At 41.1% G+C, this 72,089-nt stretch overlaps 3 protein-coding genes across 4 annotated transcripts; 2 read left to right on the plus strand and 1 right to left on the minus strand.

The window, feature by feature from the left end:
• Positions 1-29,912: 29,912 nt before the first annotated feature.
• Positions 29,913-32,556, minus strand: LOC134637088 (membrane-spanning 4-domains subfamily A member 8-like). The gene is made up of 7 exons (XM_063487425.1): positions 32,542-32,556; positions 31,140-31,228; positions 30,954-31,064; positions 30,761-30,817; positions 30,515-30,682; positions 30,263-30,379; positions 29,913-30,068 (listed from the first exon to the last, which is right to left on the minus strand). The coding sequence occupies exons 2-7, from the start codon at positions 31,173-31,175 to the stop codon at positions 29,964-29,966; spliced, it is 594 nt and encodes a 197-aa protein (XP_063343495.1). The 5' UTR covers positions 31,176-31,228; positions 32,542-32,556; the 3' UTR covers positions 29,913-29,963.
• A 7,297-nt stretch (positions 32,557-39,853) lies between these two features.
• Positions 39,854-57,768, plus strand: LOC134637087 (membrane-spanning 4-domains subfamily A member 8-like). Of its 2 annotated transcripts, XM_063487423.1 has the most exons (7): positions 39,854-39,954; positions 43,623-43,820; positions 44,688-44,804; positions 51,156-51,212; positions 51,517-51,657; positions 57,110-57,232; positions 57,418-57,768. In XM_063487423.1, the coding sequence occupies exons 2-7, from the start codon at positions 43,644-43,646 to the stop codon at positions 57,481-57,483; spliced, it is 681 nt and encodes a 226-aa protein (XP_063343493.1). In that variant the 5' UTR covers positions 39,854-39,954; positions 43,623-43,643; the 3' UTR covers positions 57,484-57,768. The 2 variants fall into 2 exon arrangements, with proteins under 2 accessions (XP_063343493.1, XP_063343494.1); XM_063487424.1 differs by lacking the exons at positions 39,854-39,954; positions 43,623-43,820; positions 44,688-44,804 and adding an exon at positions 49,249-49,327.
• A 4,209-nt stretch (positions 57,769-61,977) lies between these two features.
• Positions 61,978-70,117, plus strand: LOC134637086 (B-lymphocyte antigen CD20-like). Its single transcript, XM_063487422.1, has 7 exons — positions 61,978-62,080; positions 63,100-63,297; positions 66,550-66,666; positions 67,772-67,828; positions 68,086-68,292; positions 69,465-69,587; positions 69,786-70,117. Exons 2-7 carry the CDS (start codon positions 63,121-63,123, stop codon positions 69,849-69,851), a joined length of 747 nt encoding a protein of 248 aa, XP_063343492.1. The 5' UTR covers positions 61,978-62,080; positions 63,100-63,120; the 3' UTR covers positions 69,852-70,117.
• The last annotated feature ends 1,972 nt before the right edge of the window (positions 70,118-72,089 follow it).

A 72,089-nucleotide genomic window follows, 5' to 3' on the forward strand; every position in this document is an offset into this window, starting at 1 on the left:
TCCAGGCGACTCGTTACTGCAGTCAGTGAAAAACAAGGAGTACCACGTACTACTGATGTACAGGGCGGGGCACTGCAGGTGAACCTGGGAGAAGCAATAGCTGTTGAATAGCTACAACAGTGTGTCGAGCTTAAGAAGCGCAGATGTTTCAGGAACTCTGCTTCAAAGTGTGGGTCAAAACACCCACGTCACCATGGAGTTTCCCAAGGTGGCTTACCTGTTGCTCCAAGCAGGGGAGGAGCCAGAGCGAATGCGTTTTAAATTTTTAATTCCTTACCTATGTAGTGAGGGCTCGATCATTTTGGCCGACAGTATACAGGCAACGGCACAACACCGACTCGAAGGGATCCTGAACACCTGCCCTGCAATTACTGACAGCCGCCCATCTCGTACATTCTCATTACTGACACTGGATTGCCCAATCAGATCTCTTAACGCATTCGGTCTTTCTCTACCTTCCCATTGCGCTCATGCAAGTCGATAAAGAATGACAAATAAAAGCGAAAAAGTCAAGCTGAAAAGCCAAGAAAGAACAAAGATAAAGAAACTAGAAACAGATGAAGCAAAAGATGAGCGTGGCGGAGCTTCTGCAGTGCAGCAGGTAAAACAGCAGACGGCGTGGAAAAGAAGTAATTAACGTGGGAAGCAAATAGCTGGAGGGATGTAATAAGGATTAAAGAGAGTAAATGATTCAAGAAAAATTTATTTCAACTTTGAACAGTTTATTCTATTTTCTTATTTTTCTTGTGTTACTCAACTTTACATTGCCTTGAGGAATTGCACAAATTTAACTGGACCGTCTGTGTTGTTTTGACCGATCATGGTCCCACACCTGGAGCAGTGGCTGATTTTATGTCCGAGTCCAGGCCTGGTGGTCAAAAAAACTCCGTCACGGATTCAAATTTCGGTAATCGTTTAACATGACACAAAAAGGAAATGGAGAACCTTTGTAATATATACAACAATCCAAAGGTTTGTGATTTGTTTTTTAAATAAATTTAACAAAAACATTTGCCACACATACAGTGATCTAATAATGTCCATCCAAAGTTTCAGTTAGACTGGCCCACGCATTTTTGGGTAGAAGGGTTGCATAAATGTGTTCATATGATTATAGTTAGATGCAACTGTAGCAAAAGTGGCCACTATCACTGTAGAGGTCGTTCTGTTTCAAAACTGCGATACAGTTTCAGTGTTTCGCAGTCTTGCTTTTTCATCATCAAAACCGGCAACAATAGCTTGTACCAAAAGCTATACCGATATTATGAACACTTTCTTCGTTCTTTATTATTGTAACATGGAGTCATGTTAAAGGACATCAAGCAATGAAATGCATTTTTGAAGATAAAATATGAGCTAGATTTATTTTCTGGTGTGTTGATAGTGGCTCCTGAAAAGTACGTCTGTGACAAATTTGACGAGCAGTTGATCTGAGACAGGAAAAGTTTTAAGGGCTTGAAAAAAGTAGCCAAATGGACAAATGGTAGAGAGCCCCTAGCACAAGACAAATGACCTCTCTCAGCAGTGTTATGGGTTAATCTGCACAGCAGATTTAATACCTCAGTAACTAAAGGTACTAAAACTTCGATCTGGCTCCCTTTTACTGTCTACTTACCTTTAACATCCTCTCCAAGTCTGTAGCGCCATTGCTCTGTAGTGACAGTGAAGGGAGATGGTCCCGTTTGTGGGCTCAACCCAGAGTAGTGGGATTTCAATTCTTCACAGCTGTCTATAACCAGACCTAAGCAGCAGCCCCAGGTCAGTGGAGCAGTGCACAGCAGCAGCAATACAAGAAGATGCATTGCAGTTAAATTATTTTCCAGACGACTCATTGCTGCAGTCAGTGAAAAAACAGACCATAAATAACACAGTGCTGTTGTTACAATACTGGGGGTGAAACTGGGAGGGCCAGTAACTGATGACTGCATCATGACTTGGCAGGATTCTTTCAGGTTTAGATTTTCAGGACAGATTTGCAATGAAACTCACTAATCAGCAACAATAAGTCTCTTTTCTCTGAAGAATAAAACTGTATAGTTCATTTTCCTTTTTCAACATTATCTTTCAGGGGGGTTCTCTCACTGCTGTGAGGTCAACATCTGGGGATTTTGCTTTAGGGTGTATTTTTTCACTAAACATTCAACACTACTTCTGATATTTATGATATTTTTTGATTATTCTAAACTGTGGCAGAGGTTTCACACAGGATAAAATCTTTGCTACTTTGAATAGCCAAACAGGTAAAAACATGAGCTAAATTATTTAAGGCAAGCCACTTTCTCCCATTAAATTGTGAAACAGAAAGCTTTTGCTGTAAGCGAGAACATAGATTATCAGTGTGGTCATTCCAGCTACGGGGTAATGGAGGTGAATACCAAAACACCTATAGGTTTTAACCTAAAAGATTTCTTCATTATGAATAATCACTGGGGTGTCAGCTCTCACTGCTTCAGGGTCAAGCAGCATCTCCTGAGTTTTTCTTGTATCGATGACTAGATGGTGATCATCACAACAAAAGACAAAAGTCTTTACCTCAGTGAAGTACAGCGGGCGATCAGAGTTTTCGTATAGCAGGCTAAGTTTGACAGTTTCATTGAGAAATTTGAAAATCAGATTACTGGGGTTACAGCTAGTACAATCTATTTTATAAGAGAAACAGGACTGGTGAGGTAACACAGTCCTGAGGTACGCTAGTGCTGATGGATTTCAAGTTGGAGAGTAAAGATAGGAAAAGACATCGGACTCAGTTTCTGTAAAAACAGAGGAGGCTCCAACGTGTTAGAAGCAGAACTAAAGTCAATAAACAAAATATGGGCATAGGCCTTGGGATTTTCCAGGTGCTTAAGAATCAGGTGAGCGATACTGCCAAATGTGTCATCCGGGTTCCTCCCCTGCCTATAAGGAAGCTGCGGAGGATCTAATAAAATTTAGATCTGATTTCCTTATAGAGACTATATAAAATTCAAAACATTTAATGACAGCAGGAGTCATAGCAGTTATAGTTATAGCCACTGGTCTATAATCATATAATCAGGACATGATCTCTTGGAATTTAAAATACGGTGGATTTTTTCCAAGGAACTGCGTGTGAATCTACAGATAGGACAATGAGCTGTACTGTAAACTTCTTTCCAAGAGAAGTTTAGAGGGCCTGAAGATATTATCGCAAATATCACTGAGTGGCTGAATTTTAAGAAAATCAGCATCAAGGCTTAAACACTGATCAGTGGTTTTAATCATCTGCAACACTGTAAGGCCCTGTGTATCTAACCTGAGAAAAAAAAATTATTCAGTTCATTTGTTTTACTCTGTTTACAATGCACTTCATATTAGTCATCATCTTGCTGGTGGCTTTTAAGATAAGATAAGATAAGATAACCTTTATTAGTCCCACACGTGGGAAATTTGTTTTGTCACAGCAGGAAGTGGACAGTGCAAAAGTTATGAAGCAAAAATTAGAATAAAATAAAATAAGAATAAATACAGTACACAACTGTACAGAATAGAATAAAATAAAATACTATATACAGTAGAATAAAATAGAATAAAATATACAATAAGATAAAAATAGAATACAAATGCTATATACAACTTTATGGATTTAGCAGCTTTAGAGTCCATTGTGATTAAATTATTTAGATATCTTTTTTTGTTATTGGTCTTTTTATGATTAATACCTTCTATAATGTATGGCTCATTGTTAGGATACAGTATAATGTCCTTCTTCAGCAAAGCAATCACATCAATATAATCTGTGATTGTTTCTTTGGCCTCATCAGTTCTCACATCATGAAAAGACATGGTGGTGTAGGGGACTGTGCCCTTAAGGACTTCTGTACTATACTATGACCAGACAATCACTGTCGTAGTCTGAGCTTTACTGTTCTTATTATGGTCTCAATTTGACAAAGGGGGCTTTGATTGTGCCATTTCTGCTTTTTTAATAAGTCCATAGCATTTATATAGAATCCTATTTTTTTGAGTGCCACACTTTACACAAAAAGATCCTGGGAGGGTTACTTCAATTTTACAGTGGTTAAAATCTCCCAGTATGAAGACAGGAGCTGGAGTTGGTGTGAACACACTTTTCAATGCAAGCTGCTGCCTAGGCTGCATTTCCACTGGAGGGTATTTGAAAAACTTGCAAAGAATAGAGATTTAAGAAAATTGTAAGCTGGATGTCCCAAACTGTAAAGATAGATTCACATGTTTATTTCACTTGAGTTGTACATTCATGAGAGATTGCTATTTGATTAAGGAAGCCATTTGTTGTGCTTTTGTAAAGCTCATCTGCTAAACTATAGCTAAAAATAAATGTATACATATCGCCAAATGTCACACACACGCCTTGTTTTTTTTAATGTAACAGCAAACTAGAGAAAGGGTTCAAACCTTTCTCTGGGAAACAACCTGAGTGACTGAGACAAGCTTTTCCTGTGTTTGTGATGTTTGAAGAGTTGTATGAATGTTTATCATGTTTAAAAATGCTCAGAAGAGTCACAGATAGCTACCGTCACTACCAACATACAGAACCTTTCAAGCCACACCAGCGTGCTTGTTTAAACAGATGTCATCTGTGCTCCATCATTGATAGTTCAGGGACTTCTATTTGTAGGCGATCAAAAGGTTTATCCAGGCGTGGATGTGAACCATAGAACTGAAATTGAGAATTAATTTGGAATTGCTTTGTAAACCAGTGTTGCTGTATTTGTTGTACCATCCCTTGTTTTGACACATGGTCCTTCCCATGTGTCAATTTAGCATAATCAGAAAAAAAAAAGTTTGGGTAGACACGGTTTTTCACTTGGATCAAACCTCAGCTGATATGTATAACCCCATGCTGTTTTCCAGACATGTTTCTCCTCTGGGATAGTCTTGCTATGTACAGGGTGGGCCATTTATATGGATACACCGTAATAAAATGGGAATGGTTGGTGATATTAAAGTCCTGTTTGTGGCACATTAGTATATGTGAGGGGGCAAATTCCTCAAGATGGGTGGTGACCATGGTGGCCATTTAGAAGTCGGCCATCTTGGATACAACTTTTGTTTTTTTCAATAGGAAGAGGGCGATGTGACACATCAAACTTATTGGTAATGTCACAAGAAAAACAATGGTGTGCTTGGTTTCAACGTAACTTTATTCTTTCATGAGTTATTACAAGTTTCTCTTTGTTCATAGCCACTGACATGTCGAAGAGGTTAACACGTGAGGAGCAGATCGAAATTGTTTTGATATCTGGTGAACGCAGTAACCGGGTCATTGCAGCAGATTTCAATGCAAGACACCCTACGAGACCACCCATCTCCCATGCTACAGTTAGCAATCTGCTTGCTAAGTTTCGTGAAACTGGTTCAGTGTTGGATTTGCCAAAATGTGGATGCAAAAAAACTGTCACTAATGAAGAAACATCAGTGGCTGTCCTAGCTTCATTCAGCAAGAGCCCACGACGTAGCACTCGCCGCATGTCACTGGCGAGTGGCATTAGTCGAACATCCCTTCGGTGGATATTAGCTACTCACAAATGGCACCCTTACAAACTCCAGCTACTGCAGCATCTCAACGAGGATGGCCCAGATCGGCGCACAGAATTTGCAGAATGGGCAAAACAAAAATTTTTGTTAACAAACAAAACCACCGCTATTGGTCTGACACTAACCCACATTGGATGGATCCCTCCAAGACTGTTGGACCAACAAAAGTGATGGTTTGGTGTGGTATATGGGGTACAACGATAGTGGGTCCATTCTTCATCAATGGAAACCTCAAGGCCACTGGATATTTGAAATTGCTACATGATGATGTGTTTCCCTCTTTATGCACTGAAGCTGGCACATTCCCTGAGTTTTTCCAGCAAGATGGTGCAGCACCACATTATGGGTGCCAGGTCCGAGCATTCCTAGATGAACAGTTTCCTGGAAAGTGGATTGGTCGTCGTGGGCCAGTTGAATGGCCCCCAAGGTCTCCTGATCTGACCCCCTTAGACTTTTATCTTTGGGGTCATCTGAAGGCAATTGTCTATGGTGTGAAGATACGAGATGTGCAGCACCTGAAACTACGTATACTGGATGCCTGTGCTGGCATTTCTCCTGCGGTGTTGCTATCAGTGTGTGAAGAGTGGGAGAAGAGGGTTGCATTGACAATGCAACACAATGGGCAGCACATTGAACACGTTTTATAAGTGGTCAGAAACTTGTAAATAACTCATGAAAGAATAAAGTTACGTTGAAACCAAGCACACCATTGTTTTTCTTGTGACATTACCAATAAGTTTGATATGTCACATGGCCTTCTTCCTATTGAAAAAACAAAAGTTGTATCCAAGATGGCCGACTTCTAAATGGCCACCATGGTCACCACCCATCTTGAGGAGATTGCCCCCTCACATATACTAATGTGCCACAAACAAGACTTTAATATCACCAACCATTCCCATTTTATTACAGTGTATCCATATAAATGGCCCACCCTGTAGAAACCTTTAAATCTGTGTTGGGAGATGGAGTTAGTGTGGTTTTACATTGGTGCAAATTCATTTCATGCTGTTTGCGAGTGTTTGAGATATTTCCTCTCAATTACAAAGAACACTTTTCTTAAAAGTAATGCATTACTTAATTACTCCCATGAGAAAGTTGAAATTCAAGTCAAGTTACTTTCATGTTTCTCTATAAAATGACCTGAAAAGCATTGTCTCACAAGTTAATAATGTAAACCTGTTATTTATAGGTTAATATAATATATATAATATACATACAGTCCCACATATCACAAAACACAAATCCCTGTCCTAATTAGGGAAAGTTCCCCTTTAACTGGTTAAAAACTGTTGTTTCCATAATGTGCCAAAATCATGTATCATCCCATGTGCAATAAATAAATTAAGTCTGTCTGATTGGTGATTTTCACATGTGTTAAAGTTGTGTTAAATTCACAAACTTGAGCTGAATCCTGAGATGGTAATGAGCCTGATGTTAAGATGTTTATGTGATCACTGCAGTTCCTTGCTGATTTTTTACCAGTGCCTGGGCTGCATGATGGCGAATCATCCACAAAGACCACTGGATCACATTTAGCCAATGGTGTGTCCTGCAAGTCCGGCCTCGGTGAAACAGATTTCAGAAATATCTGTGGGGAGAAGTGAAACTGAGTTGAAAAACCGTCTAACTTTTTCACTTTTAATTTCCAGTAATACAGTGAGTAGCTAACCCAATGAGTAGCTAACAGAGTGTTTGCTCTAGAAGGAAGAGTGGCACACAATGTGGCAGCAAAAGGTTTAAGTCTATGAGAAATATTCCACTAGTTTTCCGTCATCCCCCATGCCCCTGCGACAAAGCAGAGATCATGTATCCACTGTTTTTGTCTTCTGAGTGAATGCTTAGTCAGGATTTGGTCATTCTAAACTGGGTGCAGTCAGCGTTGTCAGTTTTAAGTCAGCGAAAACTTTGTCTGCGTCATTAGCCCATTGTTTATGCAATCATTCCTCTCCCCTATATTACTGTTGACAGTGTAGATTCTTGTAAAATATGATCTATTGGCAGCAATATGACCATATGCTAATAAAATTTCTTTGTGATTTTGGAGTGGATTGACTCACTGCGATCCTCTCTGGAGAGGGACTTACCTTCTGACATGATCATGTGTCCCACATAGGGAGAGGCCTACCTTGTGGATGTTCTCAGAAAGACATTTCAACAGCACTTTTGTGTTGGTCTCAGAGGCCTGCTTAGAAGGACAACAGATCATTAAAGCATCAGTGTATTGCAGCCAAGCTAACCCCACATGAGGAACAAAAACTGACAAGTTCATAAGCTACCTCAAACACTTTAATGTTCTTTTTAATGTTGGGCGATATGTAAAAGTTTTCCAACCGACATTTATCAGCTCAATAAATGACGATAGGCGATATATTCGTGCAGGTGACTTTTTGACGGGCGTTGCAATGTAATCATGCACAGACTGATTTACTGTCACAGTTTGCGAGGCAAGCCGTGTGGTAAATTATTAAAGGACCCAAGATGCAGGCAATGCCGATGTGAGTGAGCTTTATTGAGGAGGATGACATACAACGCAAGGCGAGGGTAGTGAGAACAGAACTGACAAAACCTAAACTGGGAAAACTAAGAATAAAACAAACCTGAAACCTTGAGACCCAAACGGTGATGCAGGGAGACAAAGACAGATGAACCAGCAACGCACCCCAGAAAACACAGGGCTTAAATACACACAGGGCAATCAGGGAACAGGAGGCAGGAGAGAGACACAGCTGGGGGAAATCAGAGCTGACGAGACTGAGGGAAGTAAAACAGAATACAATAACCTGAGACACTGACCTTCAAAATAAAACAGGAACTCACACATGCAAAGACAAAGACTAAGAAACACGGACTTTACACAGAGGGAACACACAGGCAGGAATGACTAAACGCTAAACTGACAAATGTTGCACACTTGGACAAATGACACTTCCAGGCGTGCATGAGTTCAAAATCGTTCTCTTTACTTGCTCATTTGCAACTGCAAATACAAAACACAAGCACTTCAGTTAGCGTAGCTGCACTCTGCAGGCTATCTGTGCAGTAAAACACAGGACAACTTTTCACATAACTACTGAACCTGTATTAACAAAGTACTCATTCACTCAGTATTTTCCTACCAATGTTCATATTACAATATTCTGCACACTCGCATGCTCATCCAACTGGTATTGAAGCACCTGGAGACTACCCTCCCGATCCCCTTATTAATCATTTGCGATGTGATATTCCGTTTAACACCAGTTCAGGTACATCATGTAAATCACAAACTCCGACATTAGCGTTGTGTTCCATTAATGACAGTACCTTACTCTAACACATTTCTCATACATCAACATCATTCTATTCATACATCACATCACTTGTGCTCACCTGCAAATACAAAACACAAGCACTTCAGTTAGCGTAGCTGCACTCTGCAGGCTATCTGTGCAGTAAAACACACAGGACCCCAAAGCTGCCCGATTCAGTGCCTGCGTGAGCACCACCCATGGGAATCATCATTAACCAGAATATTCTAGCTGGATTGCCAGTGAGCACAGTATGTACAGAAATAGTAATAAAGAATTGAATGCATAACGTAACAATGATAAGAATGCATGAAATTATGGAGAGGGGGGGGGCAATATCTATTACCATACTTCAATCTGTGTCCACCCATTACATGAGTCCCACACTCTCCCCTCCAAAAATGAATGTCGTCCCGACATTAGAGATTTCCCAGAATACATGTCTTCAACAGAAGGTCACAGCAGTAGCTTCACTGGGAGTCAACCTCTAACGATACTTTCTGTCCGGTAACAGTCTTTGGCATGACATACATCTCCCCCTTTATGTCATGTACCAGCAACAGACACTACTGGCCAGGCAATGTCTGTAAAGTCTCTCCGCCACTCAGGCGTGCTCCGTATCAGACTGAAGGTGTAGACCTAACACTCTACCATGTAACCTTTTACTCAGACAAACATTTACTGCTGTATATCTCACATACAAGCCAGTATCTCTTTATGTGTAGCTAGTCTGGTTCTGGTACTCACTGTTTAACTCATGTGAACTATTAAACTAATATATGCAGTTGTTGCTCTGTCAAATCTGCTCTTCTTAACATTTGCTACTGTGAACACTTCCCTTTCTGTTTAAACTGTCACCACAGTAAACTCAACATGTGACAATGAACTTAGATTTTTTTTTTTTTTTTTTTTTTAGCTGTGGACATCATTTGTGTCTGTTTATGACTGACGGCTGACCTAAGGTGTCATACGTGAGTGTCTTGGGTGGATTTCTGCATCGAAAAGGATACTTTCTTGTGGGAACTGGCTGTGAGTTGGGCTCTCCCTCGTCTTCTTCATCAGATGACAACACCTGTTCTTGACTTCTTCCGTTCTCCTCCCCAGACAGCTCACTTCGCCCTACCTCCTCCTCCTCTGCACTTGACTCCAGTCCACCTTTCTCACCCTCGTCTAGGCACTCGCTGCTGACACCACCACTTGACAGTTCTCCGTTAGCTTCTTCTGGCTGGAACTCCTCTGCCTCTGCCCTCAGCTGACTTCTGATCTGGGTGGGTGATTCTGCAGATTGTGTGGTGATAATTCCCCAGTCACCCTCATCCTCTGAACTGCTGTCGTGGTCACTCTCCTGCTGCTTTTCTTGGGTCTTTCCTTTTCTTTGTTGTTTGGCATCCTCCTTCCCATTCTTGTTTTTCTCCAGCTTCTCCTCCTGAACGGGGAGAAAGTCACAGGGCAGTAGGAGGTTCCTGTGCAGAACTCTCACTTTCCCTGGTCCTCTCTCTGGCTGTACGGCATAGACAGGGCTGTCTTTGTGCTTTCTTTCTAACACAATATGTACTCGCTCCTCCCAGTAAGACCTTAGCTTTCCGGGCCCACCCCGGTCTCTGAAGTTCCGTACTAGCACTCGACATCCCGGTTGCAGTTCAACTCCATGAGCCTTCCGATCGTACTGCCTTTTCGCTCTGTTCCTCTCTTTCTGAGCTGTTTCTGATGCCAATCTGTATGCCTCTTGCATCCTACTTCTCCACTTACGGACATAATCACTGTGAGAAGAACTCTGGTCACCTGGAACCAGGCCAAACATGATGTCCACTGGTAGGCGGGGGTTTCTGCCATAGAGAAGATAATATGGGGCATATCCTGTTGCTTCACTCCGTGTGCAGTTATACGCATGCACCACTTTGCTCAAGGAGTTTTTCCAGTCTGCCTTGGCTTCCTCTGCCAGGCTCCTCAACATGGAAAGGAGTGTCCGATTAAACCTCTCCACCTGACCGTTCCCCGCTGCATGGTAAGGTGTTGTGCGTGACCCCTGGATTCCACAGTACCTTTCCAGGGTGGCAAACAGCTGGTTCTCAAACTCCTTTCCCTGATCATGATGTAACTGGGCAGGGAATCCAAATTTGAGCACAAAATCTCCAAAAACCTTTTCTGCTGCTGTTCTTGCTGACTTGTTGGTGCATGCGTATGCCTGTGCAAACCGGGTGAAATGATCCATCACGACTAGAATGTACTCATATCCTCCTTTACAACTCTCCAGATGCAGGAAGTCTATTGAGACCATCTCAAAAGGGTATGTGGTGACAATGTTGACCAACGGTGCTCTGGTTGGTTTGCCTGGACGTTTCCGTTTCAAGCAACTGCACACCTTGGTCACATAATGTTCCACATGTCTTTGCATATGTGGCCAATAGAATCGATCACGGACCAAGGCGAGTGTCCGCTCCACTCCGAGATGTCCCATCTCCTCATGGAGCTCCTTGTACACCAGCTGATGGAATTTTGTGGGTAACACTAGCTGAGCTCGAGCAGAGGATTTCCTGTACAGGATGTTGTCTTTGTCAAGGTACAGCTTACTCTTTTCCCGGCTTAGAACTGAAGTGTGTTCACCCCTGTCTCTTCCTCTCCGAGGAGGCCATTGTCCTGTCATAACATATTCTCGCACCCTGCCAATGACTGGATCATCCTCCTGTGCTTTCTTTAGTGTCTCTTTGGAGATCTGTGTCACTGGGGCCATTACTCGTTCATGCTCTACATCAGCACATGCTGTGGTTATGGTAGCCAGACACATCCATGGCTCATGTTCACGGAATTTCAGCTGAAGCGCCTGTGTCGCAGGTGTGATTACCTCTGGTTTCATTTCCTGTGAGCATGTGCGCATGTACTCCTCCATGTCTAGTGGCATCCGCGATAACCCGTCAGCATCGCCATTAGCCCTTCCCGGCCGATACTTGATTGAGAAGTTAAAATCGGCTAGCTCAGCAACCCACCGGTGTGTTGTAGCATTTAACTTCGCTGTAGTCAGGACATAGGTCAACGGATTGTTGTCCGTATACACAGTGAAAGAAGGTGCGTAATACAGATACTCCCGAAATCTCTCACAGATTGCCCACTTCATTGCTAGAAACTCTAGCTTTCCAGAGTGGAGGTGGTAGTTAGTTTCTGGAGCTGTTAGAGTTCTCGACCCATACCCAATGACAACCAGTTTGCCCTGCTGTCTCTGGTACAGGACTGCACCAAGCCCTTCTTGAGAGGCATCACAGTGCAGCACAAATGGTCTTTCGAAGTCAGGGTATGCCAGAAGTGGTGGACTCAGCAGGTGTTCTATAAGCTGACATAGCACTGCCTGGTGTTGTTCCGTCCATGTGATTGGCTGGCTTGAGTGGAGTTGGTCTGGTTTCTTCCGCTGTCCTTTGTGCCTGGTTACCGTTGATCTTCTGTCAGTAATCACTTGAATCTTTCCGGTCGATAGCAGCTGGTATAGTGGCTTGGCAGTGCGTGAGAAGTTTGGAATGTAGGGGCGATAGTATGACAGGAAACCTAGCATTTTCCTTAGGTCTCCCACAGTCTCAGGTTTGCGGTTTTTTAGTGCTTGCACTGGTGCCAGTTCAGCAGGGTCCATGCAGTAGCCATCTTTGGATACAATCTTTCCCAGGAATTTCACCTTGTCCTTGAACACTTCACACTTTTTGGGGGTTAACTTCACCCCGTGCGCTTGATAGCGGCGCAGGACCTCCCTCAGATCACGCAGGTGGTCCTCAAATGATCTGCTGTGGACCAAATTGTCATCCAGATATGGCTGAGATATTTCATCCCTCAAGCCTGCAAGGCACTCTTCCATACTGCGCTGGAACTCTGCTGGAGCCGAGGACAAACCAAAGGGAATCCTTACCCACTCATATAAGCCCCAAGGTGTGATAAAGGCTGTGAGGGGTCTGCTACTTTCCTCCAGGAAACCCTGGTGGTACGCCTTGCCCTGGTCCAACACTGAGAACCATGCACTCCCAGTCAGGCTGTTTAACATGTCTTGAACACGAGGGATGGGGTGACGGTCAGGAATGGATTTCCGGTTCAACTCACGGTAATCCACGCAGAGACGCAGACTTCCATCCTTCTTGCGCACGCAGACGATGGGTGATGAGTAGGGGGATCGGGATTTCTGAATCCATCCTCTGTTCAACAGGTCCTCCAAATACTCCTTCACCTCCTTGTGGAGTGGCTTGGGGACTGAGATGTATGTGCGTCTTACTGGGGTTGTGTCATTCAATCTGATCTTTAACTTCAGGGAGGGGATGCATCCCACATCGCTCTCATCTTTTGAAAATGCAGCACACTCTTCACGCAGGACTTTTCTCACCTGCTCCTGCTGATCAGGGGTCAGGTGATTAACTGACACAGGTGGGTCCCATAAATCTTGGCTGCAACTGCCCACCTCTTCATACTCCCCTTTGTGCTGTTCTGGGGCGCTGACGGTGCTCCCTGTGTTTTCACTAGCACACATCAACTTGCCCATGTTTTCAGCACTTACTGGTCTCACGTCTACTGGGTAAATAGCCTTCACTTGCTGTAGTCGTCCCAACACTGCATGAGGGAGGAGGATGATGTCATGGCTGCCGTCATTCGTGACCGGAATAACCACCCTGGACCGGGTTCCCCTCTGCAGGCCAATGACAGTTTCATTCAGGTTAACTCCCTCTGGTAGTTTTGAAATGTCCTCTGGTTCAAAAAGAACCTCCTGTTTCAGAGGGAGGGGACCTGTCCTCACACTGCACTTAACCTCCCTGCTTTGTCCAGCTGGAATCACTATCTTTTGTCTCCCAACTTTCACCACACCCTCCTCATCATTTTTGTAGCAGCGCTGCACGATGTTAATTAGCACTTCCGCTTTCTTACAATCAATTGAGAAGGCTTCCTTTACCACAGCAGGTGTAATGTCTGGATGCTGTGCCATTCCATCCTTTACAAAATGCTCAATCACATTATAGCCAATGATAGGTGGCTCTGCTACTCCTGGCTCTTTTGAGACAAGCACGGGGACAACTAACTCTGGCTGTGGATCTCTAGTTGACCCCAGTCTAAATTTTAGCTCAACCCAACCTGCGAAGGGTATGGGTGTTTGGTTCGCTGCTTTGCCCACCAGAGCCTCATCCTCACCTAGGAGTTCACTTGTGCTTCTCAGTTGGATATGTGGAAAGCAGGACTTCCTCCAGTTCTCATTAATGATAGTCACCTGTGAACCCGTATCCCACAATGCTTGTGTTTCTACCCCTTCAAAGAAACAATCCACCATACACTTCTTCCCGATCAGGGCTCTCAGCTTAGCCTGACAGCGTAGTGAGAGATGACTGGCATACGTGGCACCCACAGTCTCTTTAGCCTTGCCACTCTGCTCTAATTCTGCCTCCAGCTGTCTTATTCGATTCCAAAGCAGTTCATGCAACTTGTCGTCTGCTTCAGCATGGATGGGAATTAATGATTTGGGAGGGGCGATGGTCTGGATTGCCGCTTGAGTGCCCTCCGATCTTTCTGCTGCCCCCCTTCGCCCTCTACAGCCTCTGGAGAGGTGTCCTGTCTGGCCACACTTGAAGCAGTGTTCACACCCATCATTGGTTCCCTGCTCCTGGCATGCCTTACATCCCCTCCTCCCACTGGTTCTTAGTGGGCGAGTGGGGCCTTGAGGGGTGGTGATGCTCCTCCTTAATTCAGCCATCTCCTCTCTCAGCAGCCTGACCGTTTCATGCAGCTCTGACTCTCGGGAAGCAGCTACAACAGGTGTTCTGCGGCTCTTGGGTTTCACCACTTCAGCTGATTGCTCTTGAGTCCCCAACCTAGTTTCGGCTACACCCAGACCCAATTGACTGGCTGGCCTTTCTGTCTGGAGTTCATTTACTTTTACAGATTTGCTGCCAGTAGTTTTCTTTTGCTTCAATTGCCTTTCTGATTCAACACTAGCTGCTTCATTCATCTTATCAATGAGGGTTTCATCTGTCACCCGAGGGTCATCCAGATAGGGCTTGAGCTGAAACTTGATAGGGTCACTCAGTAGCCCAGTACTAACCGACCTCAAGAATTTCTTCTGGATGAGCTCAGGGCTGTATTGTTCATCGGACCCTGTGTCTTCCGATGCGAGCAGCAGCCTCTCTTTTAACTCAATTGCTCTGAAGAGGAAGTTTTGGGGAGACTCACGGCTGTCTTGTGTGACGTTCACTAGTCTGTGATACAAATCTGTGGTGCTGTCTTCTTTAAAATGTCCCTTCAATATGGCCTTCAATTGGGGAAGGGTGAGGTCACGTTTTATCTCAAGCATGTCTCTAAGACTCAAACCTGGGCTGACAGACTTCACCACAGCCTCTATAACCTCCGCTTCACTGTGTCCTTTGTTCAGACCTCTGTCGATCTGATGCATCAGGTTGGTGTATGAGAGTCTGTCCTTTTGGCCCTTTTCCCCAATTTGACCACAGATCTTGAATTCCCTCCTTATCGTCACTTCCGAAAGGCGGTTGGCTGCGACAGGAAACACATTTTGTGAGGTGGTTGGCTGACTTGGTGGTGTCCTCTCCACCCTTTCACTCAGCCTCCTAATTTCTTCCTGCAGCGCTTCGCTGTTTCTCTGGAGCTGTGCGTATCTCTCTGCTAAATTAATGTCTTCCCTTGTTTCCTGAGTTCCTTGTGGCGAGCTTGTTGTATTTCCTCCACTTTCTGTGTTTCTGGTGCTCCCTATCGCTGGGTCGACACTTTCTAACATTTTCTTTAGATAGTAGAGTGCAACATCCTGCTCTTCATCATTAATAACCTTGTCCATAGATTCTGTAATTAATTTTATTAACGCTCGTCTTGTTGTGACATTTCCACTAGGGATTTTAGCTTCAGCACACACCTCTTTGAGTTGGTCGAGTTGTAGGTTCCAGAGTGTTTGGGACACAGTCTCTGCCAGCTCCTCGAGGTCCATCGTGGTTGCTGTAGCCACGCCCCTTCCTTAATTTCATCAGGCTGGACACAACGTTAATAATCCCAGCGGTGCCTCCAATATTTGTTGCACACTTGGACAAATGACACTTCCAGGCGTGCATGAGTTCAAAATCGTTCTCTTTACTTGCTCATTTGCAACTGCAAATACAAAACACAAGCACTTCAGTTAGCGTAGCTGCACTCTGCAGGCTATCTGTGCAGTAAAACACAGGACAACTTTTCACATAACTACTGAACCTGTATTAACAAAGTACTCATTCACTCAGTATTTTCCTACCAATGTTCATATTACAATATTCTGCACACTCGCATGCTCATCCAACTGGTATTGAAGCACCTGGAGACTACCCTCCCGATCCCCTTATTAATCATTTGCGATGTGATATTCCGTTTAACACCAGTTCAGGTACATCATGTAAATCACAAACTCCGACATTAGCGTTGTGTTCCATTAATGACAGTACCTTACTCTAACACATTTCTCATACATCAACATCATTCTATTCATACATCACATCACTTGTGCTCACCTGCAAATACAAAACACAAGCACTTCAGTTAGCGTAGCTGCACTCTGCAGGCTATCTGTGCAGTAAAACACACAGGACCCCAAAGCTGCCCGATTCAGTGCCTGCGTGAGCACCACCCATGGGAATCATCATTAACCAGAATATTCTAGCTGGATTGCCAGTGAGCACAGTATGTACAGAAATAGTAATAAAGAATTGAATGCATAACGTAACAATGATAAGAATGCATGAAATTATGGAGAGGGGGGGGGCAATATCTATTACCATACTTCAATCTGTGTCCACCCATTACATGAGTCCCACACAAAGAACAGAACCAAAAAGCTAGAAAACCACAACCAGAATACATCACAATAATAGAAAAGACAAAACGCTGGGTCAAAAGACCTAGAACCGTGACATTTACGCTTTGTGTCGAGGGAATATCTTACTTTCTTTTCTTGTTTGTTTCGGTATTAATATAGCTACTTTTTGGATTATTCATTTATTTATTTATTTGAGATGCGCCAAATCGCAGAAAAGACTTAACATTATGTCAGAGAATTTTTAAGAGAAATTTAAATAAAATGTTTTTTGTTTTGTTTTGTTTTCTGAACATTCTCTCTGTTATGAGTTTGAGTAAATGAAATTGCTGCATTTGGGTGCACTCTGAAGAGGGTAGATTTGCTCGCAGCTGGAAGAGGGTGCGGTTAAAACAGCGCTCTTATTTTTTCCGTTGACTGCTTCGCTTAGCTTCAATTAACAATATTAGCAAACTTACTAATGGGCAAATAAATTAATAAATATATCGCTCTTGCAAAAACGATCAATGAAAGGCTCAGCTTATTGTCAATAAATACGTCCAATCGCCCAAACGCAGTTCTTTTAGTGAGTCATCATTCGTGTAAATGGCCTGTAAATGTATAGCACTTTACTTAGTCCCTAAGGAACCCAAAGTGCTTTATTCACACATTCACACACTGGTGATGGCAAGCTACATTGTAGCCACAGCTGCCCTGGGGCGCACTGTTGGAATCTCCACTCACATGCATACAGATGCAGATCTGGCTCATATTTATGCCTCTGCAATATTCTGTTCATTCACATTCTAATCAAGATGTGTCCATATTCAGTGTGTGTTCAGTCTGTGTTGCTGATAAAGAATATTGAAACTCTGAATCTTTTGCCTTTAACATTCTGCTATTTCTGATTACAATACCTGTAAACAGAAGGCAGTTGCCTGTTTATCTCTCAGTCTTTGATCTTGTCACCCCACTGTTGTCTTCCAGACTCTTGATGCCATACATTCATCTCAGTTTAACACCCAAATGTAAAACAATACCCTTCACCGAATGTTGTGCCCCCCGATAAATGCTGTGCCTTTGTTATGGTACAGGCTCGACCTAACCTTCCGGGTCACACTCTCTCAGCTGGTAAGCTTTACGTTAACAGCAAACCTTGAGAAACAGGATTTAAAGTATAATTTCTTCGATGTGTTTACTCAGAAAGCCTCCTTCTCCTACAGATTTTATGTATCTACTTATGTTTGGTTATGGAGTCAAGCCACTGAGCTGGTTAGCTCCAGTATCTACTGTAAAGTTAACCTGTTGTCCCTGGAACCTTGACAGGTAGTTGTGGCAAATCTGTGCACAGTGGATGAACTCAGCATTTACTAATGTGCTGAGTAATAGCTGTGTCTGTTAGGTTTTGTAGTTTCACAGTAATTTGAGAAAAGGGCGTGTTCATGAGTGTAAGCTGATCCTCATCGCATGTGTGTTCATGTTTTATCAAACTGACTATCTGTGTGTGTGTGTGCGTGTGTGTTATTTTCTTCTTTTGTTGTATGTTTCACAACCTTTTCCTTTCTCAACCTCCTCCTCTAATAACTCTCTCAGGTTTCTTTTCCAAACAAGAGTCTTTTTGTTTTTTTAGAAAAGGTTTATCTCCATAGCTATGCAGTGATCAAATTGTTATATAGGGGTTGGCTGTAGATCAGAAGGGAGGGCAGGTTGTCTGCTAATCAGAAGGTTGGTCATTTGAGCTCTCACTACTAGAGTCCCTGTGTGTTAGATAGAGTGTTGGATAGAAATCACTTAATTCAGTTCAATTCAATTTTTATATATATATAGTGCCAAATTACAACTGCAGTCACCTCAAGACTCTTTATATTGTTTGGTAAAGACCCTGCAGTAATACAAAGAAAACTCCAATAATCAAACACCCCCTTTTAAGTAAGCACTGGGCAACATTAGGTTAGAAAAAAAAGCTTTTAACCTCATTCTGTGCTTTTCCTACTTGGATAGAAAAAACATAGAGAAAAGTGCTTGTGTGAACGGGCTTTGATTGAGTAGAGTAGAACAGCGCTATATAAGAACGAGTCCATTTGCCATTTACAGTGCAGGGCATTGTATATCTGCTCCTGATTGTTTTCGGTTTGTTAGTTCCCCTTCATGTTTCCGTTGTGAGTTTCCTGTTCTGTCTCTGTGATTCTTTCTGTTTTTGTCTGTATCTCAATATTAGTTATTTCCTGTTTTTATTTTGTCTTCTGTCTCTCATGCTTTTTATTTAGCTCTGCTTCTCTTGTCTTATCTTCTGTGATTTAGACCCAGCTGAGCTCCCACCTGTTTCTTCACTCCTCATTACCTGGTTTGTATTTATTGTCTGAGTCCTCTCTTCCTCTCCTGTATTCCTGACTCAAGCCCTGCTGAGATTTTGTATTTTATATTTTTTGAAAGAGACTTCAGCAGGTGAATACAGAAAAAAACCCTTAACAATCAGACAGCCCTCCTAGCAAGTACTTGGCAACAGTAGGAGAGAAAGACTCCCTTATAACAAGAAGAAACCTCCGGCAGAACCAGTAGTGGGTAAGGGGAGGTAGTCGCGACAAAAGACAGTGTTTTCGAATAATTTTGTCTATGGAAAACATGGATTTTGTGAAAAATATGGGTTCCAGATAAATAAGGCTTAAGAGGCACTGCATGACTTCTGACACGGTCCTGGGTATGTGACCCAGTTTTTCTGTTTCGTATTATTAATCTTTGATTTCCTGATGTACCTTTGTTAATTCTTAGTTTGGTTTCTGTGTTCCCTCTGTTTAGAGTCTTTTCCATGTCTCTGTGCATTTTCTGTTTTATTATGAAGGTTCGTGCCTCATGTGAGTGTATTCTGTGTCTTCCCCAATCAGTCCCAGCTGTGTTGCCACCTGTTCCTCGTTCCCTATTGTGCCTGCCTGTGTATTTATGTTGTGTGTCATCTTGTGCTCGTCGCTGGTTCACCTGGGTCATTTTTCTCCGTCATCCTTTGAATTCTCCCTGCTCGTTGTCTCCACTCGTGTTTTGCATCGATGATTTAATTCTTTCAGTCACTACCTACACCTTGTATTCATAAAAATGGGTAGGAACATAGGTCAGCTGGTAAATTGACAGCTTTACTGTCACATTCTGCTCTCCTTCACTAAAACAGTGTCAGATACAGTGTCTGCATCACCGCAGATGGCAAACTAGTCTGTCCATCAATCTCCTGCTCCAGTCCATACAGCTCCAGCACAAGAGCCTGAGGCACTCCAATTGTTTTGCCAGTTGGCTATAATATACAAGACCACAGTGACTTCATTCATGTGTGTACTGTAAACTGAACCTTTACTCTCAAGTAACATTCACGCCCTGCGTGTGTAAACTGACACTAGTTTCACCAACTCCCACTCCACCTCAAAACCTCAGCTGCACCTTGTTCTTTCTCTGTTCCTAAAGACACCTCGATAGGGATGATAACTACACTGTTATACACTCAGAGGTCAGCCCTGCTCTGGCTTCTTCCTTTCAAGCTCATGTCCATGTGCTCTGTAAGCAAACACACTTAAAAGCCCTTTAATACAGCACACCAATTCAATTCAGTTTTATTTAATTTCAAATATAGTTACCTGAAGGTGCTTTATATTATAAGGTATTTACCTTATAATATAAAGCACCCTACAATATAAGAGAGAAATCCCAACAATCAGGCAACCCCTGACAAGCAATAACTTTGTGACAGTGGGAAAGAAAACCTCATTTTTAACTGAAAGAAACCTCTATAGCTGAACCAGACTCAGGGACGGAGGCAGGACAAAAGACAGTATGGATGAGAGACAGTAATTAATGATTAAATACAGAGTGTTGTATAAACACAGAGTGAGAAGAGGTGAGTAAAGAATAAACATCCAATGCATCATGGGAAAACCCCAGCAGCCTAGATGTAACAGAAGGTGTGTTCAGGGTCACCTAGGCCAGCCCTAACTTTATGCTTTACCTAAAAGGAAAATTTGAAGTCTAATCTTAAAAGTAGAGATAGTGTCTGTCCCCTGAATCCAAACTGGAAGCTGGTTCCACAGAAGAGGGGCCTGAAAACTGAAGGCTCTGCCTCCCATTCTACTTTTAAATACGCCAGGAACGACAAGTAAGCCTGCAGTGTGAGAGTGACGTGCTCCTTTGGGGTGATTTGGTACTATGAGATCTTCAAGATCAGCCAAGTGTAAGCTCCACAATACAAGAAGACAGTGTAATTTACGTTTTGTACAATTTTCATAATTACTTTCTAGTTCTTGCTTAAAAAAAGTTGGACATAAAGAGTAAAGTGTTTGCGTATTTGAGTGATGTGTGTGCAGCCGAGTCAGACAGCCTTAGATATGGTTTTAAGTGTTTTTAGTCACTGGGTGACCATATAATTTTGATTATTTAGAAGTAAATGTTTTAGAAGTGAATTAAATCACCTATCATACTTAAGTTACTGTGCCAGCAGCACATTTGAGGTTAGTTTAGAAAAATTTAAATGGCTAAGTTAGCAACAGCAAGAACAACAGTTCAGTGGTGCTGACAGAGAAAAAAGGGCCCATGCTGTCGTCTGGCCCGGACTTTCAAAGTAAAAGTTAAACTGGACCAGAAAACTTCCTATTTTAGATGCTCCATCGGTGAAGTCCTGATCGAATCAATGACTGAACAAACAGACTGGTGACAAGCCACAGAACACCTTGTCATTTATATTGTAAGGTAAAGATCCTAAAGTAATACAATTATTCCATTCACATTCCCCATCATTACACCCTGTATTTGCTTAAACATCATTGCCACTCATTTACAATTTGAGAGAAACCAAATGCGTCTAATAATAAATTAAATGCTGCACTGACTTTGCTTTTTTAGGCTTTTGCATTAAAGTTAAAAGCACCACTATAATTATTTTATCTGACGTGAACACTAACTTAACATTTAAAAAGTCTGAGAAATCAAATAAGAACTCAAATAAAAAAATGTTCCCCCAGCTTGAGTGTAAAAGGCTCAGACTACATCTTTTAAAGAAATTATAAATCAGCTATGTCTCTGGTTGACTATTAAGCTTCAGGGAAAGGCTGTTATTGGCAGTTCTCCTCTGCCTGTGCTTCAAGTATTCTTATAATTAGCATAAGTAGGCGGGGATAACTTATAGCAAGATTAGATATATGTGCATATATCTACCTAATGTCATATATCACATATATCACATGTATCTTCCCGCTGTAAAGATGATCCAGCGTAACTCCTGCGTTTCTTAAAGCCTTCTGTGAATGACGCCAAATTAAACAGTCATAGTTCATAGCAGTAACTCATGATTCAGCTGTGGGTTGTTTATAAAATTTCCAACTATATCAGCAGGTTATGGCTTGGACAGGAAAAGACACTGTTATTCCTTACTCAGAAAATTTGAGTAGCTCATATTATGACAGATACTTCAATGTGACGTTAGTCAGTTGAGAAACCTTCTGAAGCAAATTTGACCCTGTGATGAAAGCCTGTGTAAATTACTACCTTTGTTTTATACAGTTGCATCTGTGCACTCAGATAGTATTATAATTTAATCTACATGTGATTTAATGATAATAATAAGTTTAAGAGTATTGTAGCTGCCTTTAGGAATCATCGCAGAGAATAATTCTTTCTTTCTTTTTCATTTTTGTGACAGTTTGATTGTGTATTAGTACTACAAATCCTTATGGCTGCCAGGAGACATTTTAAACTTCTAAAAGTCCAGCTACTATATTTAATCACTTAAGTGCATTAAACCTGATGAGAAAGACAGCAAGTGTCCAACTTTTAAACTGTGTACTTAAAAAAATATATTTTTAATTAAAGTTAATTAAAAAACAACTAGTCATTTGGGAAGAAGAGGAGGCCTCACCAGCCGCTGTTTATCCGGGGCCTTGAAGGGGAGAGGGTGAGCCGCTTTAGATACCTGAGCGTCTACATCTCTGAGGACCTCACCTGGACACGGAACACCACACAGTTGGTCAAGAAGGTTCAGCAGCGGCTGTATTTCCTGAGGAGGGTGAGGAAATTTGGTATGTTGGCCAAGATCCTCAGCAGGTTCTGCAGCTACACTGTGGAGAGCACCCTGACCAGCTGCATCACTGCATGGTACGGTAGCACTACTGCTATGGTCCGCAAACGCCTGCAGAGAGTGATAACAACTGCGAAGAACATCACCAGGACCCCCCTGACCTCTCTGCAGAGCATCTACCATCACAAGGTCCAGAGGAGAGCTGCTGCATAAGTCTATTTAATACTTCAATACACATGACAATAAACGCTTTGAATCTTTGAATATTCATTACCTGTAAAGTGAAACGTTTCATGTATTTCATTTCATTTCGATGATTAAGGCTCATAAAAATCAGTAATCCAGCATAGAAATAGTTTTTTTCTGGGCTAAGGAGTAAGAGAATTGAACTGCTGCTTTTTGCTACGAGTTCTGATTTTCAGATTAAAGCAAATTTTGCATTTAATTTAGAAATCGAGGTCTTAGCGTCCGGAGGAAGATTAGAGGAAGATTAGGCGTCTTCACAGAATTTACAAACCAAAGCGATGCACTGATGCCACCTGGTGGGTGGCATCACAGCACACAACATATAATCTAAAATGTGAGAACAGTTTAAATCAATCAGTTCAAAGAATACATATTCTGATTATTCAAATGGGCTTTCAGTAGCCCTCTAGTGATGGTAAGAGACAGAAGGAGACATGAACCCGCCCTTCTAGACAGAGCCTAGGTGCAGAAGGCTTTTACTTTGGTAGCCTCAGAATCTCATCTCTGCTTTTTTTGTGGATGATGTGGTTCTGCTGTCTTAATCAGGTGGTGGAGTCCAGCTCGCACTCGAGCAGTTGCAGTCAAGTGTTAAGCAGCGTTTGAATATCTGACCAGGAGGCCTCCTGGGTGAGGTGTACCAGGCATATCCTACCAGTATGAGGCCTTGGTGTGTCTCTTAGCTGGCCTGGGAATGCTTCCCTCAAATAGTAGGTGGCTGGGAAGAGGGAGATCTGGGCTTGTATGTTTAGGCTGCTGACACCCGTGGCCTGGCCCCAGATAAGCAGAAGAAAATAGATGTGTAAATGCTAATCACAAGTCAAACAGCAAGCAGCTGTGCATACTTGCTTGGAAAAAAAATTTAAAGGCATTTTTCAGTGTCACAGCTTCCCACAAATCATATTCACACATTCCTGACATTTTACTGAGTTAAGACTTTGAGATATAACAGCTGTGTTCTCACCAAATTGTTCAGGATCAGCTCCACTTTGAGCTAACCTGATGGCTCTGGTTCACATTTTATTTCTTACAAAGCGTGTCCAGCATGCACGCTGAGACGCCTGCAGAAAAGCTGACTGAATATTATTACTGAAAAAACCCACAGTGTAATATCACATCTTTTGCAATTTATTTAGGTTTTATTCAACAAATGTAAAAGATTATTTGCAGCCAGAAAACACACTTAACATTTTGAAATATACTGAAACAGGTATCAGAATAAATACTGTCTTTATTGTGTCACTATTACATGATAGTTACACATAGGGACACTGTGTTAAATGTGAATAAAGTGAATGCAACGATTTGCAAATCTCATAAACCCACATTTTATTCCGAGTAGAACAGAAAACATTTTCAATGTTTAAACTAGGAGATTTTTACTGTTTCACTTAAAATAGTAGCTTATTTTGAATTTGATGGCAGCAATTAAACAAAAAAATGGTATGGATGCAAAAAATGCTGGAAAAGTATGTGGGACTTAAAAGAAATAGCTGGAACAACATTTTTGCAACTAATTAGGTTAATGAGCAACAGGTCGGTAGGATTACTGGATATAAAAAAAGGATCTCACAGAGGCAGATTTTCTCAGAAATAAAGGCAGTTAGAGGTTTTCTACTCCACAAAAACTGTCTACAAATTGTGGAACAATTTCAGAAAAATGTTCCTTAATGTAAAGTTACAAAAACGTTGAACATCTAATTATCTACAGTACAGACTGTCATCAAAACATTCAGACTCTGCACGACCGACAAGGCCAAAAATCAACACCAGATGCCTGTGATCTTCCTCAAGAGCCAATAAAAACAGGCATCATTTTAATGGAATCCGTGCATGGGCTCAGAAACACTTTCACAAATCACTGTCTGTGGACACAACTCACAATGACCTCCATAAATGCAGATTAATGGTCTCTTATGCAAAGAAGGAGTCATATTTGGACAAGTTTGGGAATGCTGGCATCTTCTCTGAGTCAAAGCTCATATAAAGTGTTCTGAGGCAAACTGGAAAATTGTTCTGTGATCAAATGAATCACATTGTGAAATTCTTTTTGAAAAACATGGACACTGCATCCCCCAGCCTACAGACCAGAGAGACCTTCCAGCTTCTTATCAGCACTCAGAACTCTGTATCTACAGCATTTACAGCTGCACTAGTGCCTGCGGAGTTGGTCGCTTGCACATGTGGAAAGACACCATCAGTGCTGAAAGGTATATCCAGGTTTATGGGCAGCAACATATGATCTCATGTAATATTCTTCTGGGAAGCAATTTTATATTTTACAATAAACAGCGCTCTGAATCTATTCCAACAACATGACTTCATGACAGAAGAGTGCTTCGTAAATCAATCATGCATCCGAGGAGAGTAGAACAAAAAAGTCTGGTCTCCTCTCCTCAGACGTTTGCAGGCTGTTGTTAAAAGAAGAGGTGATGCTACACAGTGGCAAAAATTTTGTGAGACTTGTTGCTGCTATTAAATTTAAAATTACCTTTTTGTTTTTTTTCCTGAAATTTACATTTTCTCAGTTTAAACATTTGATATCTATTTCTGTTCTACTGTGAATAAAATATGGGTTTCTGAGATTTACTCATTTTCACTGCATTTTAACTTTATTTACACTTTACGCAGAATCCCAGTTTCTTCAGAGTTGGGGTTGTACTTTTGATTACCTTTCACTAACGCATCTTATAGATTTACACAAGGTTTATAAAGACATATCGCTTTTTCATGCATCCACATGTTAGGGTAGCTGATTTCAGGCACCAGGACACGTCATGAGGACTTCCTTCAACACAGGCTTGTAAATCTCAGCATGTCTGAGATCCTGCTGAGACAAAGCAGAGTAAAAAGTCAATTACAGATAATTGTACAGGGCGTATCTATTTTTCTTCATGTAGTTTTTAGTCAAGCTATATCAGCACATCCAGCAGCCCAGAGCAACTGATACCTGATAGGTCGTTACAAAGAATAGTACTATAAATATCATCGGTAGTGTCTATTGGGGAACGATTCCGTTTTTAAATACAGTTGTGAGCTTTTTGTGGTCTGAGGAGGACCTTGACTCCTACACCTCGATGTGCCATTGTTTTTGTGCGTTAGAAAATCAAGTCAGTAATTGATGACTTTAGCCAATTACAGTCTTACTGTAATATTTAAAGAAATTAGGTCACTGCTGAACTGTATCTAACCATCATCCTTAACATTACATTAATTATCATTTCATCAAAGTGTTTATTGAAGCTGCTGGCATTATGTTATAAGTTATATTATAGGGGTTATCATAATCAAATATTAACATGTTTATTACAGGTGCAGTTATAACTACTTTAAAATGATTGAGTTAATATATATATATCATAACTCAGAGCCTGAGTATATGGTTACAGTAAAATAGTAGCTGAGCAAAGGCCTGAATGTATTCAGCTTCTTGTGGTATTTGAGTTTGCTTAGTTACAGGTGACGAAAGGATGTCCAGTCCATGGGGACCTCAAAGGCCTGAGATCTTCACCATATTTGGATGGATGGGGAACTTCTGTGTCTGCAGTTATCTCTTAAAATACATGAATGTTCTGTATATGCAAATTATGTGACTGTAAACGCAAGAGGGGGCGTTACAATACCCTGATGTTATAAAAGCAATCTAGAGTGTATTTTGGGTAGAGATGTACAACTGATGTTTTGCAGTTTACACCTCTCCACGCTGCGTGCATTCATTAAAATCAATTGTTTGACCGACCTCTTCTGGACCATCATTGTTTTACTCTCGTCCTCAATTTCGAACCCGTAACATTACAAATACACCATCAACACAAGCTAATTCCATGCATTATACCATAAAGAGTGTGTGTGTGTGTGTGTGCTTGTCTTAGTTCATACTTTTTTCTTCATCCTGTTACCCAGAGCCCTGATTCCCAGAACCGTGGCACTAATGCAGACGCACAGCTGGAGAACAGTGAGCACGATCAAAGTAATGTCCATGGCTGTCAGCAAACTCTGAAATAAAGGAATAATTAACAAAATACAATCAATGTGCACGATTAATGACAAAAATATGCTATTCTGTATGTTTTAAAAGCATATTTACCTGAGCAAAGAACGCCACATATTTGCAGTTGTCGTTGTATTGAGCAGTGGACCAGTTCAAGTCACACATCCAGACAACAGAGGCCTCTGCCAGGTCTATAGCATACAGCACAATACCAGTGATGGCGAAGATGCATCCAGCTATGTTCATAAACACAGCATACCATGTCTGAGAGGAGAGATTAAATCATTTACCTCACTGTGCTTCATAACAATGTAGGTTTCCTTTTAACTTTAGTCTTTACTTACAAAGCACAAGCAGGGGCACTGGCCGATGATAACAGAAAGGATTCCAGCTGCGATGCACTGAACGGGGATCAACAACTCATTAAACAACTCATTAAAGTCAAAAATACTAAATGCAACATTTCTTATTTTGTTTTTATTCTTAAATCAACAGTTTTATTTTTTTTTACCACTGCACCCAGCCAGTAAGGAGCTCCCAAGCTGGTCAAATCTCCAGGATGTGTGCTTGTGCGTCCGGGACCAAGCCCAATGTTAAACAGCCCCACCATGATCTGTATGGTCTGTAAAAGAATAAATCACACAGTCATACAAATGAAAAATTAATTTTTTAAATGAGTTTGAGTTCCCCTCACCCCAAGAACTGCAAATGCCCCATTAGGCATCGCCCCCCTGAACACTGGACAGCTGGAGAGAGTCTTGAGGGTTTGATGCAGTGGTGGAAATCTGCTCTTTTTTGTTGTCATCACAGTGACTATGGATAACTCTCACATCTGCAAAGTGGAAAAGAGATTTTAGGAGGCATGGTTCAACAGACACACTGAAATTATAAATCCCATTAGGAGGTTCTGAAGCCAAAACAGTAAATCACAACTCAAATAACACAAGACTGACATGTCGCTATAACTAAAATATATGCAGCGAGAGTGTGTAATGACATGTTGCATAATATAATCCTGCTGTGTCATATAATTTTACATAATGATATTTCACAGATAACTTGTCTCTATACACTTAAGCATTTGCATGTGTGAAATATAAAGGAATATATATGTTATAAACACCTGTTTCCAAAGAAATTGAGAAGAGATGTAAATAAAAACAATAAAAATATAATGATTTCTAAATCACTGAAACCCTGCTAATTAGATTCATTGGCAAAAGGTTGGCTGGTAACATGATTATGGACAGAAGCGCATCTGAAAGAAGGTGGATGCATTGGTAAACGTAGTTTGTTTTTTGTTTTTGTTTGTTATTATTGTTTTTAAATAACTGTTCTCAAAATAAAATTAGAAAAGAAAATGCATGGATGTCATCATCAATTTTATTGCTACTCTATACAACTGGATTTATAACATCTAATAAGTAAAAATTTAAAAAGTAAAGAAGAGATGGGGAAAAAACACTCTTCAATCATGCTATGACTGTCCACCAGAGGGCGCTCTGCAACTTCGCTGTTTGCTCCTGTTTGGAATGCCACAAAGAGAATAACCAGCAACCATAGAGCACAAACAAATAAATAAACGGGAATAAAGGGAAAATTGTTCTTATCTGATTTTTCTAAAGAAAAAATATATATATTAGTCGACATATTGGAATATCAAATTTTCAAATGACCAAATATGTGTATTTTTTAAAATCTTATTTTTTTTTTCTTTTAACAAAATAATAACCACTGGATCGCCTCAGTGTAGGTGGTTTTTTTTGGTTGTCGTTTGTTATCATAACTACCCAAAGTCCCCGAACTGTCAAATTATAACTTGTTTCCTTTGTTTAGGGCAGGGTGAGTGTAGGAACGCTTGGATTGTTGGTTGGAGAGAAAAAAATGTCAGTTTGCCCCGTGGGAAGTGTTAGTGGTCATTTTCACTATCATATTCCACTTCACAGCTACAGACGCTGGAATTTAATGTGACTGACATGCGTAATTTCAAAACAGGAAGCGCTGCTTGGTATTTGAAAGAGTAATTGAGATTGAATGCTTACGAACGGGTTTTGTCTCTCAGCAGATGAAGTTCTCAGAAAATTTTGCACTTCCTTCAGCCTCTTATATTATAGCAAAGATATGTACTCAAATAAGAAATCAGGGTAATTGAAAGTGACCTTGAAAATCAATTATTAACCCAAAACAGCTCAAATAAAACAAAATAGACCAAAATTAAAACGAATAGGCTACACAATAAATACATTAATGTATTCAAAGTTTAAATTTAAATTATTCTTTGTCTATTCATTTCTTTTGCAAGCAGTGAAAACACTGATCCAGATCATACAGTCTGCGGCTTCACGATAAGTATTATAAATGACTGCAAGTGTGAGTTTCGTGCAGATGACTTACCTGGCGAGCTGCCTCAATCCCTGTAACGCCAACAGTTTCGTGCGCCGATGACAAACTCAGGTAAAAACAAAAGTGGAACTTCCTGTGTCACACTTTTCTTCAAAATAAAAGCCGTTTAAAACTGAATGTGCAAAATCAATGACCAGGTTAAAGTTCAGCATTTCTGGAACATAATACAGTGATGCCACCTGGCACTCTGTAAGTAATTATTCCCAGCTCTCTTTATTTTGTTCCTGCTGATTCGATACACAGTGGTAAAGTAAAGTTTGTTTAACACAGAGACAGTTCTTTGTCTTTTATATAAGGGGACGATTTTCTGCACATTAAAAATATTATGTGCAGACTATAATATGGTCTGCACCATATTATAGGGGTCTATAATATGGTCTATAAATAAAAATGCATGTGACTAAGGTTTTTAGATTTTTTTAAATAATAAAATTGTCACCTGTTGAAGGTATTCCAGAAAAAAATATGTTCTAGTGTTTTGTTTTCCTCTTCTTCTGTCGTTTTAATATTAAATGTAAAATCTACACATACAGAAATTTATCATAATTATAAAAATAAAAATGATAAGTGCTGTAACTTAAGATTCATCATCGTTTTCTTTACAGTTACAATCATCACTAAACAATCATCACTACTTTTAAATGCAGTTTTGATTTGATTCTGCTAGTAGATCTTGAGGATTTATTTCAAGGATCCAAACATTAGAGTGAATCCTTTTTCAGCACCGGGACTCGTCATGAGGACTTCCTTCAAAATTGGCTGGGAAATCTCAGTATCTCTGACACCCTGCAGACACAAAACACAGTGCACTTCAAGAACATTACATCATGATTTACTGATGAGTTATTTTTGTTCTGAAAGCACCAGAGTTTTAGCCTTTAGTTTTTAATAGGATTATTGATGTTATGCTAACATGTTAATTCAGCTCTACCTGCACCAGTATCTAAACTAACATTTTGTATGTTTGTTTTGATTCATACTTTTTCCTTCCATCTGCCACACAGAGCCCTGATGCCCAGAACTGTGATGGCAATGGAGACCCCGAGCTGGAGAACAGCCAGGACAATCAAAGTAATGTCCATGTCTATCACCAATCTCTGTTAGACACAAAATAAGAGAATAAAAGAATTTTATTGGACTCTGAGTACTTATATTAAACTGTCAAATAAAATTTTAAAAAAATATATAAAGTATAGGATAAAAACAATCACTTGTTTTAAACGCGTGCTCACCTGAGTAACGTATGCCAAAAATTCACATTCATTGAAATACTCTTCGCTGGGCTGGCTGTTTTGGCATAAGCCGATGAAAGAGGAATTATCAAGGTCTAAAGCATACAGCACAATGCCAATGATGGCATAGACAGAGCTGATTATGTTCACAGTCACAGCAAAGATCACCTGTGGAGAACTTCTGTTATTCTTTTGATAATGATCTAAAATAACGTACTTTCCTCTTGAACTTCAGTCTTTGCTTACCGAGACAAAATAGGGGCAGCAGTTGACAGTAATTGTGAAGATTCCAGTTATGATGTACTGAAGGGAGAATAATTAACACGAAAGGGGAAATATTAAATAGCATGAAATATTATTAATAATAAATAAATATAATTAATAATAAATAATATTTTCAAATATGATTAAAGAATGATGGGAAAGGTTGTATTTGTACCACAGCTCCAAGCCAGTAAGCAGCTCCCATGCTGGTCAAATCGCCAGGATACATGCTGGTTCGTCCTGGACCAAGTCCAATGTTTAGCAGACCCACAAATATCTGTATCACCTGTAAAAGTTTTACAACAGTTATATCCCACTGTGTTACACTTAAAAGGTTTGTATGAGCTTCAGTTCTCCTCACCCCGAGAACTGGAATAATGCTCCTGTACATGCACATCCTGGTGTGAGACAGTCGTTCTCGTCTTTAACAGTACTGGAAATCTTTCACACCTGTAATGTGGAAAGGAGATTTTAGAATGGACTGTAACATGGAAAGAAAGAGTACATATTAGGAAACCTGTTAGGACATGGATATGGACTGGTAGAAAGGTAAAGTAAACAACCATACATACAAGACATGATTGACCCCCCCTCATGTCTGAAAGTCTGCCCACCAACTGACCCCCATCTTCAGCCGGATCTTAACAGATCATTCATATGCACATTGCACTACTCAGTTTTACACTTATAGTTTGTGTAGTTTCTAAAACTTCACAAACTAGCTTGTTTTTTCTTATCTATCTAATCTCTCGCTCGCTCGCTCTCTCTCTCTCTAACAAAATGCAAAAGTGCAAAAGCAAAGTTTGTTTATTTGCACAAACTGGTCAAGTTAAGATAATTCAGATTGTTGGAAGTATCCTCAGAATATGTAAAAGTAACTAACAAAAAATCTCATTTGAAAATACTACAGATTTAAATAATGAGTTGTTTGTATCACAGACCAGATTGGTCCATCATGAATTAGTCACGATCATGGAAATCTATCAGGTCACACACATAATGACAACAAAGAAATATACGATGAACACTAAAGTCTAGAAATGATCTCAAATGGGCACAGGATAACTCAAAACAGATTTAAAATATTACGTCATAATGCCCGATAATGAAACTAGCTTTCAGTTGTCAATCTGTTGTTGCTTTTGTTAGCCGAATATTTGAATTACTGCTTGGATCAAAAACGTGTGATGGCATTAGTCTTCTTAAGAAATGTAAGAGAATTAACAATCGTAATTCTATTAATCTGGTGAACATACATATATATATATAAAACAAGTGGAGAACAAATGTTGACTGAATATGCTGAAAAATGAATTTTGCAAGTTCACAAACATGTTTTGACATGTGACACCCGAGTTGAAAAGGGGAAATTCAGAGTGTTCCGAGAAGCCCTGCACTTCCTTGTGTCGCATATTATGTTTATGAAAAAAGTTATGTGATAATAAAGATTTTCACAAAATTAAAACAAAAGACCAACATACAGACATGCATATACATATATATGCATGTCTGTATGTATATATGCGTGTGTGTGTGTATGTGTGTGTGTGTGTGTGTGTGTGTGTGAGAGAGAGAGAGAGAGAGAGAAAGAGAGGGGGGAAGAGCTCAGAGCAGTAATAAATAAATTATGAATGACCAGTCTATTAATAAAATTCATAAGAAAAGCGTCAGCTCACAGCTAAAGTAACATAAAACTATTTGACATGTTAAACATGTTACATTTTGTAAGTAAGGAGCGATTTTGTTCTGTGCAGTGTTCTTACCTTGCAGGCTCTGGTTCCCGGCACTGAGTCTGTTTTGTCAATGAGAAGTTTAAATAAACAAAATAACAGTGGTCCTTCCTGTCACCACCTGTTTCTTCAAAATAAAAGTTTTTCTCACTGATTTTACAGTTTATGTTATCTTCAATAATTAAATTTGATAAATTTAAATAGATTTTAACATTCATGTGGATGACACTGACTATAACACAGCGACTGACTTTTTATCCATTACTGACTCTTAATTTCATTCAACATGTCTCTGGTCCCACACACACCAGGACCCCTTCTATTCACCACATCACCCCCATTCTGCAGCAGCTTCATTGGCTCCCTGTCAAATACCACATCAATTTCAAAATACTTTTGTACACATTTAAGGTGATCCATCATCTCTCCCCTTCATACCTCTCTGATCTGGTCCAGATCACCATTCATTCTCAGTGTCTCAGATCCTCTCCCTCTCTTTCTCTTCTCGTCCCTTCCCCTCGGCTAGCCACCATGGGGCTTTCTGCTGCTCTGCTCCTCGACGCTGGAATTTCCTTCCTCCTGGTATAAGGAATATCACTTCCCTCTCTCTCTTTGAGCCTAGACTCAAAACTTCATTATTTATTTTGAAAGCCTCATGTTCCATGTTCAATATGTTCAGTTTCACCTCCTGCTTATATATAATCTGTGAGTTTTCATTTATTCTTTGTCAGGTCGTCTGTTGTGTTTCACGCCATGTTTCCTTTTTTTTTTTTTTTTTTGCCTGTCCCGTTTGGTTCTTTTGCCATCAGAATTATTGTCTAAAGGCGAAGAAAGATGCCCAACGGATTTACTTTACCAAATGGACCATCCCAGCCTTGCCGTATTGGTCTATTTGATTCACCTTTGCTTTTATTGTTTATTTTATTTTCATTTGCTGAACACGGGACAGACTTGACTGGGGAAAAGAAACGGGAGAAAGAAAGAGGGAAAGAAAAAGAGCGGGGAAGAGGAACGGTGATAAAGGGCAAAAACCAACAAAACAAACAGACAAAAAATACATATATCAATCACCTGGATCACCTGTTGAGAAAGAAAAAAGAGAAAACAAGCAAAGAAAAAGAGAGCAATATAATAAACAACATCATCGCGATGATCCATGTGAATATAACAGTAAATACTAAATATTAAATATTATTGTGCAGCACGTAAGATCGACAGCGCACAGTGTGCTTTGAGGTAGCAGCCAAAAAGGGTGTAGTTTGTGTGTGTGAGCACCCGTGTGTACACCTGTGAGCATGAGCGCGCTTGTATTTAAAAGGTTCCTTCATGTAATGATCTGCTAGAGGGTGTGGGGAGCCATAGCCCCATCCTCCAGGGCATGAAGCAGGCATGGAGGAGATCCAGGCTCCAGACATCCAGAGGCCCCAAGAGCAAAGGAGACCAAGGAAGACCAACGGAGGGGCAACCGTGCCACTCTCCCGGAAAGAGCTGAGGAGAGCCCCAGATGAGGGGTCGCTCAGCAGCCGCGGAGCAGAAGCCAGGGGGGTTGCAGTGACGTGCCCGTGAGCTCCGCCGGCAGCCAGCTGTGCCAGAGTGACCGAGCTCCAGGCCCAGAGGCCGAGGGCACCCCACCCCCGAAGGAGCCCCAGGCTCCAGGCCCCGACAAGCAGCCACCAGGAGCCGGTGAGTACCTGGACGCCCATCCCCGGACACAAAGAACCACCAATGCACTGATGTCTGAGGGCGTCTGCCACTGGCAGAGGGAGTGGTGGGGGGAGATAGGCCTCCAAACCTTGGAGGGCCTGAGATGTCCCTAGAGAGGTGGCGTCTGATACCCGACCTGACATATAGACACAGACAGGCACACACAGATACAAACATCCATTTCCACCCTCATGCTCTCATATGCAATTACTCAACACTCACCCAACGTGGAGACAGACATAAAGAGACACTGTACACACAATCACACTCCCCAAGCATACTCTATACCCCAGGTCTAGGTACCCTTGCCCCTGGAGGGGGAAACTGCACCCAGACCCAGGTAGTGTTACCCTTTTCCCTGGGGTGGAGAGAAGCAGACTGCCCCGACTCGGCAGCAGCAGGGAGGCCCCACAATCCAGAACCCTCACGCCATGTTTCCAATTATTCATGATACTCATGTCCAGGTTTTTTCACGTTCAGTTCTAGTTTACCCAATTTAGGTTAGTGTTTAGTTTCGTATTGGTTCACCTTGCCCTTTGTTTTGTACCTTTTCATCAGCTTTTAATAAACGCCTCGCCTTTTGCTAAATTATAGTTGGTTTCCAAGTGTCTGCGTTTGGGTCCACTATTCACACTTCACGCAGACTGCTTCCACTAACTGTGACAGCTATTCATGCCAGTAAGTATGCTCTTTAGGATGTCCACTGACATTTTTAAATATGTTACTGCAGAGCACACAAAGCTACCATAAGCATTCCATTATATGAATATGGGCAAATTGCCCATCATTACTGCTTTTACTATAGTTATTTTAGGGGTCCTGTGATGAAATTCAGTGGTGCTTGGAGGGGTCTAAACTTGCCTGTGGTAGAAAATGAAAAATTTTAACTCATACTGTGAGTTGTCAATTTTATATCTGCACAGGTGCATTCTTATCATTTATTGTACGTGTGTGTAGAACAGAGGAGTCTTCTCATTTGTTTACACAATGACATCAGAAAATTAGCATAAAGAAATATTTCAAGCACTTCCCAATGGTGGAAAAAGCCAGAAATCCTATGAAACTGAAGAACAAAACATATAGTTTTACTTTTTTTTTTATTATTCAAGCATCAAAGAAATCATCTACAAGCAGATGATGATTTACAGAGAGATACTGGGTGGGATTATTGTCAATACTTTCTGCTGGAGTTCAGAGAAACAGAAGTAAATGTGCAGCTCATGCATTCATGTGTTCACGAGGTCAGTTTTCATTTCCGGGATGGATCGGGATGATCTCTTCCATGACTTGTGGCAACTGTTCCTCGACATCTTTGTCACCCTGTGGACACAGAGCTCTGATGCCCCAAATAGCATAACGAATATTGACAGCCAGCTGAAGAAGAGCCAGGGTGATCAGTGTGATGTCCAAGGATTTCAGTAATTTCTGATGATTTTAGAACACAGTAAAATAAAGAAAAAACACAATTTACCTCAAAAATTGTCATACAACAATGTACAGATCAACTCACATGGCAAGCATTCTGCAGTTATGGTATGTACACTGTAAATGTGTGTTTAGGCTGGATTACTTGGGAAAAAAGCGCTACATTTCTGCAGTTGTCTTCATCAAGAACAGCATCATCGCTGCTGCGGTCACAAATCCAGAGGAGAGAGGCGTCTCTCAGGTCTATGCCATACAGCACAATGGCAGTAATGGCAAAGATCCCACCAGCAATATTCATGAAAACAGAGAAGCCCATCTGAGAGGAGACATTTATAAAATTAAAACTTAGAAACAAGTTGTTTAACACATTTTTTATTGACAATCTTATTTACAGCACAGTCTTAAGTCCGTTATGAGTTTTCTTACCAAACAGGATGAACGGAGTTGTCCAGCCAAAATGGACACAATTCCACTAACAATGAACTGGTGAGAGATCAGTAGACATGATGTTAGAGGTGATCATAAATTCAAGAAAAGTACATTTTTCAAAAAGGTAATAGACCATTTAACAAATTGCTGATGTATTTATCGAAAAGTTATAGACTTTAGTTTCGGGTGATTTTACACCTTTGCTTAGCAGGTTGCCAAATGAGTTCCAGCTGGAAACATACATTCTTTTCAGATTGTATCAGGAAGGAGATCTGGTGTAAAACTCCACCAGAGCTACCTGCTTTGATGACCCTTGTGACAAAGGGACAGCTAGCATTTGGTATGGTGTCATCGAGAACAGATAATCTTAATTTGGTCATGTCAGGCAAACAGCCCCACCTCACTGCTGTAAAATCAATCAGCAGAAAGTTGACACATAGGGAGAGGAGCTACAACACCAAGCCCAGCATGAGTTATGAGCAAATTGATCTGAGCTACTGTGAAGTCCGATTGACAGCTGCCACGAAGTGTACAGTTGTAGGTTGAAGAATGACTCCCAACATTAAATATTTGGACCTACAAATGATAGGATAACTAACATATGCATAAAAGACACGTTAATTTAAAAAAGGCCTTCTTTTTTCCTGCAGGTCAAAGTACAAAACTCTTCTACCACAAAAAATTATAAATACGCAACACTAAGAGGAGAAAGAAGATTATTTTACCACAGCACCCAGCCAGTAAGCAGCTCCCAGGCTGGTGAGGTCCCCAGGATGTGTGCTTGTCCGTCCCGGCCCAAGTCCAATGTTAAACAGGCCCACTAAGATCTGTATAGTCTGTAAAGGATTCAGAACGATTACTGTAAAAGCTTAAAATTATCTTTTAACAGCTGGATGATACATTTCTTTTACATTCTCACCCCAATAGCTGCAGCATCAAAGACCTGCAGCAGATGCAAACAGCAGCAAAGCTTTGGACTGCAGCAAAGAAACTTCAGGATGTGACACAGTGATGGAAGCATCTTCTTACTATTTGCCAGCTTCCTTTTTTTGATAATGGACCGACACCTAAAACTTAGAATGGTGAAAGACGTTTCTGTCCTTTTGTTCAGCAGTGGGAAAGTGCCTCCCACCAAAGACATGTGTCGTCTTGCTACTGACTAGAGGTTGGAGCTCACGCAGTTGGTCTCTCATTTTTGGTTCATGTGTGCATGTGAGGGGTGGGTATTTGCAGAGCACCCACATTTGAATGTGCCAAATTCTCAATGCTTAAAGCAAACAGAGTTACAATTATCAGTCAACAAACCTATCAAATCTAAACATGCAGGTGTATTAAAGCTGTGGGTATGCTCTAAGGCAGCGAGATAATGTTTGTGTCCTTTGCCTGCCATTATTTATTTAGTAACTGTAAAATATGCAACAGAGGACAAAGTAAAGCACGTTGTGTTTCTGTCTTTTCTGTCTTATTCTTTAATAATACATATTTTTATTAAATACACTGCTTTTTAAATCTTCCATTCACCTGTGTTATGTATATATTATTAAGTGCTGTATGATGCAATGGTGGCTTCAAGTGGGACATGGGGAAAAGGTCAAAATGTGACATTTCTTCTGTTGCAGCTAATAAAAAAAGATAACTTGAATGTTGTCATGGTTACTTGGATTATGTATATGTTTCTAGTTCTGTTCCTTAGCTGTTAGTTTCCTTTTGCGATTCCTGTCTCCCTGGTTGTGTCCTTATGTTTGTCTGGTTTCTCTGTGTTCCCTCTCTTGTGTTGTCATTATGTCTGCAGTCCTGCATCCTGTGTTTCTCCCTTTCCTGGTCCCACGTTTTCCTCTGTGTTTCATCTTTTTCTTTTCCCAGTCTTTCTGTTTTTCTTCACTCCCAGTGCCAAGCTCACGTGTCTGAGTCTCAGTGTGCATGTGTTACTTTCCTATTGTGTATATATTGTCTGTTTCTGCCACTGCTCTTTGTTACATTGTCGTCAATTTTTCCCTCATTCCGGGTGTCCTGTTCATTTAGAGGTTTCCTGTTTAGTTCATTAGTGTTTTTAAGTGTCAGCTTACTGCTAGTGACAGCCAAATGAAGCTTTCTGAAGCATCAACGCTTGTATCCATAAAGGGTTCATTACTCTTCTTTGGTAGCATCTGGTGGCCAAAAATATGAAGCAGGTTGAATCTACAACATAAAAGGAACAGTTTCCTCACGGTTGCCCACTCAAGAGAGCAGACAGCTTCTGTTAAATAAAATGTAGCAGTTCTACCTGAAATCATTCTAATCATTCTATCATTGTGGAGTTTTGTACATGCTTTTTTTTTAATAGTTCCAGTAGACTGAGTAGTAGTACAGGCTTGATCTAAATCCATCACAGTACAGCAAACTAACCTGTTTATCCTGCACTAACCTGCAGAGCATTTTTTAAGCAGCCTATAAATAACACAGGTAGTCTGCCTCAGTGTGATTTGCAGCACCTTTCACAATATGAAGAAATATAATGTCACATGTAGCCTACAGACCCAAAAAACAACAACAAAAAAACCCACTAAAAATAAATAAATAAATAAATAAATACTCAAGTAAACTTCAGATACCTGAAAATTCTACTTAAGTACAGTGACAAAGTACGTGTACTTCGTTACTTCCCACCTCTGCAATCACCACCAAAACACGCAGCACAAATCCTGTCAGTGATTCATTGTCTTGTAAACTTTTGGAGGATTGGCGCAGTTACGATTTTCTGTCACGTTCATCTGTTTCTTAAAATTTTAGCAATAATGCTGTTTCAAGCTCATGTTGTAATCAACAATAGTAGTTATTTAATATTTAAATACCGGGCAAAAAAATAATTAATAATTATGTTATAATACAACACACTTCTTGGAGGTTTTCCACTAAAATCCTACGAACAGTCATTAACCTGCATTTCTACAGCAATTTGCTGTTTCACTTAATGCCTCAATAAATAGATAAAAATCGGCGCTTTGATTATTATAATCTGTTTCCTTAACCTGAGGTTAATGTAGTGACACGTCTGCTTTCATACTATCTGTCCACCAGAGAGCACCGTTATTCTTTTCAATAATCCCAAATTTGATGGCGCCTCATAAAAACGTTTATTTGCTGAATTATTATTGTCATAAATTATCATCATTTTAGCTAAACTTTTTATTATAATTGAAAAAAAAAAACCAACACAATGTCAAAGTAATATAAAAAAAAGTTTTGCAGATGTTTATATAAATATTTATAGTTATAACTGGAGTTCATATAAAATATTGCTAAATTAGTCCACCAACGTTTTTCACTGTGTTGTTCCTTTTTGCTAGTGAGGGTAATTCTTCTATATTGGATTATTTTCAATTATCTTTGTGTGTAACTGGATGTTGAGCAAAGGGTTAATATGTTTATATCGTCCTTATGGGCGGAAGAACAACGGGCAAAATCTCGCATCCACCAATAGCTGCGCAACAAACATACAACCAGATATTAATTTGGATCTTGCTTGCTTTTCTTCTCCTCTGACAAGTAAATCGGTTTGTTTTATTTTGTATTGTAATCCAGGTTAATGTGACGTAATTATTGGTAAACAGGGGGTGCAGATCAAAGCGAGCTTGTAGGGCTAACTTGGAAAGCTGCAATGCGCTCCGTGGTGCCAGTCAAGGGTGGAGCTGTATTACTGTAATAGTTGAATTACGTCATACTGCGTCATATTATAGTGTCCAGAAAAAAAGGCTGACCAAAATCATAGCTCGATTTCCCAGAACAGTCGACGCAGTTTCGCTCCCTGCCGCTGGTAGCAGCGCAGTCACTTTGGACTTTCAAACATTTACAGGAGTAAAGTCGAGCTTCCTCCGCTTTACAGCAGATCAACGTTGAGTTTTCTCTCTGGTAGGTAACAGCACTTTCCTGATATGAGGAGGATAAAAAAAATAAACAAAGTCCAGACGATTTCAAAAATATCAACAAAGCTAATGAAAAGAGAATTAAGTTCTGATTTTTTCATGCAGCTTTACGCTGTTACTTAATTTCACAGGAAGATGGAATTACAGTACAATCTGTCTGATATTTGTTTCATGATTTCTCAGTGTCGGTTTCAGAAATACTCTCCAATGCCACTTTATTGAGTGCATGCTGCTAATAGGAGCCCTTTTGCCTTCAGAGCTGGTTTAATTCTGCCTGGCACAGATACGCTTGCGATTCTCAGCCTGTTGCTTCTACTTATTCAGACGTTCTATTCAGACTCCCTTGCCCCAGAGAAATGTCATCCTGATTTTAATTAGTTATGATGTGTAAGCATGTTTGCAAATCCTTCTGCAACTCAACATGTCAGTCTCAATAATTCAATTCAATCATAGCGCTGAATTGATGCTTTTGACCTTTATTATACAGAGTGCCAACTCTTAATGAGCACAACTGCAATGTGTATATAAAAATCACATAAAAACAACTTATTTAATCATTTTATTCCTAACACCTTTGTTTAAGCTCAAAGTAGTCTGGCCATTCTTCTCTGACCTCTATAATAAACAAGGTATTTTTCTCTCACAGAACTCACTGAATTTTTCGTTATGGACATTTTTCTGTAAACTTTAGAGATAGTTGTCTAAATAGATCATCAGTTTCTGTAATATTCAGACCAGCCCATCTCTTACCAAAGACCACTTAAATCACCTTTCTTCACTTTAACCTCAGTAGATCATCTTTCCAATATCTACATGTTTAAATATTTTAAAGTGCTTTCATTAGATATTTCACTAACAAGCAGTTTAATGGTTAATAAAGTGACTGTGAGTGTTTATCTTCAGTACTGTTATTCAGTTAATCATCATCTTTATCTAATAGTTAAATGTATAGCACATGGACAGCAAATGTAAACACAACTGCATCACTTTATGTAGTCATTTATTTATATACAAGTTATTTTATTTAATTATAATTAGAAGCCATTCAGTATAAGTTATAGTTAATGGAGCTCACCTTCATTATAAGGTGATTTTATAAGAATTAATATAAGACAATAGTGTGACAGGGTGTGGTTGGTAGCTCAGCTGCAGAGGAGGAGTGAAGCAGTGGGTTCAGGGTGTGGTGTCAGGGAAGGCCGGTGTTTACAGTCGACAAGCGTCATCTAATCATGCCTACCCTATTTCAGTAGTGGCCGGGCCAGAGAGGAGAAGAGCTGCTGGAGCAGAGCACTGGTGCAGATCTGGAGCCGAAGAAGTGTGCGCTGGAAAGTGCAAAAAGTGATATTGTAGCAAATAAACAAAGGCAAAATGCAAGTTTCTGCATCATGTCGGGTCCTTTGGGTTACAGTGGTGCTGAAACCCAAGCTCCTCAGATGACCCCCAAGCAATTCTGGGGGTGTTCCAGGCAACCATGGTCGCATACTGGTGGAAGCCCAGGTGGCGGCACTGAGCCTTCTCACAACGGTGTACGTGTCCTTTCTGACGTTAGGAGAGTCATTCTGGACTGGCTGGGGCTCTCCCCTGAGGACCATCGGCGCCCCTTCCAGATGGGATGGATGGGGCCGGAGGACTGGCCCTTGGCGTTCACCAGGGGGCTGCACGGCACTGCAGCCAGGTGATTACAGCCTGCCCCCACGCCAGGGGCAATGCAGCTGCTCAAGACGGTAGTGCTGGAGCAATTCATGAAGGGACTTCCAGTCGGGATGGCGCAGTGAGTCCGCTGCCATCGGCTGGCGAGCCTCGAGGCTCCGGTGTTGCTGGCCTTGGACCACCTGGGAGCGCAATTGGAACATCCACAGGAACAGCCAGCAGCGACGGTCTGACCGGTCCCAGCCCCGTGAAGGCAGTCCTGGGGCCGCCTCCACCAGCCCAACCCACAGCCATGGAGCAGAAGCCATTTCTGCCTCATTTGTCTCACACACTAAAAGATTACTGGGCAATAAATATATTCGGACGGGCATCTACCACCCTCAGACTGACTGGTGGAGCGGCTGAATAAGACTTTAAAGTCCATAATTTGTAAGTTCATTCACGAGGATAAATGCAATTGGGACCACTGGTTAGACCCTCTGTTGTTTGCAGTGCAGGAGGTGCTCCAGGCCTCCACAGGATATTGTCCCTTAGAGTTACTGTTCGACAGAAAGCTACGCGGGGGGTTGGACCTAACCCTCCTGTTATGTTGCGGGTCAGATTGACCCAGAACAGAAGAGATGTCACATGTCATCTGCATCACTACAGAAAACGAAAAAAATCAAAATTATACAAGAAAATTGTAAAATAATCAATGCCAGTGTTTCTGACACTTTTGGATGAGTAAACATGCCCCGGGTCAGATTGACCCAGGAACATAATCAGTGTTCCTGGAAACCAATATAACTGGAGGCTTAAAGAAAACTGAAAGGAAGGTCCAAGCCCAGCGAAAAATGAGATTCAGTACATCATGGACCTGAGACCAAAGCTGCACACTCTGGGGAGGTTATCAAGAGAGAATTTGCACCAGGACCAGGAATGTCAGCAGCGCCTGTACTACAGAGGGGCTAGACTGGCAGTTTTCACCGGGAGACAAAATACTTGTATTACTCCCTTCTTTTGGCTTAAAGTTACTTGCCAAGTGGCAAGGACCCTTCATGGTCACAGAGTGAGTGGGGGATGTAGACTATAAAGTGGTACAGTCAGACAGGGGCGGAGCCACACAGATATATCACCTCAACCTCCTTAAAGCGTGAAGAGAGGCTGAAACCGCTTCTCTGGTGAGCCTGGTTAGGAAGAGAGATGAGTTGGCTCCAGAGGTGCCAAATTCCACCATTCCCGCCTCCCTCCATTGTGATGACCAGCTCACACAAGCCGTTTGCATGTATGAGCTGCAAAACAGTGTTTTGCAGATGTGTTCTGTCCTCTGCGCGGCCATACAAATCTCATGAAGCATCACTTTGAAATGCAGCCTGGTGTGATGGTGTGTTCGCACCACTACATGTTATCTGAGCACAAAAGACAAATTGTGCAAAAGGAATTGGCAGAAATGTTAAAGCTGGGAATAATAGAAGAGTCACACAGTGCTTGGTGTAGCCCCATAGTTAGGTCTATATGGTTCTGTGTGAACTATTGCAAGATGAACGAAGTGTCACCTTTTGATGTCTACCCAATGACCCGGGTCGACGAGCTCCTGTGTACATCATTGACCACCCCATTGTGTACATCAGCTGAAAATTGTCGGAGCATGAGACCAGGTACAGTACAGTAGAAAAGGAGTGCCTGGCCATCTGGTGGGCGGTCAACTCTCTATTTCAGTAGCGGCAGGGCCGGAGAGGAAGAGAGCTGCTGGAGCTGGAGCAAAACTCACTGGAACGTGCAAAAAGCAAAAAGTGCTATTGTACAAAAAAAAAAAAACAACGGCAAAGCACAAGCTTCTGCGTTGTGTCAAATCCTTTGGGTTACAAATCGGTATTGAGGGATTTAGATTTTTAATTTTGTTGTTTGCACAAGTTAAATAAATGTTTTGTCTTAACACTTCAATGAGTTCAGGCATTTCTCCACAGCTGGGGCCTTAATGTGATTCAGACTATGTTCATTTTTTTCTACTCTTCTCTCTTTCAGTCTCCAGGATCTCAAGGCAGGATGTCTGTCACTGTGTCCAAGGCTGATGGAGTCACTATACTCACCTTGACCTCTGACCCTAATAGCCCTTGGCCTCCTCTGTGCCAGATCCTCAAGAACCTTTGCTGCAGTCCAGTGTGCTGCAAAGTGTCTCAGCACCTAAGGCACCTCAAAAGACCTTCTGAGATAGTGCTTGGGGTGAGCTACAACCTTAAAAGCTTCAGATAAACCTCCAGAAGTTGTATTAAAAATGCAAATGAACTGCTAACTTAGTCTGATACATGTTTAGTTAATATTCTTTTAATGAGCTTCTTCTTTGCACCCACCAAATACTCCTTTAAAGGCTTACCGACAAACTCACTCATCCACTTGTACATTTAAATATTCAGGAGATAAAACACTGTCAGAACTATTGTTGCCTCCTATTAATGTTAGAAAGCCTTCCAAGAAGACAGAGTAAAGGTAAATTTTATGTGTCAGGGATGCCACCGGCTTTGTATCAGTGTCATGTTTCCTTACCCCACGTGAGTCTAACTCTCTCACTGACAAATATATTGGACTTAAAAGTGAGAAGCTTTTATCCACTGTGGTTTGAAAGAGGGCAGCACGATTTTTAGCAATGTTGCCTCCTCCTGACTTCATTTCCACCATCAGGCTGGGGTCTTTCCGTGTCGAGTTTGCATGTTCTCCCCATGTTTGCGTCAGTCCTCTCTGGGTTCTCCGGCTTCCTCCCACAGTCCAAAGGCATGCGGTTAAAATTGCTCAAAGGTGTGTATGTGGGTGTGAATGTGAATGTTTGTCTGTCTCTATGTGTTAGCCCTGTGACAGACTGGCAATCTGTCCAGGGTGTACCCTGCCTCTCACCCTAAGACAGCTGGGATAGGCTCCAGGCCCCCCACGACCCTGACAACGATAAACAGAAGAGAATGGATGGATAGTTTAAAAGGGTTTTCTTTACACTACAGAAAAAGCCTGAGAGAAAGTGTTCCAGTATACAGCATATTCTATGACTGGTGTTGAACACCTACATCACAAGTTGTTCATTCTGTGCTTCTTCTTTCTCAGACTCTGCAGATTATGATTGGGCTTCTCAATGTTGTCCTCGGATCAATCCTTATAAGCCAACATGATGGATCATGGACCATGAGTTATACCGGCTATCCTTGTTGGATGGGAGGGTTGGTAAGCAAGCTAAGCAGCTTTTTCCTCATTTTTTTTAACGAAGAATGGATCCACATAAGTAAATACTACTCAAAGGAGCTGCTGGAGAAACATTTTGCAGTGTATTAGGTTAACTGGTAACAGGGCAGAAATATCTTCTCTGGGCCAAAGCTAATTTAAAAAGCAAAGTGCATAACTGTTCTGTGGTCAGACGAATCAAAATATGGAAATAATATCCAAAAACATGGACATCTGTCATTTTCAATTTCTTCGAAGGAAGTACAGGAGAAATATCTGTCTTTTGAAAAGATTTAATTTGCTTCGGCAGCGCTGGACCTCTCTGTGAAAGCAGCCATGTGACTCGACAAAAAGGATGACCCTGAATCGGGCCATACAGTTTTATATCCCAACAATAACGCATTATTATTATGACTATCTTCTTCTGGAACTGACGTGGCAGTCCTGTTGTCACTCTTTGAGTCTCCTTCCCTCACTCACGTCTGTTCACATCCCTCATTATCTGCTCGTTTCCTGGAATGACAGAGACAAAAAAACCCTCCCTGCCTAGCCTCGATTATTTAATATTATCCTGATACCGAGCATGTAGCAAAAAAGACCCTCTGCACCTCAAAAACACAGAGCACCAACAAGTTTATGAGTACATGTGATGTGTATATAAAAATATCAAAAAACAGCTTTATTTAATCATTTTAGTTGTTCATTTGTGTCTTGTCAAGATTGTCCTTTTTCAGTATAGGTTTAATTACAGAAGTTTTTAGTGGTTCTGGAAACACACCTGACATTAAAGAAAAGTTGATGATCTGTAACAGGTCTGACTCCAAAGTCTTTGAGACCTTTTTGAAAAAACTTGTTGGCAGGACATCTAAACAGCAAGAGGAGGAGTTCAGTTGACCTAAGATGTCCTCCAGGTCTTTGCTGTTAATAGGGTGAAACTGTTTGATGGTGTTTAAACTGTTTTTCCATGGACACAGTACATATCCTGAATATGCTGTTGATGTACCAATTGCTTGTCTAATCTTTTGGATTTTGTCTGTGAAGAATTTGGCAAAGTCTTTGCAGGCCATGGTCGAATGAAGTTCAGCTGAAGTGAAGGCCAGTCGGTTTCAGAGATTTCCACTCGCCGTGCCCTGCCTGTGATACGTCCTCCCCCATCCAGGAGACATGATTTATGTCTTGGTTTTGCACCAAGACAGTCCAAGGGGGGGATTATCACTTGAGGATTCATTATAATGGATCTTCTTTCTTGGTCATGTTATCTGTGCTCCTTAGCTGTGTACTAGCTTGCTCATCGCCATTGTTTTGAATCAATGGCAAGGTTGTTTCATTTCCACACAGTCCATTTACCTCCACGTTTACTTCTAAGCAATGAATTTTTGTCTCCAGTACTGCAATCTTCTGCAGGAGGCTGTGGTAGTCATCTGTGGAGAGGGGAGGCATCTTGTTGCTAGTTAGCCTAGCGGTTAGCACCTTTCCAGGCTATTGAGTCTGCTCGGTGCCCAGACGCTGTAAATCAGGCTTCAGCTGTGTGTAGGCCACACACACACGGAGCGCTGAAGATAAGGTAGCTATAAAAATGATGCAGTTTCTGTTAAGAACACTTAAGTCCTAATGATCTATAAGTGTCCAGAAGCTATCGCAGGTAAGCTCATACGGAAAAAAGGGAAAAAATCAGCATAAAAATCAATAAAAGAAGCAAAGCATTTAAAGAGCAAAGAGAACGTGTTTCGTTCTGCTGCTATCCAACAGCCGTCCTTCCAGTGTAATACTCAGCCTTTCAGCCTTTCCCTCTTAACTGGAGTGGAGTCCTGTGCTCAAGCCAGTATAAAATCAGCTGTTGCCCTCCTTTGGTCAGTAGTTGGGTCTTATAGACCGTCAACCTGTCCCCTCAGGAGAACGCACCAAACGAACATAGGCATTTTACCTTCTAAACATGATTCAGTGTTTCTTTTTAATCATTAAAAGCCTAAGCATGCAAATAAGCAATATACATTTAGCCCTTCTTAATTCTCAACACCAAGTGTTCCAACTTGTGTCTCGGCTCAGCCATGAATCCTCCTCACTTAATTCAGCTCTGATCCCAACCAGCAATGGCATCTGATAGGATGGTGCTGCATGTTTTTCCATTAGTGCCATTGTTACATGTTAATTACAGCCCTCAAACATTGGATTAGACAACATCCACAAGTCAATATAGCTATGAATGTAGCCAGTGACACCATCAGTATATTCTATAAATTTATTTTTCAACCACTCACCCAGAGGATCTTCACTTGAGTGCAAAAAATGCCAAAACTCCATGGTTATTGTTGATTTTTAATGTTTTTTGATGGGGGTTTTTTTGTTGTTTTTTTAATGGTTGATTTTTGCTTGCGCTTTTCCATTTTGTCCAATCTTCTGTTTTACTCCCTCCTTTTTCTGAAAAAGCATGGCATTTACAATTCCGCCTTTTTCAGAAACATCCATGAAAAAATCAGTCTTATAGTCTGGTGAGGCAAGGGCCACTGCTTGTGCCAATATCTGTTTGGTGTCAAAAACACCACTCCTCCTTCCTGAGTCCAAGTCAGTTCAGCTGTAGAGTGTTTGTTGACAATGGTTAAAATGTTCAATGCTGAAATTTTTGCTCCAGTATCAGCCATTAAGCAGATCTTCTCACCCTCATTTGTACACGTCACCATTGGCTCTGTCTTAGGTGTTGTAACTGGACCTGCATATACTCCAGGGCCCCATCAATATGGGTTTTGGTCCAGATCTTGGGGACCACCACTGGCTGGAGCATTTGTCTGTAGTTTGGTACTCTCCCTTCGCCATCGTCTGGAATCCTTCCTTGTGGTCCAGCTGTCAGTCTCTGGGCCCTCATCTGTTGTGGATATTGGGTCGGACATCGGACGGTCTCCTGACACGATGTTGCAAGTGCTCTCTCCATAACAAATCTGTCATAACACTCAATCCAACCACCCCATCAGGCAAGTCTTGCAGATCTTGGCAAACCAATTTCACTCTGATTTCTCCACAAGTTGTACGGTTGCCTCACTCCTATCAGGCCGCACTCCTGTGTGATGTTCTCAAAGTAGGGCTACTCGTTCCAGATATGCAATCAAGGTCTAATTGGCTTCCAACTTCAATTCTTTAAGTGGCCTTAGATTTTCATTCCCGGGTACAGGGTTCTCATATGATCAAATCGATCGCTATCACGGGTTCCAGAGCCAATCCTAATTCCTTCCAGCAGTTTTCATGCACTGTGTTACCCCTTCTGTTCAAGAAAGCAAGGCATGAATGTCTCTAATGGCAAGTGTCTCTCCTGCTGTGTTGTCTTCAAAAGTCGAAATCCATGCTGGTGCTCCAGCACGCAAAGGTGGTAATTTTCTCACCAGTCCTTCAAGATCTCTGAGATAAACTGGTTCTCCTGTCATTGTTATATGAACTGGCATAGCAAGTGGCCGATGTTGCTTCTTTACCTCCAGTCAGTCCAGTTTACCTCCGGGGTGGCTGTAGCTCAGGTGGTAGAGCAGGTCATCCACTGATCGGAAGGTTGGTGGTTTGATTCCTGGCTTCCCCTAGTCTACATACCAAATATCCTTGGGCAAGATACTAACCCCAAATTGCTCTCCAATGCGTCCATCGAAGTATGAATGTGTGTGAATGTTAGCTAGAAAGCACTTAGAAAGATGTGCTGGTGTGAATGGGTGAATGCACAAGTTGTGTAAAGCGCTTTGAGTGCTCAGATGAGTAGAAAAGCGCTATATGAGAACCAGACCATTTACCAGTCTGGTCCAGTGCACACCGCTAGCTCTGCAGATGCAGGTAATTCTTGATAATCAAATTCATCCTCCGTGTCATTTTTATCCCTCTGGCTTCTTGATGTCACTGGTGAACCACGTGTTTCTCCCAGCTTCAATTCTGATCCAGTTGTGTCCTCTTCTTCCATTCATCCCACTATTTCAGAATTCAGCAAGCCAGTCTGTCTTTTTTATTTGTTTGGTCAGTTTTGATTTTCCATTGAACTGATGACCTCCCTCAGTTTTCTTAGCATGTTTCTTACTGAAAGCCACAGTCTCCTCCTCATGGTCGTTATCGGTGTCTTCTTTTTGATTCCCAGAATCTGAGTCACTCATTGTCTCCTTTCTTCTGGTCTGCTGCTCTCCTACTAGAATATCCTGATTTGTCGTTGGAGGAATCGGTATGGAGTCTCCTTGTAGCTTGTCCAGAGGAAGGAAGGGATTATGTGAGGAATTATGGGAGAAGGACCTTCAGACCAGGGCCCCAGCATCCGTGTGCTTTCCTTACCTCACATCTCTGCAGTTTGAGTTTGCTTACCTGTGGTTACATCCTCTCTGGTAGTCATGTTAGGCTAATCTCTCGTTAGCTTCTTCTTCAATCTCACGTTCTCCTCCTTTGAAAAGGACCATCTTCTTTCCTCCACAATCTGTTCAGCTGTTGTTTCTCTCCCTCTGCATCAGGTTTTCCCTCAGGTGTGACATTCAATGTCCTTGGATTCAACTTCACTGGATGACCGGAGTTTCCAGGTGAGCTGTCAGATCTAGGCAAACTCAAACAGTCAGGTAAAAGCTCCAGGTGTTGTAGTCTGTAGCCCAGTTCTTCGTGATGATGTTTGTAATTTTTGGTCTTCACCTTGTAACTTGTGGTCTGGATCTTGGATTCTTACTTGTCTTTCTTTTCCTCTTAGCACCCAATAGCACATATCTAAGGTTGTCATCACGTGCTCTCGCTTCTTGTCCATTTCCTTCCTCTTGGAGCCTCCTGATTTTCTCCCTTTTTCCTTCCATTCTGCTTGCTCATATTCTTCATTAGCTTGCTTCTCTATTTGGAATATGGTTGCAATGTTTTTCTCTTTTCATGAAACTGCAAACTTCAATTTTAAAGAAAGTAATTCTAATATAGAACTGCAAATTTAATTATTCTAATTTAAAGCAAGCAAAATCAGAGCTGTTCAACCCAGCTGGTAAATAATTCAAAAACTAACACATTGTACTAATCTAATAAAAGATGAAATCAACAATGTCAAAAATCAATGTAAGAATTAACTAAACAACGAATCTGTATCAATACTTGATTAGAAATTAATCAAACAAAAATAAGAGTCAATTTAGCAATCAACTTAAGAGTAATCGTGTTCAGAATCATACCAAACAGAAATGAAAATGAATTTAGAAATTGACTCACGCATTTAACTGTATATATGAATCAATCAAAGAAAATCATATGGCATAATCAGAGAAGCAGTTAATTTTAGAACTGCTGACGGCTATCAATCTGCCAAAAATCCATTATAAGATCAAATGCAAAAACAAAACAGCTAACCCCAAGACTGTTTACTTATCATCAACTGATGAAAGAAATTAATCCCGAGATCAAATGCAAGGATCAGAAACAAACAGCAGTTACCCTAAGAGTGTTAACTGATAACTCAATTAAAAGATGAAGATACAAAGATCAGATACAAAAACAAATAGCAGTTAACTCTATAGCAGTTTACTGATAACAACTAATGACAGATCAATTATTTCACACTGTAAACTGTAAAGCTGCTAGGTTGGTCATCTTAAACCGCTTCAAAGTCAGTTCAAAATCTCAATTGTAAATTTTTAGACTGTTATTAACCCTTTTTACCTCAAAGTGGATATTTACTCCCCTTACCTCAGTCTCAAAGTGTATATATATTTATTCTTCTTATTGTTACTCTTCCTATATTTATTGTTGTTCTTTTGCACTGTATGGAACTGGAGCCTCGTCGTCTCGTCTCTCTAAATACTGAACTGTTTATAGCAGAGATGACAATAAAGTTTACTTTTACTTGACTTTGACTTGAATTGAAAGATCAAAATGCAAAATGCAAAAACAAATATTTATCTATTGGTATTACACGCTGCATCGTCTCACAGCATGACTATTATGTAATTTCTCCTTCGTCTTCTTCTGTTTTACTGGCAGTTGGCAACCCATTTAATTAGAGCAGGTAGTTGTACTGCCTTCTAGTGGAAGAGAATGTAATTGTTCTGCCTGTTACTCATGCCGATTGCTTAGAGTACGAATAAGGTGGAACCAGATAATCTTCCACGTCACACTTGACCATTTCTCACAGCACACGTATGTGCCACAGCATAGTGGTTGAGAAACACCGGTTCAGAGTATGTAGAGTATCAGAGTTGGTGCTTAAGAAAAAGCTGGAGGATCTTATGAAATCAAATGTGTTTTATTATTGGAAATCTTAATCCCTTCTGTGGTTTTATAGATATTTTGCAGTTTCTTGTTGTAACTTTAAACACATGATGTGTCTCCTCGTTCAGTTGGAGGAATGTAACTTTAATGTCTTTGTTTTTTTGTCTTGTGTAGTTCATCGTGTTTGGAGTTGTCAGCATTTTGTCTGACAAGTATCCAAGTCCATGTCTGGTGAGTAGTTCATATAAATCTTAGAAGGACAACTTGAATTTCGTTTTCTCTTCTTTTTCCGGTTTAAGTTGAAGATATAAAAGTAGACATATAATATTCTATTTTAATATACACGTTTACGCCAGGTCTTATGTATGCACATCTATGTATATGTATTGATGTAGGATGGAGTTGCAGAGCTTTCTTAGATTAATACCAACCACTGCAAGCTTTCCTGCACTGACTGACTATAAAACTGTTAACCGACCAGCCTTCTAATGTTGAAAATTTGATTTTACATTAACTGACACATCTTGTATTTCAGGTTATCATCAATGTGATTCTGAATCTGACTGGGGTTGCTTTTGCCATTGCAGCCATTGTGCTGTACACCATCAGTGTATCTAATCTATATTGGCCGGACATTTGTAAGGGATGCTACGACGACGGCAAAACAATAATTATGGTAAGTGTAGGTAAGGTTAGTTCAAGTTAAAATACCTAAATGACAAGTGGAAAATATACGGCTTTGTTTCGTAGATATGATCACAGGTTTCTGCTTCCGAAATCTGTGGATTTGCAGCTGGTGATCAGATAATAGTATATGTAGGTTTTTGACTGTAGGATCCCACACAGCAAAATTGGTATGGCCCGGATCAGGCCCACACAATGTGCTTACATATGGCCCACATACCGCAAAGAATGACGGCCCTTTGGTGGCCCAGACCTGGTTTGCCAGAGGTGGCCCACACATGGGTCAGCACAAGGCCAGTTTCAGACACACTGGTGGTCCTGTGCTGGCCCATGTGTGGATTACCTCTGGCAAACCTGATCTGGGCCACCAAAGGGCCGTCATTTATTGCGGTATGTGGGCCATCTGTAGGTGGTGTGCAGCCACGGGCCAGTTGCAGACACACTGCTGGCCCTGTGCTGGCCCAGAACAGTTTCAGCTCTGGCCCCAGATGTCAGCCTAATGCAGACCTCCCCAAAGTGTGGGGCCCGCCCCCTAGGGGGGCGCAGAGCCATGGCGGGGGGGGGGGGGGGTGGGGGTATGAAAAGGAAAAAAACAAAACGCTTAGGAAATGCTAGCACGGGGTGCCCACAGAAACACAAAGCAGGAGATGAAGCATCGCTGAATATGTTTCCAAACCAACTTCGTTCTAAGCCAAAGACTAGAAAATATGGCGAAGCATTTCTTCCCTTTGGCTTCACCTGCACAAGTGCCAAGGTAGGTCTCCCCTGCAGAATTGGTTTTCCCTTCGTTGGGAGCACGCGCTGGGCTCTTCAAATCACGGACAAACAGTATCCCACAGTTGTTTATGTTTTTGAACCCATTTTGCACAGAGAGGCATTTTTTGAAAAATGTATTGATAGCAATGTTGAATATTATTACACAGAGAAAAAAAACAACTACACGTAAAATAATCACACCGTGACGCCTCTTACTCTGTAAATGGAGGGACAGTAACTGTGTATGTATATTTAAGCGTGTAAAGATGGCGCCAGTGTATACGGCAGGCCATCCTCGTCTCTGTTGTCGATCTCTTTTCCTTGATATTTGTTTATCATTTGTTATCTTTCTGGCACTATGCCCCCCAGATGGTTATGCATTAATCACCTACGACCGGGATACTCTGTTAAATCTTCGTTTCCCCCCCTATGCTGGGTTGGATCAAGGCTGGAATTTGGGAGACGCTACCTTTCCACGTATCAGCTCTTCCACTGGTTCATACGGTTCCCCTCTCTGCTCCCCGCCTAAGAAGCGCTATAGGAAGCGGGACAAATGGAGTGGGTTTCAGGTTCGCCTTAAGGCTTACCTTAAAACATCAGTTGCAGCTAATTCCCTCACCACTGCGGGGATTATACGACTTCCATCCGCTCGGGATCCATCATCCTTCAGGCTGCTCAACCATCGCTGGATCTGTGCGGTCGGTAAACAAGCCTGTCCGGGTTCTCCAGTAGTCTCTCTGCCTGTTCGTGTTTGGATTGGGTCCCCCAGTGATGGTGTATGGCACAGGTATTTAAGCCAGCTAAGACGTGCTTCCAGCAGAGATAAGATGCCGATCTCTCGGATGGCTTTATTAAACGCAAGATCGCTGGTGAATAAAACCTTCATCTTAAATGACCTCTTCCTCACCTCTTGGCTTGATGCTCTGTTATTGACTGAAACTTGGATTCGTCATGGTGGGTCCTCTTCCTTTTCAGAGCTACTGCCTCCGGACTGTGTGTTCTTCAGTTCACCGAGACCCTCAGGAAGAGGTGGAGGCGTGGCCTCTGTTTTTAAAAATAAACTTAAAGTTCGGCAACTGCCCTCTCCTACCTATTCTAGTTTTGAGGTTCAACTATTGGAGCTTGCTGGACCCCCAACGATTCTATGTGCTGTGATTTATCGACCACCTAAATATAATAGGTCTTTTATTTGTGAATTTGCTGACTTCTTAGGTTCATTTTTATTAAGTTATTACCAAGCTCTTATTACTAGAGATTTTAACATACATATTTGTTGTGCTGATGACCCCCTAGCCAAGGATTTTCTTGCTCTAATTGACTCTTTTAACCTTACACAGTGGGTCAGGGAACCAACTCATCTTAAAGGCCATACTTTGGATTTGGTCCTCTCATATGCTTTGGATATTTGTACTATGGACATTGATAATGCTGGTATTTCTGACCATTTTTTGGTCATGTTTGATGTTGAGCTATGTGCAATTGATTTAAATTCTAAAGGCTGTCATCGCCCTGTACGTATCATTAACTCTGAGACTGTGGCTAACTTCATTACGGCCTTTCTAAACTTTGCCTTTTTTGATCCAGATTTCACTGATATTAACTGTTACACACCTCCCTCGGTTGATGATTTTGCCAACGCTATGCTATCCACCTGTTGTTCCATCTTAGATACTGTGGCCCCTATAAAGTTGAAACGTCCCAGAACTTCTCATCAACCATGGCTAAATGACACTATACGAGCCTTACGTCGTGTCTGCCGTCAATCTGAAAGGAGGTGGAAAAAAGACAGGCTTCAGATATCCTATGACATTTTTTGTAGGAGCCGCTTTCTATACCAGAACTCCGTAAAGGCAGCTAAAGCAGCTTTCCTATCAGATATTATTGAGACTAATAGCCACAACCCCCGAATGTTATTCAAAAATTTTAATTCAGTGATAAATCCCTGTCCTGGATCTTCGAGCTCGGCCTCTCAGGCTCTCTGTGAGCATTTTCTTAATCACTTTAGTGGAAAAGTTTTATTACTGAAGGCTTCACACTCTCACTCTCTTGTGCTGAATCCTGTTCCGGTTTTAGGATGCATGTCCACCTTTTCTCACTTTGAGCTGTTATCACTCCCCACTCTTAAGGGAATAATTGAACAATTGAGAAACTCAAATTCTGTGCATGATATCCTTCCATCCTGAATTATCAAGGAAGGTTTTGAGGAAATTGGGCCTTGCATCTTATTTTTAATGAATTTATCATTGTTAGTGGGCTGTGTCCCGACTGCTTTTAAACATGCGGTAGTGCACCCAGTTCTTAAAAAAAGTAATTTCGATCAGAATGACCCTGCCAATTATAGGCCAATCTCGAAACTTCCTTTTTTATCAAAAATTTTAGAGAAAGCCGTCTTTCTCCAAATACAGGCCTACTTAGTTGCAAATAATATTACTGACAAATACCAGTCTGGCTTTAAGCCACACCATAGCACTGAAACGGCCCTGCTAAGAGTCTATAATGATCTTCTTGTATTTGCTGACTCTGGTCGCCCTGCCGTTTTAGTTTTATTGGCTCTGTCTTCAGCCTTTGACATGGTTGATCATAATATACTCTTGAGGAGGCTAGAGCATGTTGTAGGCATCAAGGGTTCCGCCCTTAACTGGTTTAATTCTTACCTCACTGATAGATCCTTCTCTGTTGTGATGGGAGGATACTCTTCCTCTGTTGCCCCTCTCTGTTGTGGTGTGTCCCAGGGGTCTGTATTGGGCCCTTTATTATTCTCTTGGGCTCCATATTTGAAAAATACAATATTTCTTATCACTTTTACGCTGATGACATTCAAATCTATTGTCAACTAGACTGATGATTTGTCAGCATCATTGAACTCCCTGTACGATTGCCTGAGAGAGGTTAAAGATTGGCTGTCAGATAATTCTCTCATTTTAAATGAGAAAAAAACTGAAGTTATGGTGTTCGACAGCCATATTCCTCGAGACCAGCTTGTTGCCCTGCTGGGGCCCCTAGCTAACTCTCTCTCTGATTCTATGCGTAACCTGGGTGTCTATTTGGATAGCTCCTTTAAGCTCGATAAGCAAGTATCATCTGTAGTTAAATCTGTTTTTTTTCAACTGCGCCAGATTTCTAAAGCTAAGCATTATATACCACACAGGGACCTGGAAAAACTTATCCACGCTTTTGTGACCTCCAGGTTCCTAACTACACTCATACACATTCACACTCTTGACATGCAGACTGGAGGAGCCAGGGATCGAACCACTAACCTTCCGATCAGTTTGTAAACTGCACTACCACCTGAGATATGGCATGCCATCGCATAAACAGTGGCGTGATTGCCAGACCTGGCACACATCTGGTTGACATACACTCTGCCAAAACACCAGTCAGTCAGAAGTGCCAGCTTGATGCCAGATCTGGGCCAGACCTGTTTTCTGTAGGCCTGGGCCACATAAACCAAACCACAATCGAGCCAGATATGGCATGCCATCACATAGACAGTGCCATCTATGCCAGGCCTGGCCCATATCTGGATGACATACGTCTTATCATGCCAGAAGTCAGCCAGAAGTGCCGAATTGATACCAAATCCGAACCAGACCTGCTTGCTATGTGGGATGATGTTGCGATCACAGTCACATCTGTACCCCACATAGCAAAATTGGTATGGCCCAGATCTGGCCAACACAATGTGCTTACACATGGCCCACATACCGCAAAGAATGACGGCCCTTTGGTGGCCCAAATCTGGTTTGCTAGAGGTGGCCCACACATGGGCCAGTTGCAGACATACTGCTGGCCCTGTGCTGGCCCAGAACAGTTTCAGCTCTGGCCCCAGATGTCAGCCTAATGTGTACCTTAATCAAGCCATGTAATAACGACATGTGCCGTAACATAATAGTCCAAAAGCAGCAAGACGAAACTCTGTTCAGACATTAAATGGACTGACTCTTATCAGCACTTTTCTACTCTCCCGGATTTCTCAAAGTGCTCTATACAACATGCCACATTTACCTAATCACACATTTTCTCTAAACTGATTCCTCACTACATTCATAAACATTCACACTCTTGACATGCAGACTGGAGGAGCCAGGGATTCAACCACTAGCCCTCTGATCAGTAGGTGACCTGCTCTACCTCCTGAGCTACAGCCACCCAGTGCCAAACATGGTTTTGGATAAAGTGTACACTCACAAACCTGTCAAACCTGCATTTGAAACATTGGCTACCATAGCAGTATAGTATTGCAACATGGCATTTGGGTCTTCTAACTAAAATAGGAAAATAGGAACATAAACAGTGCAATCATTGCCAGACCTGGCCCACATCTGGTTGACATACACCCTGCCATGACACCAGTCAGTCAGAAGTGCCAGCTTGATGCTGGATCCGGGGAAGATCTGTTTTCTATGAGCCTGGGCCACATAAACCAAACCACAATCGAGCCAGATGTGGCATGCCATCACGTAAACAGTGCCATCATTGCCAGACCTGGCCCATATCTGGATGACATACCACCTACCATGCCAGAAGTCAGCCAGCAGTGCCGGCTTGACACCAGATCCGGGCCAGACCTTTCTGCTATGTGGGACAGAAGTCTCCGCCCACTCTCTGTTCAAAGGGTCTGAGTCTCTGATCCTAGGGGTATTACCGCAATAAAAAATTGAACACTGTTGTTTGTATCCCAACAGACGCTCTTGAGAAGCATCATTGCTGTGCTAATTGTGCTGTCAGTCCTAGAGCTCTGCGTCACCATCAGCTCAGTGGTCTTGGGGATCAAGAGTCTGAAGAGCAAAGAAAAGGGACAAACTAAGGTAATGGACTAGCATCGCTTCAAGGTGAAACTGTTATTTAAGCAGAAAATGTTGGCTGAATGTGTGGAGGGTTTTTTGTTTTGTGTGAGTTCTTATATGGAAGTATATGAATATTTGATGACTAACTATAAACCCAAACAGATTTATTCAGTGTCATTTTACTTTACCAATATTTTCTTTTTTAGAGCACTGATGACCCAGAGCTCTACAAACCACTTCTAGAGGAAGTTACCACTAAGCCTACAGTCTGAATGTAATTGTGCTGTGAGGGATTCTAAGCATGTGCCTTCATAGCTTTGACTCTGTACTGCAACATTATCATGCACATCTCTTGCATTTTTTATATACTTTACTGTTTTGCTTTGGTTTTTTGGGGGGTGTTTTTTTACAATATTCGGCCATGTTACATAAAAATAACGGACGAAATGTTGCACATTTCATCAGCATTTGACTACAGACGTGAGGGCTGTAGGTCTTTAGTCACTGAAGCTGAGAAATGAGGCAACACTGTCTATATACTTTTGGCAGTTATGTTATTATTTTAGTTGTGACCTTCAAGTGTGCATGAGGTATATACAGTGTGTTTTAGTTGCAAAAGCAACCACTTCTAATATTATAACTATGCTTAAAAATGTGATAACATTTTTATGCATAGTTATTATTAGAATAAACTTATTTAAAATTCTGTAATGATATGTAATTTGAAGCCATCTCCAGGCTTTTGAGATTCATGCATATACTGTATATAGAAATATGATCCATGATGTCAAGAGATGGGTTATGAACTCTTTTTGTGAAGCTGCGGGCTGAGTGTTTTCGTCATCGTGGTGTTTTGAAATGACTCAAGAGTTTTTCAAGTTTCGTTTCCTTTATTAGTGCTAGTACGACTGGACTGAGGACGATCTGCAGGGCAGTTTGCACAGATACTAGAACTTACTGAATGGTTATGACAACTTCCTGTGCTGTGCATTTTTGGATGACATGTATACCTATACCCCAAGTGGAGGAGTTTAAGTATCTCGGGGTCTTGTTCACGAGTGACGGGAGAAGGGAGCGAGAGATCGACAGACGGATTGGTGCAGCGGCCGCAGTACCGGTCTGTTGTGATGAAGAGAGACCTGAGTGTAAAAGCAAAGCTCTCAATTTACCGGTCAACCTACGTCCCTATCCTCACCTATGGTCACGAGCTGTGGGTAGTGACCGAAAGAATGAGATCGCGGATACAAGCGGGAGAAATGGGCTTCCTCCGAAGGGTGGCTGGCCTCTCCCTTAGAGATGGGATAGGGTGAGAAGTTTGGCCATTCAGGAGGGGCTCAGAGTAGAGCCGCTGCTCCTCCACATCAAAAGGAGCCAGTTGAGGTGGTTCAGGCATCTGACAAGGATGCCTCCTGGGCGCCTCCTGGGTGAGGTGTTCCGGGCATGTCCCACCGGGAGGAGGCCCCGGGGCAGACTCAGGACACGCTGGAGAGATTATATCTCTTGGCTGGCCGGGGAACGCCTTGGTGTTCCCCTGGACAAGCTAGAGGAGGTGGCTGGGGAGAGGGAGGTCTGGGCTTCTCTGCTAAGGCTGCTGTCCCCGCGACCCGGCCCCGGATAAGCAGAAGAAAATGGATGGATGTATACCTATATATATATATGCACTGAAAGTCACCAGACGTTTTGCTCTCATGCATTACAATCAAAACATGTCTCTTAAAGAAACAGAAAGATCCATCCATCCGCTTATCCTTTTCAGGGTCGCGGGAGCCTATCCCAGCTGTCATAGGGCAAGAGGCGGGGTACACCCTGGACAGGTTGCCAGTCTGTCGCAGGGCCAACACACAGGGACAGACAACCATTCGCACTCACATTCACACCTAGTGGCAATTTGGATTATCCAATTAACCTATCCCCACAAGGTGCATGTCTTTGGACGGTGGGAGGAAGCCGGAGTACCCGGAGGGAACCCACGCAAACACGGGGAGACCATGCAAACTCCACACAGAAAGACCCCGGCCTGATGGTGGAATTGAACTCAGGACCTTCTTGCTGTGCGGCAACAGTGCTAACCACCGTGCCACCGTGCTGCCCAGATGAACAGAAAGAGTGCAACATAAATAGTGAACACATCACAATAAAATCACCGTAAGGATCATAACAGTACTATATAATCATATATACACACACTGTACCTGCACTGAAGTGTTTATATATATCGGAATTAGCATTTTAAGCATTTAACCTATATATTTAAATTGTATGTAACCAATATATTTAGGCCAAGTATTATCCACATCATAAGTTTATGCATACTGCTTGTTGTGAGATTTAATAATCAGGATTAATGTGTAACATTTGATCATGTTATGGCCTATTATGACAAAGCACAACAAAGGGTTCATCAAACGTGATCCATCTGAAGATGGCTCCTGGCCACACCCCTGACCTGCACCTGAACCTGCATCTGCTGTTTTTGGCTGGAGGACGAGTGGAAAGTTACCCAGTAGCAGGAGGAGTGATTACTGACCCCTATAAAAGATGGGTCAGCGGTCCACCAGGCTCTTTTGGTGAGACTCTGCGGTCTGTGCTTATGGCTCTATACCCCAGGGTTTTCTTTGCTTGCTTTTCTATCTGTTGTCTTTCTGTTCTGTGTGTCTTAATGTACTATCTTGCTGTTCATATGAGTCTGTTTAATAAATTGTGTTTTGAGAATGCTTGCTACTTCTTTCCAGAGGATTTTTTGAGTGATTTGATTTTAATTGAATCTAAAAAGTTGGATCTCCACGCCATTGGCTGGATAAGGTTATCATGTTGGCTTTAAAACTTGCGACCCGACACCTGTCCTGGAAAATCCCAAGCATTCCACTGGAGAAGATACTCTCAACAGTTATCATACAAGGATACATGAAGCTCATACATTTTATTAACCCATAGAACATATTAAAATGAAAGCAGTAAAGCCAGAGGCACTGCACCCTCATTGGGAAAGCCTGATTGTTAGCCAATGATCATTCCTTGGATCATCCTACTTAACAACTTTTATAATAACCATAATTTACAAAATTAACTCTTATTTTTCTCAATACAGTTTACATGAGCACACACACATCAAGGAGTTACGAGCCAGGGGCGGATCTAGAGAAATGTTCTTAGGGTGGCATGAAAATCAAATGGGGTGGCAAAATCAAAGCTTTTTTTTTTTCAAACACATGCAGGTGGTTACTGCATTTGAATCATTTTAACTGTATGTACGTTTACACATGTTTCATATACATACAGTCTATAACTTAATTATTTTCTGTAGCCCACATAATTAAACATTTCAGATATATAAAACAAGCACAATTGGATTTTTGTACTGTATAGCCTATACAATAAATAAATATGTAGCTCGATAAATACAAAATCCAGAAAACAACATGGGTGGTTCATTTACAAACACAAGTCTAACTTAAGTTTCACACTGTTTTTTTGTTAGAAAAAAATCAAATTGTTGCTTAAAATAAAAAAAAATGTCAGAAATCTGCCCTGTCATGAATACAAACCTATTTTTTCATGATTTTTTGGGTCAACCCTCTAAAGTCCAAAATATAATTGGCCATTTTGGACTCATTCTTTTCAGCTCAACCTCACGTGTCTGAACGTAGCTGTTTTTTCATTGACATACTAACACAACTGATCTGAAATCACACAAAAAACATAAAATCCTAATAGTATTTTTTTTTTACAATAAATTATTTTCATAACTTGAAATGCAAATATAAACTGTAAATTTTGAAAACTGATGCACAAATTTTGTAAACATGTACAAATATTTATTTAAAAATGCAGGCATTACACTGGCGTTTTATTTTATTTTATTTTATTTTGTACAACCATTTAAAAACGCTACTATAACTAAAATGAAAGAACAATCAGGTGTCACAATAGGATGCCCCACAAATTATTTGTGCCATTAAAAACATGTTTGTCCGCCACAAGACATTCCATTTCCAGAGTCCAACAACCTGTGTGAAATCTGAAATGCCCATGGTGTTGATTGAAATGTGCTCTGGCACAATCATAGGCATTACCACTGAAAACAAGAAAAAAAGCACTAAGGGCTGAACCAGTGCTGGACTGGGACAAAAAAGTCGGCCCGGGCATTTTGACTGGAGACCGGCCCACCAAGTAACGGCCATAAAGCCTTTGAATGCAAACAGAAGCTGTTGTGAGAGTGATGTACACTGTCTTGTTGGTATAATACTACGCAGAAAAATAAAGGGACCACTTAACACAATGCAACTCCAAGTCAATCACACTTCTGTGAAAGCAAACTGTCCACTTAGGAAACAACCAAAATCCAAAATTCATTAACCTGCATTTTTACAACAATTTGCTGTTTCACTTAATGCCTAAATAAATAGATAAAAATCAGTGCTTTGATTATTATAATCTGGTTCCTTGTCCTGGGGTTTAAGTGGTAACACTGCTGCTTTCATACTATCTGTCCACCAGAGAGCACCGTTATTCTTTTCAATACTTTTCAATGGTTTTACAGAAAAAAGGTTTTACAGAAAATGTTTTACATGTTTATATAAATATTTATAATATATAGTTATAACCGGAGTTCATTTAAAATATTGCTAAATTAGTCCACCGGCGTTTTTTCACTGTATTGTTCCTTTTTGCTAGTGAGGGTAATTCTTCCATATTTGATTTATTTTCAATTATCTTTGTGTGTAACTGGATGTTGAGCAAAGGGTTAATTTTTATATCGTCCTTATGGGCGGAGGAACAACGGGAAAATCTCATCCAACAATAGCTGCGCAACAAACACACAACCAGATATTAATTTGGCTCTTGGTTGCTTTTCTTCTCTTCTGACAAGTAAGTCAGTTTGTTTTATTGATGCTGTATTGTAATCCAGGTTAATGTGACGTAATCATTGGTAAACAGGGGTCTCATGTCAAAGCGGGCCTGTAGGACTAACTTGAAAAGCTGCAATGCGCTCCGTGGTGCTAGTCACGAGTGGAGCTGTATTACTGTAATAGTTGAATTACGTCGTATTACTGTGTCGAGAACAAAGACTTTGATCAAAGACTTTTTTACCGACATATGTTTGTTTTTGTGGTCGTGGCTCGATTTCCCGGAACAGTCGGCGCAGTTTCGCTCCCTGCCGCTGGTAGTGACGCAGTCACTTTATTTTTTGGTCTTTCAAACACTCACAGGAGTAAAGTCGAGTTTCGTCCGCTTTGCAGCGAGTCGAGTGTCTCTCTGGTAGGTTACAGCACTTTCCTAATACGTGGAGGACCCCGAAAAAAAGTTTAGAGGATTGCAAAAATGTCAACAAAGCTAATGAAAAGAGAGTTAAGTTCTGAATTTTTCATACACCAGCTTTACTCTGTTACTTAATTTCACAGGGAGATAGAATTACAATACAATTTTTTCAGATATTAGTTTCATGATTTCAGTTTCGGCTTCAGAAATACTCCCCAAAGCCATTTTATTGGGTCCTACATCAAAGCCAGGATAAAGCCAGCCTTTTGTTTACAGTAAATTCTGACCTGCGTCCAAAATTTGCAACGAAGCTTCGACATGTTGTGCGTTCAAAGATGCTTCACTGCATACGTTGGTAGCAGTGAGTGATTGTGGGAGTGGGAGTTGTCATTATAATTAACAGACAGTGTAAGCCACTGTTAATGGAGCTCAACATCATTATAAGGTGAGTTTATAAGAGTTAATATAAGATAATAGGTATCGAGTGATTTGGGTTTTTAATTTCGTTATTTGTACAAGTTAAATAAATATTTTGTTTTAATACTTTGATGAGTTCAGGCATTTCTCCACAGCTGGGCCTTAATGTGATTCAGACTATTTTCATTTTTATGTACTCTTCTCCCTTTCAGTCTCCAGGATCTCAAGGCAGGATGTCTGTCACTGTGTCCAAGGCTGATGGGGTCACTGTACTCACTCTGACCTCTGACCCTGATAGCCCTTGGCCTCCTCTGTGCCAGATCCTCAAGAACCTTTGCTACAGCCCAGTGTGCTGCACTGTGTCTCAGCGCCTGAGGAGCCTCAACAGAACTTCTCAGACAGTGCTGGGGGTGAGCTACAACCTTAAAAGCTTCAAATAAGTCAATTTAAAAAAAAATCTTCTCTTCTCTTTTCGCTTTCTCCAATCTCGGAACTAAACTTTTGTTCTGAGCAAACTAACTTGTGATTATATTACAGTCACCTTTGACCTTTTGATTGTTTCTGAAAGTTTCAGAACCCTTTTCCATGAAAGTTTCCACGAAATTAAACTAACTGCTCGGCAGTTTCAGGCATTGTGTTTACACAAAAATCACGAGTCAAAGTGGTGCCGTACATTTTGGGATTTTTCCCTTTATCGGGTCATGATACAGTGTAGAGAGTGATATGCTGCTCTTTAGCCATGTGGTCACCTGCTCACTCACTGAGCCAAACAGAAACCCCAGGCAATATCTCACTTAAAACGACGCAATCTGAACTGTTGATCAGATTTGTTTTTTGCAAATCATGAATAGCAACCCAATAATGCACATTAAAAATGAATAACTGACAGCAAAGAATACTGTTAAATTGAAATTTACATCTGAATTTATTTACTTATTTATTGACATGTGGCCTTCAGTAACACTGTGAGGAACCTTGGAGTCATTTTTGACCAGGATATGTCCTTCAATGTGCATATTGGGCGGCCGTGGTTCAGGGGGTTGGGAAGCTCATCTTGTAACTGGAAAGTGCCGGTTCGATCCCCAGCTCTGTCTGTCTTGGTCGTTGTGTCCTTGGGCAAGACACTTCACCTACGCCACTTCTGTCAGTCTGCCCCAGGGCGGCTGTGGCTACAACTGTAGCTTGCCTCCACCAGTGTGTGAATGAATAATGGAATTGTAAAGCGCTTTGAGGGTCTCGAAAAGCGCTGCATAAATGCATTATTATATTAAACAAATATGTAAGACTGCTTTCTTCCATTTGCGCAACATCTCTAAAATTAGAAATATCCTGTCTCAGAGTGATGCTGAAAAACTAGTTTATGCATTTATTACTTCCAGGCTGGACTACTGTAATTCATTATTATCAGGAAGTCATAAAAACTCTATGAAAAGCCTTCAGTTAATCCAAAATGCTGCAGCAAGAGTCCTGACAGGGACTAGAAAGAGAGAGCAGATTTCTCCTGTATTGGCTTCCCTTCACTGGCTTCCTGTTAAATCCAGAATTGAATTCAAAATCCTGCTCCTCACATACAAGTTCTTAAATAATCAGGCCCCATCTTATCTTAATGACCTTGTAGTACCATATCACCCTATTAGAGCACTTCGCTCTTGCACTGCAGGCTTACTTGTTGTTGATTGATTGATTGATTGATATTGATATACCTTTATTAGTCCCACAAGGGGAAATTTCATGTTAAGGCTGCCGACCTATTGCACGCAATGGCGGTGCCATCTTACCCTCCGACCATACATACATTACACAAAAACATCACATGGGGAAGACAGGTCAGAGAGGTATAACAATGGAAAATGCACCACATGAGGAAAGATAAGGAGAAAAAAATAACTCCCCCCAGACTGAGCTCCAACAGGGAGATCAGTTTGAGAACAGAAAAAAAACACTTCTGCACATAGCACATGAAAAAAACTCTTAATACACCAAAGAAACACATAACAAGCAACAGGGATGGGTAAAGGGTGAGAGACAGCCAATGTAGACAGTATATCCGGGCCTGCAGCCTATGCGCTGGTCTCCTTGATCCACCGTCAGCATCGGAGGGGAATAAGCGTCTAAGGCGTTTGGAGGGGGGATGAGTGTATATCTGCATGTGTATATATATGTCCAGAGTTCAGCTGAGACCGTGTCCTTCGCCCTGCCAGGCAACCAGTCTTCCAGCCAACCCAGGCTGGAAGACTGTTTGTTCCTAAAGTATTTAAAAGTAGAATGGGAGGCAGAGCCTTCAGTTTTCAGGCCCCTCTTCTGTGGAACCAGCTTCCAGTTTGGATTCGCGAGACAGACACTATCTCTACTTTCAAGATTAGGCTTCAAACTTTCCTTTTTGCTAAAGCATATAGTTAGGGCTGGACTAGGTGACCCTGAATCCTCCCTTAGTTATGCTGCAATAGGTGTAGGCTGCTGGGGGATTCCCATGATGCATTGAGTTTTTCCTTTCCAGTCACCTTTCTCACTCACTATGTGTTAACAGACCTCTCTGCACTGAATCATACCTGTCATTAATCTCTGTCTCTCTTCCACAGCATGTCTTTATCCTGTTTTCCTTCTCTCACTCCAGCCATTCGCCGCAGATGGCCCCGCCCCTCCCTGAGACTGGTTCTGCTGGAGGTTTCTTCCTGTTAAAAGGGAGTTTTTCCTTCCCGCTGCCGCCAAAGTGCTTGCTCATAGGGGGTCATATGATTGTTGGGTTTTTCTCTGTATGTATTATTGTAGGGTCTACCTTACAATATAAAGCAGCTTGAGATGACTGTTGTTGTGATTTGGCGCTTTATAAGTAAAATTGAATTGAATATATGTAGTTATACATAGCTTTTATAACAGAGAATATAGTTTGTGTACTCCCCTTTACGTGTGTGTGTGTGTGTGTGTGTGTGTGTTTTGAGTAATTCAAATCATTTTAAATATTCAGGAGATAAAACACTGTCAGAACTATTGTTGCCTCCTATTAATGTTAGAAAGCCTTCCAAGAAGACAGAGTAAAGGTAAATTTTATGTGTCAGGGATGCCACCGGCTTTGTATCAGTGTCATGTTTCCTTACCCCACGTGAGTCTAACTCTCTCACTGACAAATTTATTGGACTTAAAAGTGAGAAGCTTTTATCCACTGTGGTTTGAAAGAGGGCAGCACGATGGTTAGCAATGTTGCCTCCTCCTGACTTCATTTCCACCATCAGGCTGGGGTCTTTCTGTGTCGAGTTTGCATGTTCTCCCCATGTTTGCGTCGGTCCTCTCCGTGTTCTGCGACTTCCTCCCACAGTCCAAAGGCATGCGGTTAGTGGGCTCAGGTTAATTGGTAACTTTAAAATTGCTCAAAGGTGTGTATGTGGGTGTGAATGTTTGTCTGTCTCTTTGTGTTAGCCCTGTGACAGACTGGCGATCTGTCCAGGGTGTACCCTGCCTCTCGCCCTAAGACAGCTGGGATAGGCTCCAGGCCCCCCACGACCCTGACAACGATAAACAGAAGAGAATGGATGGATAGTTTAAAAGGGTTTTCTTTACACTACAGAAAAAGCCTGAGAGAAAGTGCTCCAGTATACAGCATATTCTATGACTGGTGTTGAACACCTACATCACAAGTTGTTCATTCTGTGCTTCTTCTTTCTCAGACTCTGCAGATTATGATTGGGCTTCTCAGTGTTGGACTCGGAGCAATCCTTGTAAGCAGATTTGTTGGATTATGGACCATGCATGAGACTGGCTACCCTTTTTGGATGGGAGGGTTGGTAAGCAAGCGAAGCAGCTTTTTCCTCAAATTATTTTTAACTAAGAATGGATCCACATAAGTAGTAAAATGAGAAGCTGGAGAAACATTTTGCAGCTTATTAGGTTAACTGGCAACAGGGCAGAAATATCTTCTCTGGGCCAAAGCTAATTGAAAGAGCAAAGTATAAAACTGATCATTGGTCAGACGAATCAAAATTTGGAAATAATATCCAAAAACATGGACATCAGTTCCTGTGGACTGAACTGGAGATGGACCATCTGGCTTGTTATAAGTGCTAATTTCAAAAGCCTGCATCTGTGAAGGTATGGGGCTGCATCAGTGCCTGTGGAATTGGCAGCTTGCATATCAGAAAGGCATCATGATGCTGAAAAGTATCTGCAGGTTTTAGAGTGACATGTGCCTCCATTCAGATGACATTTGGGTTCAGCAAGACGTTGCTAAACTGCATACTGCCCTTATTATATCAGCATGACTATGTAGTAGAAGAGTGCAGGTGCTGAATTGGCCTGCCCCGCAGTTCAGGCCTTCAGTGATTGAAAACATTTAATGCATCATAAAATGAAAACACTAGAAAGGTGGCTTAGCAACTAGAATCCTCTGAGTCAGAAAAGAAAGGGACAACATTCCTCTTTCAAAAGTCCATCGGCTGCTCTCTACAGTTCCCAAATGTTTTGGGCTGTTGTTAAAAGAGGGGAGCTACACAGTAGTCAACATCAGATAAAAAAAATTCCCCTTTTCTTTTTTGTAATTGCATATTTTCTCAGTTTTACTGTAACATAAATAAATAAATAAGAGCATATGAAGTTTGCCAATCATCGCATTCTGTTTTCATTTACATTTTAAACACATTTCAACTCTTTGGAATTGAGCTTGTAGTTCAGAGTTTGTAGAGTATCAGAGTTGGCGCTTAAGATAAAGCAGGCGGATCTTATGAAATCAAATGTGTTTTATCAATTGAAATCTTAATCCCTTACTTCTGTAGTTTTATTGATAAGTTGCTGTTTCTTATTGTCACCTCAAACACATGATGTGTCTGCTCATTCAGTTAAATTACATATGGGAAGGAATGTAACTTTAATGTCTTTGTTTTTTGTCTTGTGTAGTTCATCGTGTTTGGAATTGTCAGCATTTTGTCTGATAAGTATCCAAGTCCATGTCTGGTGAGTAGTCCAGATATATCTTAGAAGGACGACTTGAATTTTGTTGTCTAAGTTGAAGATATAAAAGTAGATGTATAATATTCTATTTCAATATACACACTTGTGCCAGTTCTCATGTATGCACATCTATGTATATGTAAGATTAATACCAACCACTGCAAGCTTTCCTGCAGTGATTGACTGTAAAATTGTTAACAGACCAGCCTTCTAATGTTGAAAATTTGATTTTACGTTAACTGACATATCTTGTATTTCAGGTTATCGTCAATGTGATTCTGAATCTGACTGGGGTTGCTTTTGCCATTGCAGCCATTGTGCTGTACACCATCAGTGTATTTAATATATATTTGTGGAACATTTGTGGGGAGCCCGACTACTGGTATGACCGTCGCACAACACCAAGTCCGTCTCCTGAACAGATGACACTACAGGAGAGATGCTTGGAGGGCAAAGCTTTAATTATGGTAAGTGTTAGTTCAGCAGTTTACATACAAGTTAAATTACCTAACTGACAAGTGGAAAATAATTGTTTATAATTGAATAATTGTTAAATTGTTTTGTAGATATAATCACAGGTTTCTGCTTCTAAAATCTGTGGATTTGCAGCTGGTGATCAGATAATAGTATACAGCGGTCCCTCGCTAAAATGCGGTTCACCTTTCGTGGCCTCGCTGTTTCACTGATTTTTTTTTTTGTGCAATTTTACATGCTCTTTAGAAAAAGTTTTTTACAGTGCATTGCGTTCTGTGTCCTGATTGGCTGTAGACCATTGTCAGTCAATCTCGTGCCGTATCTCCTGTACAGTGCAGAATGTCAAATTTACATAAATCTTTGATCGCTAGCAGTGTAACTCTGAAGTGCTGTACTGTATGTTTGTAAGTTTTCTCCCCAACTGACACAACAATGTCAGTGAAACGTTTTGCACCATCAACGGCACCTGCGCTAGCACCCAAAAGGCAGAGGAAGATGCTAACCATCGCACAAAAACTTGGACTTCTGGACATGCTAAGGGAAGGTAGATGTTACTGTAGTTAATTACCACTATGGTGGTACCACTACCGTAGAATTTACAGAAACAGTCAGATAAGTCAAACTTTACTCAACTCATTCTTCTTGCCTCCTCTGCTTCCGTACCATTAATTCATTAATGTTGAATTCTCTGGCAGCTGCTCTATTCTCATGTTCTGGACCTGAAAACAGGGTTTGATCTTTGGTTTCATTCTATAATGCTGAAATTATTTTTCTACGAAGGTTTAAACTTTGAGAGTGTTTAAACAAGAGAGAAAAGTGTGAAAATGTTCATGCCTGTCTGAGAAAAGTGTATAAAGCGTGTAGTGAGGGGTTTTACAGCCCCTCGTCTATAATAATTGTAATAATAATAAACATCTATAATAACTGTAAAAAATAAAGCTGACTACTTCACAGATTTCACCTATCGTGGGGCATTTTTAGACCGTTACTCCTGCGATAAACGAGGGACCACTGTATGTAGGTTTTTGACTGTGGGATGATGTTGCAATCACAGTCACGTTTGTACAGAAGTCTCCGCCCACTCTCTGTTCAAAGGGTCTGAGCCTCTGATCCTAGGGGTATTACTGCAATAAAAAATTGAACACTGTTGTTTGTATCCCAACAGATGCTCTACAGAAGCATCATTGCTGTGCTAATTGTGCTGTCAGTCCTGGAGCTCTGCGTCACCATCAGCTCAGTGGTCTTGGGGATCAAGAGTCTGAAGAGCAAAGAAAAGGGACGAACCAAGGTAATAGACTAGCATCGCTTCAAGGTGAAACTGTTATTTAAGCAGAGAATGTTGGCTGAATATGTGGAGGGTTTTTTTTCTTTTGTTTTTGTTTTGTGTGAGTTCTTATGTGGAAGTTTATGAATATTTGGTGACTAGCTCAAAAGCCAAAAAGATTTATTCAGTGTCATTTTACTTTACCAATATTTTCTTTTTTAGAGCACTGATGACCCAGAGCTCTACAAACCACTTCTAGAGGAAGTTACCACTGAGCCTACAGTCTGAATGTAATTGTGCTGTGAGGCATTGTAAGCATGTGCCTTTATAGCGTTCACCCTGTACTGCAACATTATCATGCACTTCTCTTGCATTTTTATACTGCAAATTGAATGTATTTCTTAATATCTACTTTTTCTTTTCACTGTGAACTTCTTCCAGATAGTATGCCATATGCTTTGTATGCTTTGTTGTTGCTTTTCTTTCTTTCTTTTTCTTTTTTTTCACAATATTGGGCCATGATACATAAAAATAAAGAAATCTGTTGCACATTTCATCAGCATTTGAGTTCCTTTAAAACATGTTTTCAAAGGTAAATGAGAACTAAAAATTGTGTGGGAAAATCTGTGGGAAAAGTGTGGGGCTAAGTCACTGCAGAACACTTTGTAATATGCAGCTGTCCAGAACTCTAATCAATAATCAATGGCCGATTGGGATCTTTGAGATTATCTGCTGTTGTCACTGAATAGAATAGAATAGAATAGCCATTTATTATCATTTCCATGTACAATGACCAACCTTGACGGAATAAAATATAAATAGTAGACAGCAGGAATAAATGACAAACAGGACAAGTTTATACAATCAAGAGGGAAATATCGAAAAGTAGAGAAATTTATACAAAACAAACAAATGGTGTTTATTAGCAAATGGACTGATTCTTATAAAGTGCTTCTCTACTCTCCTGAAGCACTCAAAGCACTTAAGACAACAAACTACATTAATTTTCTTCTATGCTGCTTAAGTGCTTTCTATTAAGCATTCACACAAATTGATTCTCTGATGGATGCAACTTGCCCAAGAAAATTTAGCATGTGGACTGTGAAAGCCAGAGATTAAACCACCAACTTTCTGATAAGTAAGTGACCTGCTCTGCCTCCTGAGCTACAGCCATCACCACAGTCAGAGCTGTCTGAATGGCCCAGGGAAAGAAGCTGTTTCTGAGTCTGGAGGTGTGGGAGCAGCAGCTTCTGGTCCAGTTTATTCTTCCTCAGGACTTGGAGGAAGTGCAGCCGCTCCTGGGCCTTCTTTACCAGCGCAATGGTGTTGTGGTTCCAGGTGAGATCGGCGGAGATGTAGGTACCCATTGAGGCTGGTTTAGAGGAAGTGTTTGATCCTGGAGCTGGTGGTGTGTGTGTGTGTGTTAGATACAGTGTATTGTAGTGGCAAAAGCAACCACGTTTTATCACATTTTTAAGCACAGTTGTGATATTAGAATAAATGTGTTTAAAATTCTCTAATGATATGTAATTTGAAGCCACGCCCAAGCTTATGAGATCATGCATATACTGAATATAGAAATATGATCCATGATGTCAAGAGATGGGTTATGAAGTCTTTTTGTGAAGCTGAGAGCTGAGCGTTTTCGTCATCGTAGTGTTTTAAAATGACTAGAGAGTTTTCAAGTTTTGTCTCCTTTATTTCTGTAAATACGATTGGACTGAGGACCATCTGCAGGGCAGTTTGGACTAGAGCTTTTTTTGATCAGTTATGACAATTTTCTTTTCTGGAAAATCCCATGATTTCCACTGGGGAAGATACTCTCAACAGTTATCATACAAGGATATGCTGAAATATGGAAGCACATACATTTTATTAACCCATAGATCATATTAAAATGAAAGCAGTAAAGTCAGGGACACTGGATGAAGCTCATTGGAAAAGCCTTATTGTTAGCCAGTGATCATGCCTTGGATCATTCTACTTTACAGCTTTTATAAAAACCATAATTTACAAAATTGACTTTTATTTTTCTCAGTACAGTTTACACGAGCACACGCACATCAAGAAAACTACTAAGACTAAAATGAGTCTTTTTGAAAAGCCTTGAAATAACGTAATCAAACATGGCTTCTATTGAAGTATGGTTCCTCAATATCAGGGGTGTCCAACTCCAGTCCTCAAGAGCTACTGTCCTGCAGCCTTTAGAAGCATCCTTGTTCCAGCACACCTGAATCAAATGAATGGCTTGTTATCAGGCCTTTGCCTGATAACACTTGAGGGCATGCTGAAGAGGTAATCTAACCATTTGATTTAGCTGTTTTGGAGTAAGGATGTATCTAAAAGCTGCAGATCAGTAGCTCTCGAGGACTGGAGTTGGACACCCCAGCTCTATATTGTCTGTTATACTGTGTCATATTAGAAATATTTACATTTTACCTTTTCTATTTTAAGCATGGATGCTCCCATTTGGGAAAAAAGAGGAAAAACAAATGAACCAAAATGAAAAGAGATAAAGTACAGGCA

This window comes from Pelmatolapia mariae, linkage group LG10_11 (assembly GCF_036321145.2).
Source record: "Pelmatolapia mariae isolate MD_Pm_ZW linkage group LG10_11, Pm_UMD_F_2, whole genome shotgun sequence".
NCBI lineage: Eukaryota > Metazoa > Chordata > Actinopteri > Cichliformes > Cichlidae > Pelmatolapia > Pelmatolapia mariae.

Bases quoted from the DNA above. Each gene is read 5' to 3' on its own strand.
- LOC134637086 (XM_063487422.1), top strand. From the start codon at position 63,121: ATGTCTGTCACTGTGTCCAAGGCTGATGGGGTCACTGTACTCACTCTG. The intron at 66,667-67,771 runs GTAAGCAAGCGA...TGTCTTGTGTAG, and splicing joins CTTTTTGGATGGGAGGGTTG to TTCATCGTGTTTGGAATTGT. The intron at 68,293-69,464 runs GTAAGTGTTAGT...GTATCCCAACAG, and splicing joins AGGGCAAAGCTTTAATTATG to ATGCTCTACAGAAGCATCAT.
- LOC134637087 (XM_063487423.1), top strand. From the start codon at position 43,644: ATGTCTGTCACTGTGTCCAAGGCTGATGGAGTCACTATACTCACCTTG. The intron at 51,213-51,516 runs GTGAGTAGTTCA...CTTGTATTTCAG, and splicing joins AGTATCCAAGTCCATGTCTG to GTTATCATCAATGTGATTCT. The intron at 51,658-57,109 runs GTAAGTGTAGGT...GTATCCCAACAG, and splicing joins ACGGCAAAACAATAATTATG to ACGCTCTTGAGAAGCATCAT.
- LOC134637088 (XM_063487425.1), bottom strand. From the start codon at position 31,175: ATGTGCATGTACAGGAGCATTATTCCAGTTCTCGGG. The intron at 30,380-30,514 runs GTGAGCACGCGT...TGTGTCTAACAG, and splicing joins TTTTGGCATACGTTACTCAG to AGATTGGTGATAGACATGGA. The intron at 30,069-30,262 runs GTATGAATCAAA...TTGTGTCTGCAG, and splicing joins GTGGCAGATGGAAGGAAAAA to GGTGTCAGAGATACTGAGAT.